General features: G+C 48.5%; 2 protein-coding genes across 2 annotated transcripts; both read right to left on the bottom strand.

Annotated features, from left to right (window-relative positions):
- Positions 1 to 18,015: 18,015 nt before the first annotated feature.
- Positions 18,016 to 33,050, bottom strand: LOC135885395 (solute carrier family 2, facilitated glucose transporter member 1-like). The gene is made up of 9 exons (XM_065413108.1): positions 33,009 to 33,050; positions 32,113 to 32,211; positions 30,385 to 30,545; positions 29,876 to 30,116; positions 29,250 to 29,412; positions 28,440 to 28,627; positions 28,126 to 28,230; positions 24,099 to 24,200; positions 18,016 to 18,174 (listed from the first exon to the last, which is right to left on the bottom strand). The coding sequence occupies exons 1-9, from the start codon at positions 33,048 to 33,050 to the stop codon at positions 18,016 to 18,018; spliced, it is 1,260 nt and encodes a 419-aa protein (XP_065269180.1).
- A 7,949-nt stretch (positions 33,051 to 40,999) lies between these two features.
- LOC135890868 (solute carrier family 2, facilitated glucose transporter member 3-like) lies at positions 41,000 to 55,325 on the bottom strand. Its single transcript, XM_065418336.1, has 10 exons — positions 55,120 to 55,325; positions 51,607 to 51,702; positions 48,959 to 49,119; positions 48,380 to 48,620; positions 47,961 to 48,123; positions 46,166 to 46,353; positions 45,404 to 45,508; positions 44,758 to 44,859; positions 44,236 to 44,439; positions 41,000 to 43,842 (listed from the first exon to the last, which is right to left on the bottom strand). Exons 1-10 carry the CDS (start codon positions 55,132 to 55,134, stop codon positions 43,615 to 43,617), a joined length of 1,503 nt encoding a protein of 500 aa, XP_065274408.1. The 5' UTR covers positions 55,135 to 55,325; the 3' UTR covers positions 41,000 to 43,614.
- Positions 55,326 to 70,954: the final 15,629 nt, after the last annotated feature.

Genomic DNA, 70,954 nt, shown 5'->3' with positions numbered 1-70,954 from the left:
AGAGACAGGTTGGGGAGCTGGGGCTCTGCTCCACTCACTCCAGAGACAGTATTCAAGAGGATAGAGGAACCTGCAAAGACCCTGCCAGCTTGTCCTGGGAGATCTCCTAAGGGGGTCTCTGCCTGAAGGACAAAGCCAAGATTGAGATCTAAAGAAAAAGCTTCCTAAGCAATCTGGGCTGTTAGTCCAGACAAAAGCTGCCAACATGCAAAGCCATTGAGGCAGCATGAATAGGAAAATGTTAACAAGTGAGATTACACAGATAGCTCTCCCCTAGGTGTCTGGCACGTGTGGATGTGGCCAGCACTGGAGACCAGGAGGGATGTATTGGTTTGGGAGCCTGGCCAAATGCCCTGGGACAATTTCTTCCCTCTCCCTGAGCTCCCCAACTTCTCACCGGGTCTGCTCCCTGATCTCTCCCTGATTTTAACCCCTTCATGTCCTTCTCCCCCCCACCCCCCCATAGGGAGAGGGGAGAGTTAACATCCATTTGTGGGGAGGACAGTTTCAGGACCAATAAGGGAATTACCCCCTTAGATCTTTAGAGACCATCCTAACCCATCCTTGGTCCCAAGCATCTGCCCCAAAGAGTCTGAATCAAGAGGCACTTTGGGAAATCCATCTCCCCCATGTAAGCTACTGATCTCTTCTGCAGGTAACTGGCTCCTCCCTGCTACCAATCCCTCCCAAGCTGAGAGGAAAAATGGTTGTGTGGTTAAAGAAGACACTTGAAATTCAGCTGTGAGCTATATTCTGAGCAGAGCCTCAGGCTTGCACTGTGTGACTTAGATCTGCTACCGCCAGGCACCTTGGGTAGTCATTTGCACCTGTGTAAAACACCACCAGCAGAGATGGAGGTTAAGGTTTTACACAGGTGCAAATGGAGGTAATCATACCTACCCCCCTCACAGGGGTACATTCATTAATGTCAGTGAAGTGCCCAGCGACTACAGGGAGCAGTGCCATAGAAAAGTCTGTAGATAATCAAACAGCTATAACATGCCACAGCGAGCACTCTGCTCAGATCCCAGCCCTCTCCACAGCCAGCTCCAGCCCTGCCTAGTCATCACCTTCCCCTGAGAATGCCAACCTACCTCATGGTCCTTTCCCCAGCCCCCCACCTCTACCAGCCATTCCAGCAGGCCCCACTCACCTAATGCTGATTCCCTGCCCCACAGACATGTGCTCTACATGTTACCTCCCTGCCTTTCTTGACCCCCTCTGCTTCTGCTTGACTTGCCTCCTAACTGCCACTTCCTGGCCCTAAGAACTGAGAGTGGGGAGCCCGGCTTGTGAGGGCCCTGGGGGGGAGTGGGGCAGGTCCCTGGCTGTGGGGAGCTGGGTGGTACAGGATAGGGAGAAGTTGTGGCTGCAAGGAGGCAGGTTGGGCAAGGAATGCTGGTCTGGGGTGGGGGCAGGGAAGGAATCAGTGGTGCTCATGTGTGTGGTGGTGGGGGGAGCAGGGCAGGTTTACTACAGACCCACTGGGGAACTGGCCCATGTGAAACTTGCATACAAGGGTGGTTGGAGAGGGGCTGCAGGAGAGTGAGCAGGGCTGCTTGGGCTGTGCATGTCTGGGGGGATCTGTGAGTTTGCAGCAATGGTGAAGGTAGGTTAGGTGAGGAGGGTATGTTCAGGCGGCCAGTGGGGAATGGGTGTGGAGTTAGAAGGGATTTCGGTCAGCTTGGAGAAAAGGCAGGACTCCATTCAAAAAAAGCTCCTAACTCCACACAGTCATAGATGCACCTCAGTACCTAGACTAGCATCTGCTACCCAACTGGCCTCCCAAGCCCTGACGGGGAACCAGCCAGTGACTGAAGGGTTAGGAGGACTAGGAGGAGGAACAGGAGAGTCAGCAAGAAGCATGAATGGCAGCTAAACAAACCCTCACGCTAAAAACTGAGACAGGCTCAGGTCTTGACAGCTCTTCATCTCTGCAGACCTGTGACTCCACATTCAAAGCACTACATCCAAACCCTCCTCTGGGGTGGAATGGGGGGAAACACCCAGCCTGCCTGATGTATTTATGGCCCATGGAGCATACTCAGGTTTTTAGCCTGAAACAACAATGCTGGTTTTTACAATGACTCAAGAGAGGTGTAATCCCTACCCCCAAATTCCCATTAATCTCATCGGGGCATTGACTCTAGAGCCTAAAGATAGCAGTAGGCAAAGACCCGCCTGCATTAACTATTTCACTGATGAACATTTGAGCAGATGGGGTGGGAAGGGGGTGGGAGTGAAGCCCATGGGGTGGGAATTGGGAGCTGCTACAGTGAAGGAAATGGAGAGAGAAGACAGGGAAAAACAGACAGAGCCAGGGAAGAGGGAGACAAGCAGAGGAAGGAGGATGGGGAAAGGAGAGAAACAGAGGGCAGAAACAGTAGTGGAGCCTAACAGGATTCCCAATCCTCCCCCTGTGATACTGCATGAGACTTGAACAACTATAACCATGATAACTAAACATTCAGTCACTGGGTAAAGGCTGTCATCTCTGCAATGCCCCCATTGCCAGCTCTGGGAGCTGTGCTGTGGGTGATGGGTGTGGGAAATCCTAAATGCATGCTCCAGCCCATGGACCAAATATGGACTTCACCTGTCTCCATAAATATGACAGCTCCAGTTTAAGTGAGGCCTGACCATCCCCTACCCCCCTTGGCCATTAGCCTGCCAGGATAAGGTGTTCCCAAGGGATCTTACAGGTGTGGCACCAGGAATACAGACTGACAAGGATACTTTGCCTCTACAGTGCTTATACCTGAGGATCTCAAAGTGCTTGCAAGTCTGAATGAATTAGGCTCAGATCCACATTTTATAAAGGGGAAAGAGAGGCACAAAGAGTGGAAGTGATTTGCCCAAGGTCACCCACTGAGTCAATGACAGATCTAGGTGTCCTGAATCTCAGTCCTATGACTTAACTTTGATGGCTTACCTGAGTTCTGGCTTTCCTCCACCGGAAACTGAGCATCACCAGCTGCTTCTGCTCCCCTTCCTGGGCATGACAGAGCATGTTCTGTACCCCCTGCTGAGTTCCAGTAAAACTCCCCATAGCCCATGCCAGTCCCACTTGGGTAAGGCTGGTAAGAGGGCCCAGCCAAGTGAGCACTCATGTGGGTTTGGTTTGAAGGGGTGCTCCTCCCCCACCTCCCAATAGACAGCACCTCACTCAAGGGCTGGAGCTCACCACCCAGGATGAGGGTGCCCTAGAATGTCTACAGGGAGTTACCTTTATAGCTAGCAGTTCCCTTCTAAGGAGTACAATATCCTGCATCAGCCAGGTCTTCAGTGCACATTGTCATGTTAAAGAGGGTTGATTGGTGGGGAGGGAACTGTGTGAGAGAAGGAGGGGGTGGGGGAAGAAAGTGACACAGGGTGGCATCAGGATTAAAAAAATGTCCCCCTGAATTCCTGGCATTCTCCAGTCCACCCTTGCATGGGTCCATAGCCAGGGAAGTCAAGGTAAAGCCTCCCACTGACTCCACTGGGCTCTGGCTCAAGCCCTAAATCATCCCAGAAAGGAGGCCATAGAGGAGAAATGCTCATAGCCCAGCCAACCCTCCTCCCTACTTCCAAACTCCTGGGGCATTCGGTTCTGAAGCTGAACTTCATACCTGGCCCATAGCTCTATAATGGGGCACACTGAAGCAGGGCCGCCCTGGGGGGGGGGAGGGGAAGTGGGGCAATTTGCCCCAGGCCCTGGGGCCCACAGGGGCCCCGCGAGCCCTGGCCCGGTGGCGGTCCGGGTCTTCAGCGGCATTTCGGTAGCGGGGGGCCCTTCAGTCGCTCTGGGTCTTCGGCGGTGGGGAGCCCTTCAGTGCTGCCGAAGACACGGAGCGACTGAAGGGACACCACCACCGAAATGCCGCCAAAGACCCGGACCGCCGCCGGTTGAGTACAAGCGCCGCAGCTCACCCGCTTTGCACCAGGCCCCCTGAATCTTCTGGGCGGCCCTGCACTGAAGCCCATTCCAAAGGGGGTTTGCAAGCAGAGGGCTTGATTCCCGGCTGCCCTGCAGTTTGTAGACACAGTGCCACCAGCGCAGGATAAAATGCCGCCAAGGCACAATGGTGGCCCTTGATACCCTCTGTGCTGGGGAAAGTGACGACGCAGGCCCAGAATCAGTGAATCAGGCCCAAGCGGCTGGAACCCATTGGGGTTTTTTTTCCTTCCCTCAAATCAAATTTCCAATTTGATAGGAATTTGATGGGGCCAGCTGAGAAGTGCCAGGAAGAGGCCTGGCCCATCTGCCAGTGCCAGGTGCCAAACTGAAGCCCTAAACTTAGGGGAAGTTCACGTCAGGCCCCCAATCCAATTTTGCAGAGCAGGCCTATACACATAGGCTCTCTGCTCATATATGAATGAATGAGGCATTTTTGTTGTATCATTCTGCTGGGAGCTAGAGATACAACCTGTCGAGGAGAGGGGCAGGATGGGGGGCTGTAGGGGCAGGGAGGGGATCGCTGGCTGTAGTAGTCACTTCTCCTTCAGAGGCACTTCTGTGTAGCTAAGCATTTTCTTGGCTGCAAACTGTTGCCAGGGCCGGCTCCAGGCACCAGCCGACCAAGCACGTGCTTGGGGCGGCACCTGGTAAGGGGCGGCCAATTTTGGGGTGGCGGGGGGGCGCTCAGGGTTGGGTTTTTTTGGGTTCGGTCGGGCGGTGCTGGGGGTGGGTTGTTTTTGTTTCGGCGGCTGGGCGCGCGGGGGGCGCTGGGGGGTGGGATTCCGCAGCGGCGCTCCGCGGGGTGTGTGTGGGGGGTGTCGCGGTGCTGAGGGTGTGTGTTATGGCGGCGCTATGGAGGGCGGCACTTTTTTTTTGCTTGGGGCGGCAAAAAAGTTAGAGCCGGCCCTGACTGTTGCTGGACTATTTAAGGTTGGATGAGGTGATACAAGGACAGAGGCAGTTTGTGTCCTCTCTTATGGCCAGCCTCATGTAATGCATTGTGGCATTTCATTTACTAGTATATTGCACGCCCAGAGGCTAAGGGGATGAGCACCTACAAAAGCATTCATGAAATAATCACAGGTAAGACAGTCCTGTAGTTCAGCCATAGACCTGCAAGTCGGGAGATCTTCTTACTTTTCATGGTTCTGCCAGTGATTTGCTCTGGGAGCTTGTTCAGGTCATTTCACTTTTCTGTGTTTTGGTCTTCCCCAGAGGTAGGAAGGTATAATGCTACTAACCTAAGCCACAGGGGCATTGGGAAGCTGCCACTAATGTTTGTAAAGTGTATTGAGATCCTCTTGATCTTCTGAGGATCTCAAAATTTGTTAGTCTCTAAGGTGCCACAAGTACTCCTGTTCTTTTTATGGATACAGACTAACACGGCTGCTACTCTGAAACCTGAGGATCTCAAAGCATTTTACAAACATTAGTGAGTGACAGGTTTCAGAGTAGCAGCCGTGTTAGTCTGTATCCGCAAAAAGAACAGGAGTACTTGTGGCACCTTAGAGACTAACAAATTTATTAGAGCGTAAGCATCTGAAGAAGTGGGCTGTAGCCCACAAAAGCTTATGCTCTAATAAATTTGTTAATCTCTAAGGTGCCACAAGTACTCCTGTTTTATTAGTGAGTGAGTGAGTCAAAGCATTGTCATGTTTCAAAGACAGAGGACCCATAGATGGCTGGATGTCAGAAGCCCAAGGTTTTAATCGCTGCTCTACCACTGACTTGCTGTGTGCCCTGGGGGTAAATCATTCAGCCTCAGTTTCCCCATCTATAAAATGGGGACAACACTACTTCTTGTAATGTGCTGCAATGTCTCTCTATGAAAAGCCTTCTGTAAGAGCAAAGCGCTATTATTGTCTGTGTGGGGTAACTGCTCATCAGCAGGGGCGGCTCCAGGCACCAGCGCACCAAGCGCGTGCCTGGGGTGGCAAGCCACGGGGGGCAGCCTGCCGGTCGCTGTGGGGGTGGCAGTCAGGCTGCCTTCGGCGGCATGCCTGCGGGAGGTCTGCCGGTCCCGCGGTTTCGGCGGCAATTCGGCAGCGGGTACGCCGAAGCCACGGGACCGGCGGACCTCCCGCAGGCATGCCGCCGAATCGGCCTTACCAGAGGACCGCCTGCAGGCACGCCGCTGAAGGCTGCCTGACTGCTGTGCTTGGGGTGGCAATATACATAGAGCCGCCCCTGCTCATCAGGTCTCCATGGGCTGTCTTCCCTTACCTCTCCTGTGCCACATGGACATGGGGGAGGGTATGGGATGGTGAGAGCTGGGGTGCCATCAGTACAAAGTTCATCTCTTCATCAGAGCTGGGTGGTGCAGTTGCTTTGTTTTCCCAAAGTCTGGCTGAAATTGGGACATGGGTGAGAACACTTTCGCTGAGGCCGCTCAGTCCAGACAAGTTAGGTATGATGCTGAAAGGTAGCAGCAACAATACCTGCCCCAGAGGGAGGGGGTTGGCCCACCATTTGTCAAGGAGGCTTAGAGTGCTTCTGGATCTCCAGTTGCTCCTGACTTCCCAGGTGGCACTGGAGATGAGAAGTACCTCTTTTCATCTGTACTTGGTCAGGTTTTTCAGGCCTTTCCTCTGTCATCCATCTTGCCACTGTCATCCAGGCCTTTGTCACCTCCAGCACTGATTCTTACCTGATGCTTGGAAGACCTCTTGGGAGTGACAGCTGGAGAAGAATACACATGCCTGCTTGTTTAGAAGCATTGATTGAAGAAAGCACATTATTCCAATTCTCCACAGACTCTGCTAGCTTCCTATGCAATTTGCAGTTTTTGCATCTTTAAACTTTGGGCAGAGAACTGGCTCCCTGATGACAGTTCTCTGCCCAACTTCTTCCAAGACAATTCCAATCACCTGAGACACTAGAACTGACAGTCCCTAGTGATCAAATTTTCAAAGGGGCCAAGCATGGAAGTAAAGGGTGCTCAGTGCCTTTGAAAATGAAGCCATGAATATCTGAGGCCTGACAGCCAGGATTTTCATTAAGTTTGGAATTTTCATCCTTTACTGCAGGGTCGGCAACCTCTGGCACGCGGCTCGCCAGGGTAAGCACCCTGGCGGGCTGGGCCAGTTTGTTTACCTGCCGCATCGGCCAGTTCGGCTGATCGCGGCTCCCACTGGCTGCGGTTTGCCGTCCCAGGCCAATGGGGGCTGCGGGAAGCGGCGCAGGCGAGGGATGTGCTGGCCGCGGCTTCCCGCCGCCCCCATTGGCCTGGGACGGTGAACCGCAGCCAGTGGGAGCCGCGATCAGCCGAACTGGCCGATGCGGCAGGTAAACAAACTGGCCCGGCCCGCCAGGGTGCTTACCCTGGCAAGCCGCGTGCCAGAGGTTGCCGACCCCTGCTCTACTGCTTCATTGCAGCCTGAGTCTGATCCCCCAGGGCATAGTCTAAGGGCCATCAGTGAGTGTAAAAAACTAATGGTTGGGTTGTAGTTTGTTTACTCTGACACTTATTAAATTGTATGTGTGGTTTGAAATGTTGTTTCAGGTGCATTGTGTAAGTCGTAAAGTAAACCAATACAATAAATGCAATAAGTAAATGTAATTTTAAATTAGTCCAATACATAAATGCAATCTTACAATAAATGCAATCTTAAAAATGAAGTATCATGGGGGAAAAAGTGCATTGCACATAAAAATGTTGGGTACAGTTTTTAACTTGAAATTTTAAATGCACAAAAGTGATGAAATTCAAAATACTGTGATCAGAACATGGCTCTGCTGAACATAATTTAACAGCTCTACATCCACCTTGAGGTTCACATCATGATTGTCATGGTGCTGCACCCCAGAATAACTTCACACAGTTCTGAGAGCTAGAATTCAGATCCTCCAGATCCACCCCTCCACACTCAAAAAACCCAAAATATAAACAAAACAAGCCTCAGGCCTAGACCACCTGAGCTAGAGGAGAATCTCCAATTTTATCTGAGAAGTATAGGGCCTATGTCACACAGCTGAGCAGTTCTGATTCCATCCAGTTGAGGGCAATGGTCTGTAGTCATACACACACCTACTAGCCACTAAAATATTTAGGTGTTAATGTTACACTGACTGTCGGTATGGTAAGGAAGAAAAAAACATAGCAGACTGAGAAAATATCCCCAAGGAAGTGTTAGAAGCCTTATCAATGGACTCATTTGAACCCACAGTAAGACTAGACAAAACCCGGAGACATTGGCTCCAGAGCTGTGGGGTCTGTAGCGTCAGAACACTTTCTGGTGGTCTGAGTTGAGCTGGATGGTCAGTTGGTCAGATCCTTCCAATTAGGAGCCTAAATACCTTTGAGGATCTGGGCATTGGTGCTGGCTCTCCTTGTTTCCAGATACTTCTTCAGATGGCCAAGTTCTTCAGTGCAAAGTGCCTAGAGGCCAGTAGAAAACCAGCCTAGCAGCCTGTACTAGAAACTATGGATATGTAAGAAGGGAGAGGAAACAGGAGCTGCCCCTGGGACTAGAACCACCAGTGGAACTGGAACTGCCAGGACAGGCAGAAAGTCCAGCAGAGCAGAGAATGAGTCAGCTCAGTGGGGGAGGGAGGGAGAAGGGGACCAAATGGCAAAGGGGAAGTAACACAATAGGCTCCCCCCCCCCCCCATGGTTTCAATGCAAAACCACAAATCTAAGTCTAGTATCTCACCAAGTTGGAACCAGTTTCACTTCACTACACTTTGGCTTGCTGAACACTAGGCCTGGGTTCACATTCACTCCAAACTGGGCAGAAGTTCAGCTCAGAATGGGCCAAACTTTGTTCTGAACCAGGCCCGGGTTTGATCTGAACCATGCCCGGGTTTGCTAGACATTGAGCCCAGGATTGGTCCCCGGTGGGCCTAGGGTCACTTATCTGGGGTTGAGTTTGCTTCAAGTTAGGTCAGGTTCACTAGGCTTTGGGTTTGGATTTGTGTGATGCAGGCCTTTGGCTCGTCTGAAACTCAGCCAGAGCTCACTGAACACTGAGCTCGAAATCACTGCAGCTAGGCCAGGGCTAGCTCTAAACTGAGCCAAGATTTGCTCCGAACTGTGAAGTTTGTCACTGAATTGAGCAGATTAGCTATTGTTTGTAAAGCAGCTTGAAGTGAAAAAATACTCTAGACACATAAAGTATTATATTATTATTATTATTATTATTATGAAGCAAGCCTGAAACCAGACCAGTTTCAGGGGCTGTAACAAAAATGTCACCCTGCTCTAATTATACAGACCTACTTGCCAGCTGGGCAGAGAGGGCTAATTGAGTTAATGCTCAGAACGTGCTTTGAGATCCTTGAATGAAAGGTGATGTGTACGTGTGAACTGCTATATCCAAGCCGCTGTCATCGCTCAGAACTTCACAGAGACAGAGGGAACAGAACTCAGCTCCTCCTACAAAAACAGAGGCGCCAAACACTTCAGCTAACGGAGAATCTCCCTGAGCAGCATGGGTCCTATAACACAGAGAGATGAGCAGCTCGAATTCTATGCCTCGGAGGGGCATACTTTTATTACAACGCGTGAACATTATTCATATTTAATGCTGCATTTCAGTCAGGATAGTCCAGAGTTAGTCTCCCTGGTAGTCGAGTTTTGCTTTGAATTTCAGGTTTACTTCAACCCCCCAAACTCAACATGAAATTCAGGAAGGGGAAGGGACCTAACCGGAGCAAATATTCATATGAATATCTCTATGACCCAAAACTGCCAAGGCTCATATGGTTGGAAGTATTATCCCAGCCGTATAGGTAGAGAAACTGAAGCACAGAGGGGTTAAAGTCACAGAGTCATTGGCAGAAGGCTTTTCATTGCTGTGGTGGGTGCCAGACAGTGGCTATATGTTATGGCTAATTACTCTGTGGCTGCAAAACCCTTTCTACTCCTTTCAGATGCTCACAGCTGTCCAGTAACATTCTTTTGGGGGGCTTGACATTTTCTGGGCTTGCTTTCTGACAGGAGATTTTCTGAATGATTGAACAGAATCTCTTCAGCCATTCGTGAGCTGGGTGAGGCTGAAAAAACATGCACTGTCCCTGTCTAATACATGTAAGGGGGCCACTCCTGTTGATGACAGTTTGGGCCTCAACTCCAATGCAGGCCCAAAGCCTTGGAATGTATTTTAACCACGTCATTTGGGAACTTTTTCAATCAGCAACAAACCCATTTACTTACCTTTGTATTGAACTGAACAAATAAAGCATTCATAGCAAAGGGCTGGGAAGCCACTTCATGTCTGTAGTTCCTTTTTGAATGTTGTGAGGCAGCAATGTCTAATGGTTACAGAGCAGCCTGGGGGTCAGGGTCTGACTCCCTGACTTGCTGTGTCAGTTTGAATTCACCTCTCTACACCTCATGTTCCCCATCTGTAGAATAGGGGACCTGAGACTGAGCTATGTTTCTAAAGTGCTTTGAGATCCCTTCATTAGTAGTAGTATATGGAATACTAATGCTTTTTCATCAGTAGATCTCAAAGTGCTTCATAATATGTAATGCCTGTATCCTCACAACGCCTCTGTGAGGCAGGGCAGGGCTATTATCCCCTTTGTACAGATGGGGAACTGAGGCACAGAGAGGCTAAGTGAGCTGCCTGAGGTCACGGGGGGATAGTTCAGTGGTTTGAGCATTGGCCTGCTAAAACCAGCGTTGTGAGTTCAATCTTTGAGGGGGCCATGTTAGGGATCTGGGGCAAAAATCTGTCTGGGGATTGGTCCTGCTTTGAGCAGGGGGTTGGACTAGATGACCTCCTGAGGTCCCTTCCAACCCTGATATTCTATGATTCACAGAGGAAGTCTGAAGCAGAGCCAGGAATTAAACCTAGGACTTCTAAGGCCTATATTAGTGTCCTAACTACTGAATCATCAATAGGCTCTGGAGGTTGGCCTGGCTACCATTGTAGAACAGCATGAAAGGTCCTGGGACCAGCATGTCCCATTCCTTTTGATGGCTTATAGAACAGCACTTAATGAGAGTCCAAAGTGCACCCCAGAACTCCTCATGTTTGGGCACAAACTAAGGACCCCAGCAAACCTCTTGTGTGGAGTTCCTTAAGAGAAACAAAGGGATCTGAACCATTTGGACTATGTAGAAACCCAACAGTCCAAAACAGCAAGAGCTCACACCATTGCCTTGTAAAGCGTCACTATTCTGAGGGCACTTTTCAGTGTCACTGTATGGGTTGTAGTGGTAATTTTCTTTTCTTTTCACGATCTCTGTCTAATCATGCTTGGTCATTGTTTGGTGTTTATTGAGCATCCCTCTCACACTTCCTTGCAGCAGCTGTGCCTTTAAAATAAAACAACTAGTAGATCACATTTCAAGATGCTTTGCTTGTCCATCGCTGTTCTTTCTTCCTGGCTTTGCTGAAAATCCTCTCATAATAAAGGAATAGGGTAGAGTTAGGGCCAAGCCCAGCCTTTGAGAAAGCTCAGATCCATAAATTCATAGCTGGCCCCTCTGGCCTTGCCTAGACGAGAATAAAAGGTGTGATGTTAGCACAAGTGCTTGTTTGACAAGCCTAGTGTAAACAAGGCAGGGTGAGACAGTACAGTGGTTAAAAACGCCAGAAGCTGGTCTACCCGCGTACGCTCACTGCAGTTAGGCCCAGGGGAGCTGCTCCAGTTCAAGGCCCTGTCTAGCCCCAGACATAGCACCCCTTCAGCAATTAGTTGCCAGCAGCTGGTTTAGCTGAAGCCCGATTTAAAGGTAATTCCTGGTCAGCACCAGTTCAGTGCTATTTCCTAGCGTAGGCAAGGCCTTACCCCTGTAGTGGGAGAAATTCAGAAAAATCCCTCATGTAGCTGCAGCCAAGTCAGGAGACCTGGGTTCTGTTCTCAGCCGTACTACTGACACACCATGTGACCTCAGCAAGTCACAGCCCTTCCCCGTGCCTCAGTTTCCCTATTTGTAATATGGGGAGGATAATATGCTCCTCCTCGGTTAAGTGATTTGAAATCTTTGTGTCACTGTGGTCCCGCACTCGCAACGCCACGCGTCGCCTTGGGAAGCGCATCGGCTGCCGCTGGGAGTGGTGCGAGGAGCGCCAGGAGCTGGGAGTCCGGGTGCCGCAGATCAGGTCCGACGACAACACCATCGTCACCCCGACGGCCAGGGGCTTGCTGGAGAGGACTCTGAAGGCCGCCATCCGCTCGCTGTATGTGGAAACCCTGAAGCGTAAACCGGACCAGGGTAAAGCCTTTGAGTTGACCAGCAAGTGGGACGCCAGCAACCACTTCCTTGCCAGGGGCGGCTTCACCCGTTTCGCCGACTGGCGGTTCATCCACCGTGCCCGGCTCAACTGCGTCCCGCTCAACGGAGTCGTCCGCCACGGGAACCAAGACAAGCGTTGCAGGAAGTGCGGCTACTCCAACGAGACCCTGCCCCACGTCCTGTGCAGCTGCAAACCCCACTCCAGAGCCTGGCAGCTGCGCCACAACGCCATCCAGAACCTCCTGGTGAAAGCCATCACACCATGCCTGGGGGAGATCTCCGTGAACTGCACCATCCCCGGTACCGACAGCCAGCTACGACCTGACGTGGTCGTCACCAACGAGGCCCAGAAAAAGATCATCCTCGTCGATGTCACGGTCGCCTTTGAGAACAGGACCCCGGCATTTCGCGAAGCCCAAGCTCGTAAGCTGGAAAAGTACGCCCCCCTGGCTGACACCCTGAGAGCGAAGGGCTACGAGGTGCAGATGGACGCCCTGATTGTCGGAGCCCTGGGCGCCTAGGACCCCTGCAACGAGCATGTGCTGCGGACCTGCGGGATCGGTCGACGCTACGCACGTCTCATGCAGCGCCTCATGGTCTCAGACGCCATCTGATGGTCCAGGGACATCTACATCAAGCACATCACCGGCCACCGACAGTACCAGGAGGCGTGAACCAGAGTGACATCATTCTCCCACTATGAGAAAGGGACCAAGTGACCTTCTCCGTTGGATTATATGAACTGGAACCATAAACTCCCTAAACATTAAATCTCACCAAATGAGGGTCAATCCATCCTCATCATCATATCCACTCATTATACTCCACACCCGAACACAACCACTCTATGAACTTCATACCCTCATATCTCAATGCCTGTACTTTGACCCATCAACCTTTTACCCCCAATCGGGGCTATTGCAGATTATGTATTCCTCATGCCACTTTATCTTAAACCAAACTTTGCACCCTCGATAATCTGTATGTTATTCCCTGATAACCAGAAACTTCTATGCTCAAACTCTGTTCACTATTTTTTTTTTTTAACATCATCCAAATAAAATTTGGCCTAAACCAAGACTGCACCTTCTTTGTGAATCACACTGGGATCAGTTCCCACAGTGAAAAGAATCTGGTGTCTTTCTCCTTGGGAAGGGAGGAGGGGGTTGGGTGGGGTGGAGTGTGATGTGATGTTTTGAAAGGTCTTTGAAGAAGGACAGGGCAGGGTACCTGTGAAGTGTTCTTATTGCCAAACCCCAACCAACCACTTTTCTTCTTCATTAAGAGAAAACTGCCATGGAGAAGATGTGAAAGGCCCAGGGAACCTGGGAACTTAGCTCTGTGGGAAATGCACAGCTCAATGGAACCTGCAAACGGGCTGTGATTAGGGGTTTGGCAGGTTGTTTGGGGAGGGGACACTAGTGGATTGGGAACGGTGGCCATTAGCGAAAGGGTGAGTCAGTCACCTTATGTTCTCCACCCACCAGATTTTCTCCACAGCTGGAGACCCTCCCTGATCCTGGTATGACTCATTTCTCTGCTGTTTTAGAAACCCTCTCCAAATGGCAGCATGCACACCCCCAGGCTTGAACTCTCCCCAGCTCTCCCTCTTGTTCTCCACTTGATCCACCCTTCCTGGTCTCTGTGCACTTCCTAAATAACCCACTTCTCTATTTCTGAAAACCTCAATTGGCCCTTCGAACACAAGATCCCCACATTTGCTCTCCATGGCATTCACCTTCTGGCTACCTCGCTGACTGCTTCATCCAACTAATCTGGCTTCTGCCCATGGTAGCTGAGCACCACAATATGCTCCCCACACTTTTCACCTCCCTGTTATTGGACACCCACCATGCTCCCCACTTCTCCTGCCTCCAGACCAGCTGGCAAGGGGTGCATGTCAGAGAGGGGCACCTGGCTGCTAGTGCAGAGAAGGGGGGGGGGTGTTAAGGAAGATCTGGCATGCAGTTCAGTCAGGAACTGAAGAGCAGAGTGAGGGAGCAGGGAAGTCATGCTGAGGCACTTCTGGAGTGATAAGATAAGGGGGTCTCTTGGCAGGGCAGGAAAAGAAAGAGGGGGGCTCTGAGACCAGCCTACAGTTCCTCCATTCAGTGTATTGCAGACAAATGTATCCTGAGGGTTAACAAGCCCTGGAGGATCAAATCCCCCCAACACCTTCACATATTTAAGAGTGAGAGAAGAATGTGGTGTGCTAGGCTCCCTCCCCTGTTTCAGTCTCCAACTCTGGTATCTGGGAGTCCCCCAGACCAAATGTGCTAGGAATTATGTCTCCTGCTCTCATAGCAGGGCTCTGATCTGATATCAAAGGAGCAAATCTCAATGCCTCAGGGTCAAATCATCAGAGCATTTTTCCCAGCCTCTCTCTCCTTCCGAGTGTCACGTTCACTTGGCAACAACAACAGCACAAAAGCCCATGTGATTCTGGGGTGCTGTATACACAGAGGAATCACAATCCCAGAGCTGTGTAATTCACAGATGCTACTAATGTAGGAGGGCGTTGCAAATACCAGGCAGCACAAAGAAACAATACAAAAAGGGATGCAGAAAGACAAGAGATGGGGCTGAAAATAACACCAGATTCAGCTGGGAAAAACAACATCTAATACATCTGGGAGGGAGGGAGACCTCTAGAAAGCAGTGATGGTGAAAGAGACCTAGAGGATGGGCAGCAAAATAGATGTGTGTGTGCAAATGATAATTATAAATCTAATGAAAGAAATAGTAATAATACTTTACACTTGTACAGCTGTCATCAATAGATCTCAAAGCACTTTACAAAAATACACATAAATTATCCCAATTTTACAGATTGAAGGAAATTGAGGCATAAAGAGGCTAAATGACTTGCCCAAGGTTATACAGTAAGTGCTGCACCTACGGTTAGGAAAAAATGTTAGGTTGCATAGGCAGAAGGAGCCCATCTCAGAGCAAAGGGGTGAGATTATGCACAGCTGCGGTGAGGTCACACAGAGTACTGTGTTCAATTTTCTGGGCATTGCTTGAATAAAGGCGCTCAGAAAAGAGCAACAAACACAATTAGAGGGCAGTTCTTCTCTACCAAGGGACTGTAAAAACAGACTAATAGGATCCCATGTTTATGGTCTTTCCGTGGTGTTTGTATCTAGTGCTACGTTTACAATTAAAGGGGGATTTTTCTTACCACCGGCCCTGCACACTCAGCCTGGGCTCTGAGGGTTTGCCCACACTACAAAATCATGTGCGAACCCAGGAAGAGAGTATCAAGTTAGCTGACACTGTGCTAACTACCAGTGTGTAATCAGCTCAGATCAAGGCAAATTGGTTTCAGCATCACTTTAGCTAATTCAAGTTCTTCATAACCTTGTTCAAATGCAGTACAGTTTTGTAACATAGACAAGCCTGAGGCTGTGTCTATGCTAGGAGTGCTTCACCAGTATGGGAATACCAGTACACTACAGCCACAAAGTGCTCCTAGTCTAGAGGTAGCTATAGCTTAGTACTGGTATTGCAAAACCACCCCCACCTGTGAAACAAGCTATACCAGTAAAAGCACACATTTGCTGGTACACTAGTGGCTTTCGCTAGCACAGCTGTCTTGATCAGGGATCACACCCCTGACCAACAGGGCAAAGCATAGACCTGGCCTGAAAGTCAAACTAGCCTCTAGCCTTCTCCCATGTCATCACTAGTAATAAAGGATTCTGCAGGGCAATCAATGGCCTCTGTGACACTTGTGAAACTCCAGTGTCGTCAATGGGTGTGAACGGGTGTCACAGATTGGAACCTCATAAACAATTCTGTTAATGTCCCACAGCTTCCTCTCTCTGAGCTGTCTTGCTCTGCAGAGCAAACAGGCAACAGAAAGCTGTCCAAAAATACGCTTGTCACTAAAGCCAGTAGCTCTCATGGTGAATACACACAGGGAGCAGAGCTGCTGAATTTAGGGCCAGGTGTGTATATAGTCACTTTTCAGTGTAGCACTGCACTTTGAGGGGATGGATTCAAGATCTGTGAGAGAGAAAACAAATTAAGAGCTAATCTGTAGCTGGGCCAAACCAAGACAGAGAAGGGGGTGGGATATGATACTTACCTACAACATACTCAATGGGAGGGAGAAACCTAGGAAGCCAGGATGCTGAAAGGCGAGAGTAGTGAGCAAATTAGATGTGTTTCGAGTGGGATACGGCTGCTTAATGCCAGTGCAGGTTTGGGTGGCATGCACAGAGGCCAATGCAGAGGAGGGGCTAAGCCCCCCTCTATATAGCTCTGGTGTTAGTGCCTGTGGAGTGTGGTGTTCAGCTCCCAGCACCCCCTTAGCAGACAAACTGGAGAGAGTTCAGAGAAGAGCAACAAAACTGATCCATAGCCCAAAAGGGAATTATTTCTGAGGAGAGACTAATTATGCTGACTTTGGCTAAGAGCCTGCTAACATGGGCCATGCTAGGAGTTCGCAAAGCTCCCAAGGTGGAGGAACAACAAGTCAAGGATTTCAAAACGTATACATTTATTTGAACAAAAATGAAGAAATACCATTTTGTCTGTTGAAGAATAAGCATATCTGTGTGTGGATCTGCACTAGTGGTATATCAGCTGGGATCTCCACAGCAAACACAGCCCTGGAATTCTCCTCACCTGTAAACACAGGTCAGAGCCTGGGGGTCTTTATGGAGAACACTCCCCTGGCAGTCACATCACCATTCACCACCCATTGCATCTTTTCAAAATGGGGAACAGCCTGGAGTTTTGCACAGGGGCCACACCCATGTAATGCACCTCTCTGACCTCCAGGTGCCACCCCAGCACACTGCTTCATACACAGACTAAAACAAACTTTAACATCAGCTCATTTCCCCATTTAACATAGTACAGTAAATACAACGGCAGGGCCACTGCACCCACCATCTCCAGCGAGCCCAGGGCACTCTAAGCATGAGGGGATTACAGCGAGAGGCTCCTCTCTGTTGTAGTCACCCAGCTGCACAGGGCTTGGCATGGGCTACAAGGGGACACACTCTTGCCCTCCATGACCTCCCTTAGGACAGAGGAATCCATGGACACAATTTGGGGGAAAAGGGGAGGGGAGAAATGGGATTCACACCTTTCCCTGGTAACCCATGCAGTGTCAATGTCATGCCACTGTGTACATTCTGAAACCCCTGAGCTGTTTACACACAGCCTCCCCCTGGCATTTTCCACCCAGCCACTTCCTAGGCCTGAAGAGAAACTGAGGCTGGGGAAAGGGAGTGGGAATAAAGGAGATCAGAAAAGGATGGAAGTGGGGGATCGAGAAGGCACAGTCTGGGCAAGAGAAGTGGGTTGGAGCTCAGGGAGGGGGAGAGGAAATAGTGGTTGGTGGTGGGGCAATACGGAGAAGGGAAAGGGGAACCCCAAGGGCATGGGGTGAATGTAGGAGTTGGGAGCTCCAGAGAGGTTGGGAGGGGTGTTCGGCAGGGTAGGGGGACAGACTGGGGGAGGGAATTTGTGAAGCAGGTAGGAGTGAGGGAAGGGGAAGAAATGGGGGGAGGTCCAGGGGTGGAATGGGCAGGGACCGCCCCACACTAGAGTGGCTGACGGGAAGCTGGGATGTGAATTCCCTCTTGCCTCCCATCCTGTTCCCAATGCTTTGAGGGAGCTGGGGGCCTGGTAAGGAGCCACTACACTAGCACCATGGCTCCTTGTACTGTGTGTATGTAAAGCTGCCCCAGGGAGGTGACCGAGGGAGGTGTAAAGGAGTTACTGGGGGAGGGTAAAAATGTGGAAACCTGCAGCGGGGGGCTGCAGAAAGGGCTGTGACTGGGGGGATAGGACAGGAGTGAGGCTGCAAAGGCCATGTCTGCCAGGCTCTTCAAAATGGCCTGGGCCCTCTTGGTCCATCCGTCCCACCCCCTAAAAGCGGCTGGTGAGGATGGCGTCGGCCTGGCGGAACTCGGCGGCCACCTCTTTGAAGGTGCGGCCCGTGGTCTCCGGCACTCGGAAGTAGGTGTAGAGAACGGCCACCAGCAGGAAGCCTGTGAAGAGCAGGAAGACATAGGGGCCCACCAGGTGCTGGGAAGGGAAGGGAGGAGAGCAGGTTAGCAAGGTACCATACATCCCCAGGCCCCTGGGACATGAAAGGAAGGGAAGGGAGGAAGAGGGTGCTGTAGTCTACTTAACTCTCCATTGCTTTATTCTCTATTCCTTCTCCCCTTCTCCCCCTCCTCTCGCTTTTTTCTCTCAATGTCAGTACCTCTATTAGCACCGGGAGGGAAGGGTTACAAGTGCTGCAAAAGTAGGCACAGTACATCAGGGGCCCTATGATCTTTGCAGGAGCACTGCTGGCTCCTATGGAGTGTAGGGACAGGCATTCCAGAAACCAGGGTGGATCTGGCTCTACAAGCCTGGGGAGTACGCAGGGAAAGGACACCCAGCCCCAGCCCCAGCATACAACTCCAGGGGGAGGAAACTGTATGTAACCCATTCACTGTGGCTCTCTGTCTCCCTCTAGTGGTGACTGGGCCTCAGGCTGAAGTGGATGAGCTGCCTATCCTGTACTGCCTTAGCTCGTTTAGATCAAGCAGTAGAAGCTCACCTATTATGATCTAGAGATCCAGGTTCAGTCCCTGCTGCTGACACTCTGCCCTGGGGCACTGCATTACACACACATTAAAGCAGGTCACAAGTGCTTTAGAAATAATGAGCAATGAGGCCCTCAGGCCAGTGACCCCCCTGGCACAGAAGCCTATCAGGGTATGGTGTGTATGGCTGCTGGGTATGTCTGTGCTCAGGACTTGCTTCACTCACCAAGCAGGGTCCACAGCCAGGGCTCGGCTGCTGGGATCCACACCCCAGTTGCAAGGAGAAGGTGGCTGGCCGGACAGGGGCATGGCCCTGTGCTATACCAGCCCATTCAGAAGTATCTCGGTGGGACTCACTCCCTTCTCCTATATTGGCCAGGCCCATGAGCATCCCATGCCAGCTGACCACACCTCCCAGGGCACAGTGGCCCTGTGTCTGTGTCCCAGACTGCAATCAGTGCCTGGTTTGCAACAAGCCTGCCAGCAGGGGGACTGTGGCACTGTCTGGTTCCTCAGATCCCTTCCTCCCTCCTTACCCAGGCCTGGAGCTCAGCTGTGAGCCACATTCACGAGGCATGATTGGGTACAACTTGCCTTACTTTGTTGCAGTGCACATTTGGGGCGGATCTTTCTCCCTGTGCACTTTATGCTCCCAAGGGAATGATGAGCCCCCCACTCCATACCGGTTTCACAGTGGTAATGGGTTGTATACCATAACATACCTCTGGCCACTTAGAACTTGGTGGTCATCACTGTTCCACTCCAGGACGGATCTCAGACCCTCCTGTTCCAAAAGCTCAGTGTCTGAGTACATGGACTAATGGAGAATCTCCATTAGCCACAAGCAATATAGGGCCTGCTTATCAATCACCCTGCACCTTGTGCAGTCATTTATATCAGTGCAAAGTGGGTGTAAAACGCTACCATTCTGCTCCTATTTCACACCCACATTGCACTGGGGTAAAGGACAACACAAGGGGCAGGGCAGTGGTGAGTCAGACCCAAAGCTTCTCCTTCTGTAAATTTTGATAGTTTTATTGGCATGAGCATGCATCTAAGCGCTGCCAAAGACAGTTAATACATCAGGTATCCTGTGTACGTGGCATCCTTTTCTGTGCTAATGTGATTTTATAGCATCCAGCTCTGATTCAGTGGCAGCTGGCCATACTGTGATCCTTTTCCTGCCCTCACATTCTTTTTTTTTACAGTGCTTTCCTGCCTCTCTTCTGAGTGGAAAGTCTGTCCCTGCTTCTCATAGCTCAAGGAAGCAGCTTTCTGGCACTTGACATTTAAAGATGCAGGAAATGTCTCAGTTTCTCCCATCACAGTGACTGCAGTCAGTCTTCCTCAGGATTCCCTTGGGTCTTACAGCTCCCCAGTCTCTAGCTCTAATTTGTAATAATTGGTTTTGGCTTTGTCTCAATGAAGAAAAAGGATGCATTCTGAACTCCAGTTAGCTAACATGAGGAAAAATCCTAGGGAAGACAAGGCAGACAGTAATTTTCACGTGAGTCAGCAGGTTGAGTTAAAGACTACGGGGGAGCCTAAGGTTTACCTTGACTTGCTAATTAGTGTGTACACTACAGATTGTCTTGTCTTTACTGGCAGAACTGGTTGGGAGATGGAATTTCTGTCCCGGGGGAAATTATAACATTTTGAAATTGGTTTTTGTTCCAAATCGGAAGGAAAAAATTGAAATTTGTCGCAGAATGGAAATTCTCAAAAATTTCAATTCAGAAACATCAAAAAGTTTCATTTTGATAATGTTGAATCATTTTGTTTCAACAACATCTAAGCATTATAATATTAAAATTAGTAATACAATACAATATAAAAGTTGAAATGAAATGATAAATATCTTGTTGAAAGGAAATGTTTCGACATTATTAAAAAGAACATTTCAGCATTATCGAAATCAAACAAAAATTTCAAAATTACTTGTTTCGACAGTTTCCCTTCCAAAATATTGCTGAAATCGAGAATTTCTGAGAATTGTTGTTTGCAGTGTTGTTGTAATTGTGTTGGTCTCCTGGAGAAGAGCTCTGCGTAACTCAAAAGCTTCTCTTTCACCAGAAGAAGTTGTTGGTTCAATAAAAAATATGACCTCATCCACTTTGTCTCTGGATTTTCCGACAAAACATTTTGATTTAGATGAAACTGAATTTTCCAATGGAAATCTGTTCCATCGAAAATGTTTCACCCAGCTCTGTTCAGGAGGATTTTACCTTGGGTTAGCTTACTCAAATTAAGAATTCACCTTTTATCTTAATGACGAGGGCAGTGTAGTCGCTTTATTGCTGAGGGAGAGCTCTCCTGGCCATAAAAAATAACCACCCTGAAAGAGGGGTGCTAGCTTTACTGCCAGGAGCGCGGTTCTCAAGGGCTGTCTATACTGGTGCTTTTCAGCGCTAAAACTTTTGTCGCTCAGGGGGGTGTTTTTTCACACCCCTGAACAACTAAAGTTTTAGCACTGAAAGTGGCACTGTAGACACAGCTTTAGAGAAGACAGACCCTCTGCCTGTGGTAAGAGTCTGCCTGTGTTTTGCACATCTTGCTCTAGTTAGGTAATCTGCTTCTGTGCTGGGATTTATACTTTGAGTTTCTTTTGTATGCTGATCTGTTCTTCCCAATCAGCAGCATTTACAATCTTCAAGGTTTGGTGTAGTGTTCTGAGTGTTTTTCATTTGTGAGCAATGTCATGCATGCCCTGGCTCTGGAGGTTAAGGCTGATGAGGCCTGGGGATGGAGGTGTGTGAAGGCAGTGTGTGCTTATCAGATTTCTGTTGTGGGTCCTTTAAGAGCTTCTATTTGGCAGACGACCCTTCTCTCTGACTGCAGGAGACGAGTAACTCCCTCAGAAGCCAATGGGAGTTATCGTATTCTGTACAAAGAGATTCAAGCCCATGAGAGGGCTGCATATACCAAGTTTGAGGACACTGCTTGAGTGCTTTGTTGTGCAAGTGTAGTTTGCTGTCTCTGGAGTTCTCACTGGAAACCGGCAAAGGTCACCCCGGCGATCCTTATATCCATATCCCTTACCAGGAGCGGCTGATATAACATGGCTACGATGAATTTATGAAACCAGTTCCAACTACTGGTGAGCCCCATGGCGACAGGACGCGCTGATTGGCTGAAGAGCTCTGCTGTGATGTACCAAGATATGGGACCAGGACCAATCTCATAGAATGCCACCATGGTGAAAAGGGCCAAGATGAGAAAGTATTTTGTCCATGGCACTTCACCCTGTGTACGCAAATGCAGAGAGATGGGAAGGACTGAAATACACCAGTGCCCTGCCCCACCATGCAAATTGCCATTCATTGTATTGCTTTGTCCCTTGGATCTGAAGAGCTGAGGGTGTTATACAGACATTCTCACAGCCTTCCCCAGGACAGACTCATTCTCCCCAGTTATAGAAGGGGAAACTGAAGCGAAGTTCACTCAGCAAATCTGTGGCAGAGCTGGTTCCCAATCCCTGCTCTATTCAACAGACAACACTCTATCCTTTTTCCTGCTCTAAGTAGTAGCACATCCTGCCCTCAGCCTACCCTTGCCCTGTCTTGTGCTCTTAGCTCTACACACAGTGCCTCCAAGTCCTTTACTCTGATCGTTGTCTAATTAAGCTTCCCTCTCCCTAGCTGAGCACTGGATGAACTGTCTTGTTCTCTTCTCTAACCCCTAAACATGCTGCTGACCTGCCCCTTCTTCTACCAGACAAATACCTCCCATTTCCTTCGGTACTAACTGCCTTTCCCCAGCATTTCCTTTTTGTGCCCTGCTCTAATCAGTAGCCATGTTTATTTCTTAACCCAGGCTCTAACAATTCAATGAGCACCACCCACTTCCCTCACTCTAGCCACTAGACATACTGTCTCACTGGCCTCCGCCCCTTCTCCGTGAGCCAGCTGCATGATTTGCAGCTGGTTCGTTTCCTGACCGCGCCAAGGAAACATCTATACACGCTCGTGCTCCACACCCTTCACTTCCTCACCCTCGTGTCCCGCCCCGATACAAAATGGCGGGACCTCCTACCACCTGTTGAGGGTGAGGAGCCCCGGTGGGACAGCCTATATTCCACCCTGGTCCCGAGGCCCGCCGGGGATATCAGCTGGCGGCTCCTTCATGGGGCCATGAGCACGGGCGTGTACTTGGCGCGGTTTACCCCTGTCCCAGACACCTGTCCTTTCTGCGGCGTGAGGGAGACCCTGGCTCACGTTTACTTGGAGTGCACCAGGTTGCAGCCCCTACACCGGCTCCTTACCAATATTATGTTGCGTTTTTGGTTGCACTTTTCCCCTCACCTTCTTATATACGCACTCCCTATCCATGGCCCCACAAAGTCACGGGACCTCCTGGTCAACTTCCTCTTGGCCCTGGCTAAACTGGCCATCTATAAAACCAGGGAGAGGAGGTTGGGCGATGGAGGTTCCTGTGACTGTGGGGCCTGTTTCCGATCCTCTGTCCGTTCACGTATCCGGGCAGAGTTCCTCTGGGCGGCGTCCACTGGCTCCCTTGACAACTTTGAGGAGCAGTGGGTGCTGTCCGGGGTTCTCTGCTCGGTGTCAGGTTCCCTTCTTTTGACCCTTTGACCGCACTCCTGTCCCTGTTTTTACATTAGTTGTCCCCCGTAATTATTTGAGATTCAGGCCCTGTGGATCCTCCCCTTAGGCTGGGGGGGGGGGACCCTTTAGCAGTGGGCGGGCTTATGCCCGCCCACTTCCTGAACCCCAGTATGTACAAATGGAAAGTGGGTATACACCAGCCTTTGTAAAACTGAACAAATTTACCAAACACTTTGGGCAAACTCACCAATAAAGATAAACAGTTAAACAAATTTATTGACTACAATTAAAAAAAAAAAAAAAGCACTTTGTTTCCCCCAATACCCTGGTAGGTTTGGGGAGATGGTCTATGCCATAGGCTATGAAGGGCAGGAGGACAGCTTCCCCTACTGCTGTGTGTGTGTGGTGTGGAGGGGTGGAATTGTGAGATTGTGCATAGCTAGTATATGAAGGACAGCACCTCTAGCAGCATCATACATCCCTGCTGCCATGTTAAGCTGCTAGGGGATGCAGAATGGCCTGGTTATTAAGGAAGGCTATTCCAGCAGCACAACAAACCACTACACTCCATGCTGGGACACTGGCAGCTGGAGACTATGAAGAATGGCACCTCCAGCAAATTAGCTCCTCCTAATTCCATGCTGTAGTCCTGGGAATGGAGCAAGTCAAAGTAGGATAGGAAAGACACCACCTCCAGTAGCGTGGTTAACTCCTAACACCATGCTTTTATTTTAAGAAGATGAAGAGCAACATCCCCAGTAGCACAGCACCCTCGACACTAGGCTGTGGTGATGGAAGGTGGAACATGGCTTCATTTGTTTAAACCCAGAAGAATGCAAGGGTACCGACTTACCAACGTAGCAATGGAAAGGGTGAGCAGCATATTGCATAAAGCCATAACAAACTGGCCAAACATGAGCAGGCTCCTCCGGCCTAGTCTCTCTACAAGGAAGACCTGGAAAGGAAAGAGAAGAACCTTCATACAGTCCTGTCCTGAGGTTCTTTCTGCTATTTTATTTTAGCCCTTGCACAATTGTACTAAGCATCTAACTCAGGGGTTCCAAACTTTTTACTGGCATGACCACATTTTAATTAATTATTTCCTCCCAGGACCCCAGACATTTTGCTCTTCAAAATGGCATCCTCCATGCATCGTGACCTCGCATGCACCATGCATGCGAAGTAGGGTTGCCAATCCTCCAGAATTGTCCTGGAGTCTCCAGGAATGAAAGATTAATCTTTAATTAAAGATTATGTCATGTGATGAGACCTCCAGGAATACATCCAACCAAAACTGGCAACCCTAATGTAAATTCATGCGGTGTGGAGCAAAATGGTGTTCTCCACACACTAGGGATCACCACAACCGCATCTGCTGATGGCATGACCCCATTTAGGGTTGCCACGCTCAGTTTGGGAACCACTGATCTAACCCATAAACACCCATGTTCTCGATGAAGCATTGAACAGTACCATGAACCTTGCAGGCACCAATGATGTGTTAAAGATGAACCAGGGAAATGGGTCACTCAGAACCAGGGTAAATTTCAGTGGAGAACCATGAAAGATTCCATTTGCTAACATACTTAGAGAGCTAAAGGCAGATGAGGCCTGGGATTATTTCAAGCTGAAGTTGCACGAGCTGTCCGAGGCCTGTATCCCGAGAAAGGGGAAACGGTTAGTAGGCAGGAGAATTAGACCTAGCTGGATGAGCGGGCGTCTCAAAGGGGCGATTAAGAAAAAACAGAAAGCGTACAAAGAATGGAAAAGGGGGCAGATCGACAAGGAAACCTACCTTATTGAGGTCAGAGCATGTAGGGATGCGGTGAGAAAGGCCAAAAGCCGTGTAGAGTTGGACCTCGCGAGGGGAATTAAATCCAATAGTAAGAGGTTTTATAGCCATATAAATAGGAAGAAAACAAAGAAAGAGGAAGTGGGACCGCTGAAGCATGTAAATGGAGTGGAGATTAAGGATAATCTAGGCATGGCACAATATCTAAATGAATATTTTGCGTCGGTGTTTAATAAGGCTAATGAAGGGCTTAGGAATAGAGGGAGCGGGACAGAGGGGAATATAGGAGGGGCGATTGACATTACAGTATCAGAGGTGGAAGCCAAACTTGACCAGCTAAATGGGACTAAATCGGGCGGACCGGATGATCTCCATCCTAGAATATTGAAGGAGCTGGCGCGAGAAATTGCAAGCCCCTTGGCGATAATTTTTAATAAATCTGTAAACTCGGGGGTGGTACCGATGGACTGGAAAATAGCTAATGTGGTTCCTATTTTTAAGAAGGGGGAAAAAAGTGACCCGGGTAACTACAGACCTGTTAGTTTAACTTCTGTAGTATGCAAGGTCTTGGAAAAAATTTTGAAGGAAAAAGTAGTTAAGGACCTTGAGGTGAATGGCAATTGGGACAAATTACAACATGGGTTTACGAAAGGCAGATCGTGCCAAACCAACTTGATCTCCTTCTTTGAGAAAGTAACAGACCTTCTAGATAAAGGAAATGCGGTGGATCTAATTTACCTCGATTTTAGTAAAGCGTTTGATGCTGTGCCGCACGAGGAATTATTGGTTAAATTGGAAAAGATGGGGATCGATATGAAATTCCAGAGGTGGATAATGAACTGGTTAAAGGGGAGACTGCAGCGGGTAGTACTGAAAGGTGAACTGTCGGGTTGGAGGGAGGTCACCAGTGGGGTTCCTCAAGGTTCGGTTTTGGGTCCGATTTTATTCAATCTATTCGTTACTGACCTCGGAACCGAATGTAGGAGTGGGCTGATAAAGTTTGCGGATGACACAAAGTTGGGAGGTATTGCCAATTCGGAGAAGGATCGGGATATTCTGCAGGGAGACTTGGATGACCTTGTAAATTGGAGTAAAAATAATAGGATGAGATTTAATAGTGAGAAGTGTAAGGTGATGCATTTAGGGATGACTAATAAGAATTTTAGTTATAAGTTAGGGACGCATAGGTTGGAAGTGACGGAGGAGGAGAAGGACCTCGGAGTCCTGGTTGATCGCAGGATGACTATGAGTCGGCAATGTGACGTGGCTGTGAAAAAAGCTAATGCGATTTTGGGTTGCGTTAGGCGAGGTATTTCTAGTAGGGACAGGGAGGTGCTGCTTCCATTATACAAGGCGCTGGTGAGACCTCATTTGGAGTACTGTGTGCAGTTCTGGTCTCCTATGTTTAAAAAGGATGAACTCAAACTGGAACGGGTACAGCGAAGGGCCACTAGGATGATCCGAGGAATGGAAAACCTTTCCTATGAAAGGAGACTCGAGGAGCTCGGTTTGTTTAGCCTAACCAAAAGAAGGCTGAGGGGGGATATGATTGCTCTCTTTAAATATATCAAAGGCATTAATACCAAGGAGGGAGAGGAATTATTTCAGCTCAGTAGTAATGTGGACACGAGAACGAATGGATATAAACTGGCAGTGGGGAAGTTTAGGCTTGAAATTAGAAGAAGGTTTCTAACCGTCAGAGGGGTGAAATTTTGGAACAGCCTTCCGAGGGAAACGGTGGGGGCGAAAGACCTTTCTGGCTTCAAGATTAGGCTTGATAAGTTTATGGAGGGAATGGTTTGAAGGGATAACGTGGTTTTAGTCAATTAGGCATTAACGTGCCATCGCGGGTAAAATGAGGGTCCGGCTGTAGAATCTTGCCTGTATGCTCGGGGTACTGCTGATCGCCATATTTGGGGTCGGGAAGGAATTTTCCTCCAGGGTAGATTGGCAGAGGCCCTGGAGGTTTTTCGCCTTCCTCCGCAGCATAGGGCAGGGGTCGCAGGCTGGAAGATTCTGTTGTGGGTGGGTCAGCTTTTGTGGCCTGCATCATGCGGGAGGTCAGACTAGATGACCATATTGGTCCCTTCTGACCTTAAAGTCTATGAGTCTATGAGTCTATGCTCATCAGGCCTTGACCTTGCCTTATAGATCAGCTATAGAAAGAGGAAAAAGTGAGACAGGATATAATGGAGGACTATAAATAATGAATGGCAGAGAGAAGGTTATATGAGTGTTCCAATATACCCTTTCTCCTTAATGCAAGAAGAAGAGGGCACTAAAAGACAGCAGATTTCAAATGGATACAAGCAAATACTTTTGGATATACATTATAATTAATCTGTGGTGCTTGCCTCACCAGGATATCATTGAAGAAAATACTTTAGAAAAAAGCATAAAATATGTTGATGTAAATGAGTGAAAATTACTAGTGGTGTCAACCCACATGCTTCAGGGCATGGCCTGCTTACCAGCAGTGGGCCAGGAAGACATTTCTCACCCCCGCCCCAACTCCAATACTCTGATGTAGTGATGCAAAATTGTTACAGGGTTTTATTCCTTCTAATGAAGTACACAACATTAGACTCTGTCGGATACTGGATACCACCCGATTGAATAGCCCATTGGTCTAGTCACTGTGGCAGGCGGGACCGTTGGAACAGATGGATGAGTAATATGTTTTGATATGGAAAGAGGGTGGATAACAGATCAGACAGGCTAACTGGTGTGTTTCAGAGTGGTAGGATGTAGAATACAGGACTAGAAGGAGGTGAGATACTAGACTAGATGAACCAGAGGATCTGATATGGTAGGGCAGAATGTAGAATACTAGACGGGTTAGGTGCAGTGTGGATCTGGTATAGCAGGAGGCAGGATTTCAGACTAGCTAAACTATTGGTCTGTTTCCATCTGGCAAGAGGTGGGATATCAAAATGAACAGACCATTGTTTTGTTTCTATACGGCGAGCAAGTCCTATGTTCTGATTGCCCCCTGTGCACTGGCTGGCACGTCTGCCAGGACAGACTGACTGCCTATCAGCCAAACAGCCAGAAAAGAGAATTAAAGCCCTGTGTGAAGCTCACTTACAGAGAATATTGTGAAGAGGATGTTAATGGCCCCAATTCCCATGGTGGTGTGCGTGGGATGGGCAACACCAGCTAGACGGAATATTTTTGTGGAATAGTTGATTATCTGGGAGAAAAAGACACAAAGCAACATGATGAGAAAATGCTCCTCCCCTTTTAAATCAGCTGTAGCTCACCCCGAATGCCAGCTGTACCACTCCTAGAGATTCCCCTTTATTTGCATTCAGCCCCCCCCACACACACACTGTACAGAACCCTTAATCATTGTTCTCTTTCTTTGCCCCTGGAAGTTCTGGTCCCTCTGTGGTCACCTACAGCATTGAACCCTGACAGCTGGCTGCTGGCATTAAGAATGAGAGCAATCAGGATGGGCTGCTTGTAGCTGGAGACAATGAATAGTCTCAGCATGGTGACATCCTCTGTTCCCTTAAGGTTGGCTGCTTCTTCCTTCATCTCCTCAATCTCTTCCAAGACGTCCTGGGTACCTCTGAGCCTCTGGAGTTCTGTAAGGCACCAGAGAACAGGAAGAACAACTAGACAGTGTCCCTGGAATCCTCCCTGGCTCTGAGTGAGACAGTTCCACAACTGATCTGCAATGCCAAATGAGTTAATGAGATCTCTGAACCTTTCATGGATCGCCTTTGAAACTGTCCCTGGTTCCAAATGACCCATAAAAACACAACCATGGCCATTCAGGAACACACCATAGTTCTGTCTAGTCCCTATAGGGTGACCAGATGTCCCGATTTTATAGGGACTGTCCCGATTTTGGGGTCTTTTTCTTATGTAGGCTTCTATTACCCTGCACCCTCTGTCCCAATTTTTCACACTTGCTGTCTGGTCACCCTAAGTCCCACAAGCTGTCTTTGACTGTGGCCCATGCCAGATGCTTCAGAAGAAGACAAAGCCCTCCCTCATTGTGCAATATTGTCCTCTGAGAAGGCATTTATTCCTGACTCTCCAGCAAGCTGGAAATCAGTTATGCCCTGATGTATGGGAATAGGTAACAGCTTGAAGAATATGCTGTAAGGAACAACTGCATTACATCCCATCTCTCTGATGCCTGTGGATCTAGGTTTCACAGTCCTGCAGTTTTGGGGGTTTAGTGGGCATTTTGTGCCTTACCTCGGGCAGCCAATTCATCTTTGTGGCAATTGATGATAAAGTAACGGGGGCTCTCAGGGCAAAAAGGGAGGGTGAGGTACTGGAGGACGGCTGGTATGGCAGACAAGGACAGCATGAGTGTCCACCATCGGCTAGTGCCCAAGACATTCTCCAGGCTCATGATCTGAAACCAAGAGATAGAGAGAAACTTTCCAGAGAACATTATCTCATGCCCAGTAGGGGGAGGCAGTAGCCTTCTCTGTCCCACCAATATTGCCCTGTGTCATAAACCCTGAGGATGAGGGACCCAAACCCAGCACCTTTCTGGACCAAGAGATGAGAGTCATGCTGCTAGGTGTGCCAGGCCTCTGTACCAACAGTGCTCTGTTTCAGATGCATAGGTTTGCAAAGGCATTCAGTGTGTCCTATAGAGGGATATATCCTTCCTCATGCTCCCTCCCTGCTCCCCCATCTCATGTTCTGATGGGCTCAGGCCTATGAGTCATAAACCCTCACATTGCTGGAGCTAACAGAAATTCCATTATTTCTCTTGGGGCCTGGTCTCTGTTGCAGAAGGATCTGAGTTTTGCTGTGAAATTCTAGGTGGAAATTATAGTTGTAATCCTTGTCCAGGGCCAGCTCTTTACCTGCCCAATGAAGATGCCCACTGTCTGAGACAGCTGGTTCATGGTGGAGAAGGCCCCGCGGACCCTGGTTGGGGATATCTCCTGGATATAAAGGGGAATCAGGGTCATGTTGAGTCCACAGAAGAGTCCAATGAGGAAGCGTCCCACAATCAGTGCCTCCAGGGAGCCTGCAATCTTGGAGACGCCCATGAATGCCACGGCCATGAGGGAGAGGGAGTTAGCAATCAGGATGGAATTGCGCCTGAGACAGCAAAGAGATAGCAGGGTGGGTTATGGAGGAAGGGAATACATTAAAGTCTGGCACAAAGACACTGGCTCTGACCGTGAACATGCTCAGTCTTCTCCCTGGCCCAGGCCCTGAAAATACACAGCTCCTCTTTGACATGGCCCCTGTAAATACTTGGTACCATTCTGGTACTTGCTCTGGGAATACCCTGTTCCTCTCTAGTATTGACTCTGCACTTTCTCTGCCTTTGTGTGGTGATTAAACACAGTCCCACTGCATGTACCTTCCATAATGATCAGCCACTATGCCCACAGTGAGCGCTGAGACAGTGGCCCCCAAAGCCAAGGTGCTGACAGTGAAGGACCAAAGCATGGTGAGTGCATGGAGAGACATGGGCTCCTGGAACCGCTCCTTCCAGGTCTGGTTGAAGAACTCCTCAATCACCTGTGTAGGAGAGAAACAATTTATGCCAACTTCTTCTCAGCAGTCTTTCTTGCACCTACATTATGCCCAATGTGCATTCCACTTTGCTGGTGAAAACACTCACTTCCTCATTGATCAGTTCAGTGATAGCATCTCAGGCAGGCTGGGACTCGAGCTGCCATCTGCCATTGTCATCACTGCTCGCAGCTCTGCTCAGCCTTCGTTCCATTCCTGTCACTCCTCATTTCCTCCAACCTTCAGTCTCTTCCCCTTCATCTCAGGACAACCCCATATTTCTTACCAATCTTTTCCTTCTCTCTTCATCCTCCTTCTTCCTGTTCCCTCCACCTTTACCCCTCCTTCCTTTCATCCCCTTTCCCCCTCCAACTCCATCCTCCTCTCTCAGTCACCTTCCTTTCTCCTCAGACTTTATCAATGTCTTCATCTTTCCATCAGCCTCAATTCTCCTCTCCTCATCCTTCATCCCATCCCTCCTTCACTCAATCTTCATCACTCCTCCTCACCCTTCCGCAGCTCCCTCTGAGCGATCATCTCATCATACCTTCTTACTCCTCACCATCTCCTTCCATCTTCCTTCAATTCCCTTCAGCCTTCACCCCCTCACCCTCCATCTTCCTCCGCATCCGCCCCCCCCCTTACTCCCCCTCAGCTTTCAGCGACTGAAAAGTGTTGACACCAAGGAGGCAGAGAAATTGTTCAGGGACGGGTGATGCAAAGGAAGCAAATGGGATGAAACTGAGCCAAGTGTGAAGATTTCAGACTGGATCATCAGGAAACATTTCCTGACAGTGAGGGGTTTGTGAGACTAGAGTCTCCCCAAGGGAAGAGATGGAAGCCCCATTGCTTGGGATAGTTAAAACAAGGACTGGACAAAGCCCTGGAGAACAACTATAGGGAACCACCCTGTCCTGGTGGGTGGGGGTGGGCTGTACTGTTCTAGATAACAATGTTAAGATAAATTAACACTGTGCTTTTTAAAGCTGATGGCCTAAGTTCACCGTCAGTGAAGAAAATATCCTGTAATGAAGAGGAAGGATTGTCCAACAGTTAGGATACTAACCTGGGATTTTAAAGACCTATGTTCATGTCCCTGGTTTTCCTCTGTGACCTTGGTCAAGTCCCTTAGTCTCCCTTTGCCTCAGGTCACCATTTGTAAAATGGAGATAATAGCACTGCCCTGCCTCACAGGGGGGTGGTGAGGATAAAGACATTCAATATTGCGAGGTACTCAGATAAATATGGCAATGGGGGCCAGAGAAGTACTACAGAGAGAATGTCCTGTTAAGTGAGTTCTGTGGAGGCGCGCTCTGCTCAGAGCAGACCTACATCCTTTCCTGCAACGGTGAACATTAAATAAATGTTTCATTATAATGCAAGAAATTGATTGAAATCTCGCCTGCTTTTCAGAGTGTGCTAGCGCCCACCTTTCACAAGGTGGGCCTGAGATGAGGCCTAATGTATGGTTTTCCTATCACTTAGTTGTAGGAGTCAGTCCCTCTCTGCTCCTCAGCACCACGCATCCCATTTTCCAAGCTCCATGCCACATTTCCTTCTCCTGGACATTTACCATCTGTGGGGCATTGATGTTTCCTGTGTGGTAACCAATTTGCAACGATCCCAGCACTGAGGCCATCACTGACTGCACCAGGGACCACGTGACTGTTTGCTAAACAAGAAAATAATTGCACAACATGGTCAGTAAACAGGAGCTCAGCATTTCAGTCATGTGTCTACCAGACACTTGGGGGAAAGCATGGGTTTTTAAATATACCACTTAACACATCTCAATGTCCTGTAGTGTAGATAGTGAACACATAGGGTCAGCCATGACCAGCTGATGTCTTTTAAAGGTGTTAAGCCCTGTCTACACTAGATACTAACATGTTTATAACTAGTACTTAATTCAAATGTGTTTTTAAAACACAATTTCTTTTTCTAGTCTAGACAATGCCAGACATCCCCCATCTCCAAGCTCTGTGACCTCAAAGCATCACCCTCTGCAGGGTTCTTCCACCCTTCTTATACCACCTGTCTCTGGGAGCAGGGACAGATTAAAGCATAGGCATTACAGGCCTGTGCCTAGCATCCCAGCTCTTCAAGTCCGAATTTCAGCTGTTTTGTTTCTAGCCCTGCTGGTTGTGAACGAAAACCTTGAAAGTGTGAGCTGAGTGTTATCAATGCAGTGGCGCCTGCCTGATTCAGGAGAGCCCGAAACAATATTCAGAGAGGTTTGAGCTGCTCCTTGCATCTCAATCGGGTGTTAAGTCTGAAACCAGCTACAGGTGGGGGCCCTACTCACTCACTCTACCCCAGTAGAGGATGCTGTAGCGGGGAGCCCTCACTGCTGCCTCCCCATCACAGCTCTGCTGGGGTATTGTCAGCAGAGATCCCCACACAGTACCTTCTGCTTGTGTGGGTGGGTTTGAGCCCTCTCCCCTCCCAGGATGGACTGCAGAAGCCTACCTGAACACAGGGAGTGGTGGCGGTCCAGAACATGATTCTCATTTGCGTAGCTCCTGCCACTACTACCCCAAGCAGTGTGGCGCCTTGAGGGCCCCACTGAAGGGTATGCCTACTATGGCCTAGAATTGTCTTAATCTAGCCCTGCCTGGGACACTGCCCCCTCACACCTCTACTCCCCCAAAGAAAGCTGTTAATTTCCTGTGATATCCCCAGTCTCCAGAAGGTGGAAAGGAGGGCATTTAGCCCCAGTACAATCCAATTTCACATTCAATCTCACATAAAAGGAACTACTTTTCTTGTCTGATGTAAGGATACCTTTACCACAAAGTAAAACTGGATCGTATTTACCTTGTTCCAACCCATACAATGGTGCCGGCACCCTCAGTTCTGGCCAATGTGTGGGGCAATGGGGTTGTGTGTGACTCTGTCAATCCCTGGCAGGGGATTTCTCTCTGGATATTTTCCCCTTAAAAGGATTCTCCAGTGGTCAGCTCACTCAGCCACTCCCTAGGGCCTCCTGGGAGAGAAAGCAGGTCCCGGTTTTCTGGGCAACATGGGATTTGTTTGTGTGTAGTGTCATCACTGCCCATCAGCCAGCAGGTGGGATGGGACTGGCATCAAGGCTGGCCCTGTGTTCTCATGACTCTACTGCCACCTGCCCTATGACATCACAAAAGGCTCTGATAGCCTCAAGGTTCCACAACACAGGAGGCTGGGGAGGATGTTCATCCTTCCTTCCTTTCTCCCCGGTAATACCATGTAATGCTTCTCTGGTTTTGTTCATCCCAAAGCACTGTGTGCTCTACCAGCACTGACATGCAACCAGCTCTGGTGGAAGGCAGCAAGCAGCCAGAGCTCACCATGCTGCACAACAGGGAATGAAGGATAGTCTGGCTGTAAAAAGCCATCACCACTGCTAACCCCGGCACTTACAATATATTATGAGAGTATGAGCTCAGTTTTTAAGGTTGCATCTGAGACACTTGCACACAGCATGGAACGCTAATGATCTGTCTCAGAAAAGGGCCAAGACAACTCTGCTGGGATTTCAACTGGGCTTTCTGCCCGGTGAGTGCTCCTTAGCTGATTCTCAGACCCCTAAACCATCCCCTCGCTAAGTACATGCTCGCAACCGCAAAAACAAACATCAGCTGGAAAACCACAGCACTCAAAACCAGAAGGTTTGGAAGGCCCATTCTGGAGAGAAATTGGTCTTACCCTGGGCCTGTTGAGATAGGAAAGGATTTACCTGGTTCTCAGCTGCTCCAGATGGTTCTTGTTGTGCAGTCTGTCTGCTGATGTTGGTTTTAATTAATCCAATTCTTCCCCTATGGTATCTTGAGTTTCCTTGTCTCTCTCCCAGCCCTCTTTCCCTTTGAGTGACTTTCTCCCTCTAAGCTTCTTGATCTGTCCTTCTCTTGTTTTTTTCCTGACAGAAACACACACATAGAGTCCTGCTGAACTTCTCAGGCAGGTACATGATCCCGGGATGGGGTGATGAGGCAAGGGGTGCACAGAGATTGGGGGAAGAGGAGTGGCAAGGCGTTGAGTGCTGCATGTGTGAGGGGGTTGCATTATCTTACATCTGCTCTTCACATTCAGCAGAGGGGCTGGTGGGGGGAGCGTGGCATTCTGCACCAACTTGCGTATGTCAGAAATGCCATTGCTGCTCCAGTAATAAGGATAAATAGTGACTTCTCCATCCAATGGGGTTTCCTCCTTATCACCCTAAAGCCCATCCCTTGCTCCCCCTGTACACCTTACAAGTGAGTGAGACTCAGGGTATGTCTACACTACGACATTAGATCGAATTAATAGAAGCCGGTTTTATAGAAATCGGTTGTATGCAGCCGATTGTGTGTGTCCCCACATAAAATGCTCTAAGTGCATTACGTCGGCGGACCGCGTCCACAGTACCGAGGCTAGCGTCGACTTCCGGCGCATTGCACTATGGGTAGCTATCCCACAGTTCCCGCAGTCTCCGGCGCCCATTGGAATTATGGGTTGAGATCGCAATGCCCGAATGATGCAAAACAGTGCCGCGGGGGGTTCTGGGTACATGTCGTCAGGCCCCTCCCCCTCCGTCACAGCAACGGCAGACAATAGATTCGCGCTTTTTTACCTGGGTTACCTGTGCAGACAACATACCACGGCAAGCATGGAGCCCGCTCAGCTCAGCTCACCGTCACCATATGTCATCCGGGTGCCGGCAGACGTGGGACTGCATTGCTACACAGCAGCAGCAGCTAACTGCCTTTTGGCGGTAGACGGTGCAGCATGACTGGTAGCCTTCATCGGTGATCTGGGTGCTGGTAGCTGTGGGGCTGGCAGCCGTAGGGTGCCTTTTTGCCTTTTGGCAGTAGATGGTTTATTACGACTGGTAACCGTCCTCGTCGTACAGCAGTGGCTATCAATCATTGGCACCTGGGCAGACATGCTCTGTCCTATCGAACTGTCTTGACAATGATGGCTATCAGTCGTAGTATACTATTTTCTGCCAAGCGCCCAGTATTTTCTGCTAAGCACCCAGAAGAGGCCGAGGGCGATCTGGGTGCTGGCAGACATGGGGCTGGCAGACGTGGGGCTACATTGCTACACAGCAGCAACCCCTTGCCTTTTGGCAGTAGATAGTATATTATGACTGGTATCCGTCATCATCATACTGCACTGGGTATCAGATCGTACAATAGGCCTGAAGGCTAACTGCCAAGCGCCCAGAAAATGCCGAGGGCTATCAGTCATGCTGCACCGTCGTCTTAAGATGTAAAAAATAGATTTGTTCTGTATTCATTTCCTTCCCCCCTCCCTCCGTCAAATCAACGGCCCGCTAAACCCAGGCTTAGGAGTTCAATCTCTGGGGGGCATTCTGTGTGACAGTTGTTTGTATTTCTCCCTGATGCACAGCCACCTTTCTTGATTTTAATTCCCTGTACCTGTACGCCATGTCGTCACTCGCCCCTCCCTCCCTCCCTCCCTCCTTCCCCTGGTCCTTCAGATACTAGTTTCGCGCCTTTTTTCAGACCAGACGCCATAGCTAGCACTGGGATCATGGAGCCCGCTCAGATCACCGCGGCAATTATGAGCACTATGAACACCACGCGCATTGTCCTGGAGTATATGCAGAGCCAGGACATGCCAAAGCAAAACCAGGACCAGCCGAGGAGGAGGCGATTGCAGCGCGGCCACGAGAGTGATGAGGAAATGGACATGGACATAGACCTCTCACAAGGCACAGGCCCCAGCAATGTGGAAATCATGGTGTTCCTGGGGCAGGTTCATGCCGTGGAACGCCGATTCTGGGCCCGGGAAACAAGCACAGACTGGTGGGACCGCATCGTGCTGCAGGTGTGGGACGATTCCCAGTGGCTGCGAAACTTTCGCATGCGTAAGGGCACTTTCATGGAACTTTGTGACTTGCTTTCCCCTGCCCTGAAGCGCCAGAATACCAGGATGAGAGCAGCCCTCACAGTTGAGAAGCGAGTGGCGATAGCCCTGTGGAAGCTTGCAACGCCAGACAGCTACTGGTCAGTCGGGAATCAATTTGGAGTGGGCAAATCTACTGTGGGGGCTGCTGTGATCCAAGTTGCCAGGGCAATGAGAGACCTGGTGATATCAAGGGTAGTGACTCTGGGAAACGTGCAGGACATAGTGGATGGCTTTGCTGCAATGGGATTCCCAAACTGTGGTGGGGCCATAGATGGAACCCATATCCCTATCTTGGCACCGGCGCACCAAGCCACCGAGTACATAAACCGCAAGGGGTACTTTTCAGTGCTGCTGCAAGCCCTGGTGGATCACAAGGGACGTTTCACCGACATCAACGTGGGCTGGCCGGGAAGGGTACATGATGCTTGCGTCTTCAGCCACTCTGTTCTGTTTCGAAAGCTGGAGGAAGGGACTTTCTTCCCGGACCAGAAAATAACCGTTGGGGATGTTGAAATGCCTATCGTGATCCTTGGGGACCCAGCCTACCCCTTAATGCCATGGCTCATGAAGCCGTACACAGGCAGCCTGGACAGGAGTCAGGACCTGTTCAACTACAGGCTGAGCAAGTGCCGAATGGTGGTGGAATGTGCATTTGGGCGTTTAAAAGCGCGCTGGCGCAGCTTACTGACTCGCTCAGACCTTAGCGAAAAGAATATCTCTATTGTTATTGCTGCTTGCTGTGCGCTCCACAATATCTGTGAGAGTAAGGGGGAGACATTTATGGCGGAGTGGGAGGTAGAGGCAAATCGCCTGGCCACTGATTACGCGCAGCCAGACACCAGGTCGGTTAGAGGAGCACAGCAGGGCGCATCAGAGAAGCTTTGAAAACTAGTTTTGTGACTGGCCAGGCTACGGTGTGAAACTTCTGTTTGTTTCTCCTTGATGAAATCTCCGCAAACCCACCCACCCGGTTAACTCTACTTCCCTGTAAACCAACCACCCCACCCTCCCCTACCCTCCCCCCTTCAAGCACCACTTGCAGAGGCAATAAAGTCATTGTTACTTCACATTCATGCATTCTTTATTAATTCATCACACAACTAGGGGGATAATTGCAAAGGTAGCCCGGGATGGGTGGGGGAGGAGGGAAGGAAAAGGACACACTGCAGTTTAAAACTTTAAAACTTTAACACTTATTGCTCGGGAAATCATCTAGGGTGGAGTGACTGGGTGGCCGGAGGCCCCCCCACCGTGTTCTTGGGCGTCTGGGTGAGGAGGCAATGGGACTTGGGGAGGAGGGCTGTTGGTTACACAGGGGCTGTAGCGGCGGTCTCTGCTCCTGCTGCCTTTCCTGCAGCTCAACCATACGCTGGAGCATATCAGTTTGATGCTCCAGCAGCCGGAGCATCGACTCTTGCCTTCTGTGTGCAAGCTGACGCCACCTCTCATCTTCAGCCCGCGATTCAGCACGCCACCTCTCCTCTCGCTCATATTGGGCTTTTCTATAATCAGTAATTGACTGCCTCCACGCATTCTGCTGTGCTCTGTCAGCGTGGGAGGCAGTCTGTAGTTCAGTAAACATTTCATCACGCGTCCTTCGCTTCCGCTTTCGAATATTCACTAGCCTCTGTGAAGGAGAAACATTTGCAGCTGGTGGAGGAGAAGGGAGAGGTGGTTAAAAAAGATACATTTTAGAGAACAATGGGTACACTCTTTCACGTTAAATTTTGCTGTTCACATCACACAGCACATGTGCTTTCGTTACAAGGTCGCATTTTTCCTCTTATATTGAGGGCCTGCCGGTTTGGTGTGAGAGATCACTCACGCAGTGCCAGGCCACAGATTTCAGCTTGCAGGCAGCCATGGTAAGACACAGTCTTTTGGCTTTTTTAACCTTGTTAACATGTGGGGATGGTTTAAAACAGTACTGCTCTCATTAACCATACCAAGCACCCGTTGGGTTGGCCATTTAAAATGGGTTTGCAATGTAAAAGGAGGGGCTGCGGTTTCAGGGTTAACATGCAGCACAAACCCAACTAATTCCCCTCCCCCACACACCCAATTCTCTGGGATGATCACTTCACCCCTCCCCCCCACCGCGTGGCTAACAGCGGGGAATATTTCTGTTCAGCAGAGCAGGAAGGGGCACCTCTGAATGTCCCCTTAATAAAATTGCCCCATTTCAACCAGGTGACCGTGAATGATATCACTCTCCTGAGGATAACAAAGAGCGATAAGGAATGGATGTTGTCTGCATGCCAGCAAACACCGGGACCATACGCTGCCATGCTTTGTTATGCAATGATTCCAGACTACGTGCTATTGGCCTGGCGTGGTAAAGTGTCCTACCATGGCGGACGGGATAAGGCAGCCCTCCCCAGAAACCTTTTGCAAAGGCTTTGGGAGTACATGAAGGAGAGCTTTCTGGAGATGTCCCTGGAGGATTTCCGTTCCATCCCCATACACGTTAACAGACTTTTCCAGTAGCTGTACTGGCCGCGATTGCCAGGGCAAATTAATCATTAATCATTAAACATGCTTGCTTTTAAACCATGTGTAATATTTACAAAGGTACACTCACCAGAGGTCCCCTGTGTGCCCACAGGGTCTTGGGTGAGTTCGGGGGTTACTGGTTCCAGGTCCAGGGTGATAAACATATCCTGGCTGTTGGGGAAACCGGTTTCTCCGCTTCCTTGCTGCTGTGAGCTATTTACATTATCTTCATCCTCATCTTCCTCGTACCCAGAACCCGCTTCCCTGTGTGTTTCTCCAGTGAGGGACTCATAGCACACAGTTGGAGTAGTGGTGGCTGCACCCCCTAGAATGGCATGCAGCTCCGCGTAGAAGCGGCATGTTTGCGGCTCAGCCCCGGACCTTCCGTTTGCTTCTCTGGCTTTGTGGTAGGCTTGCCTTAGCTCCTTAATTTTCACGCGGCACTGCTGTGCGTCCCTGTTATGGCCTCTGTCCTTCATGGCCTTGGAGACCTTTTCTAATATTTTGCCATTTCGTTTACTGCTTCGGAGTTCAGCCAGCACTGATTCATCTCCCCATATGGCGAGCAGATCCCGTACCTCCCGTTCTATCCATGCTGGAGCTCTTTTGCGATCCTGAGTCTCCATCACGGTTACCTGTGCTGATGAGCTCTGCGTGGTCACCTGTGCTCTCCACGCTGGGCAAACAGGAAATGAAATTCAAACGTTCGCGGGGCTTTTCCTGTCTACCTGGCCAGTGCATCTGAGTTGAGAGTGCTGTCCAGAGCGGTCACAATGAAGCACTGTGGGATAGCTCCCGGAGGCCAATAACGTCGAATTCCGTCCACACTAACCCAATTCCGACCCCCTAAGGCCGATTTTATCGCTAATCCCCTCGTCGGAGGTGGTGTAAAGAAACCGGTTTAAAGGGCCCTTTAAGTCGAAAGAAAGGCCCTTCGTCGTGTGAACGTGTCCAGGCTAAATTCGATTTAACGCGGCTAAAGTCGACCTAAACTCGTAGTGTAGACCAGGCCTCAGGGCATGTCTACACCACAGCCCTAAGTCGGCCTGCGTTAGGCCAACTTACAGCCACCACAGTAATCACTGCAGTGATGCATGTCCACACTACCCTCCTTCTTTCAGTGGTGCGTGTCCTCGCCAGGAGCGCTTCCATTGACTGAAGAGAGGCAGTGTGGGGGGGGGGAGCTGACAGGCAGTGCTCTTAGCTCCACGCAGCTCCCCACCAGGAGCCCAGCTGCCCCCTGGGCTTCTTGCCTCTCCTCTCCCAGCTGGGAGCAGGGGCCAGCCATCCCGGCTTCTCAACTTCCTAAGCGTGGAGCTTCTGGGCAGCAGCCTGACTTGGAGTGTGGGAAGCCAGGGGGAAGCTGGGTTCTAGCTGCCCGGCTTTCATGGAGCCATTAAGTTGACAAGACAGCCAACAGCCTATGTAAGGGACGTAGTGTCTACACAGACGCTGGGTCACCCTAACTACACTGACATAAGTGCTATGCCTCTCGTGGAGGTGGAGTTATTATTTCGGTGTAGTAAGGCACTTACATCGGTGGGACAAGGCTGTAGTGTTTACACTGACATCATTAAGTCAACATAAGCTGCCTTACATCAACCTAACCAGTCTAGACTAGGCCTCAGAGGGGAAGACTCTTTAGAAGATACCTGCAGAGGGACTGGACAGACCAGCACAGGGAAACCCCCTTTTTAACATCTTCCTACAGAGAAATGTAGAGAGGTGAATTTTTAGAGGACATATACACAGGGGCTGAAAGAAACATTACCATTGGCCAGTCAGCACCACAGTGATGTAGGAAGCCCAGCACTGGAATAGCAGGGGATCCACAGGCAGGATTAAGAGGCACTGGCAGAGCTGGGTGGAGAGCCCAGCACTGGAATAGCAGGGGGGCTGCAGGGCAGGACAGAGGGGCATTGGCAGAGCTGGGTGGAGAGCCCAGCACTGGAATAGCAGGGGGCTGTAGGGCAGGTCTGAGGGGCTTTGGCAGAGCTGTGTGTGTTCCAAGGACTGGTGCTATTACTGGTTTGGAATGAGGGGAGGTAACAAACCCAGAAGCAGATCTGTAATATTTACATCCACCGTTTTTATTTTAGAAACATGTAACACAATCACAAATTAATAATAAGCATATAAAACCCTTCAGAAATACTCATAATGCAGACATAGAGAAAGAGAGAGAGAAAGAGACAGACTAAGATAGAGTGAGAGTCCAAGGCATCATACAAACGCCCTGATGTGCTGTATGGAATGCTCTAGTGCCCAGCTGGAGGGGAATTTCCTTTCCTTAGATACAGACATACAACCAGAAAGCTGTATCTTCCACAAATGATCAAGCGATCAGAGTTATGAGGAGAATCAAAGGAATGACATCTGTATAATTTAGCCAAATGATGAAAGAGGGGAGTATAACCGTCTATAAACTCTGAAAGACGTAAACAGCAAGGAGGGAGAGGAAGTCCGAGGAGGGTGGGGGTGGGTGGAAGAACTAGGAGTAAGTTGATGAAATTGAGCAACGAGGGAAATGTTCTTGTTAAATCACAGGAAATATTTTCCAGCAGCAAAATTTACTGGACTTTGTAATCATTGTCCACAAGGGAAGGGGTGGAGGCTCTATCACTTGAGTCATTTAAAACTCAGATTAGAGCAAACCCTGGAGAATACACAGTAAGGAACCTTGGGTGTGGTTCTTGGGGGCAATAGACAAGATGTGCCCTCAGATGATTTGGGGAGCATTGTTGTAGTTTTGTTTTCTTTAGCCAGCTATGGGATGACGAGGTCAGGCATACTAACTTCCCTGCTCAGTGTTGTATGAAGTCCAGCCATGTGATTCTAGCTTTGGTGTAAATGGACCCAACCTATTAATTCAGATCCAGAGTTTGTTTCAATCCAAAAATGCAGAGGTACTCAGTGCTGGAGTTTGAGTTTGGACTTCCTACACAGATGTTGATGGAGTGTCAACGGGCCTAACCACACTGGACTCTCCTTCTTTCTCCCTGCTGAGTATTCCATTCAGTGAAACAGAGCTCTCAACCCTCAGATTCAAATGTACTATATGCGCTAAGTCTTGCTCTGCTAAGCTAAAGCAACTTTTCAGTCCTCTGGCAACTAAGAGACGAGAGGAGGGACCATTATTAACTGAATGTGTCTGACATACCCCATCAAGTAGAGGGCAGTAGTGTACACACACACACACACACATAAACACAATACATTACAGTATTCCCTGGAGCCTCCAGAATGGATAGCCCAGCACCTGTAGCAAAAATTTACTCTATAGCCATGGACTAAAGATCTTTCCGCCCACCTATCAGGTTTCAGGAGCTTTGGTCTCTATTCCTGCATTTCTACCTTTACAGAGTCCTACGTGTCTTGGATGACTAGTCCTGTATCCAGAAGGTTCATGCTACGTGCCTTTGTCTAAAGTTTAACTATAGGAACAATTGATAAGAATATACAGTTTTGGAATTTTTTTTATACTCACATCTCTTTAAATTACAATCTGTCTCTTTCAGACTTCCTTTACTGTTAGAAAAGAGGAACAGAGAAGCCAATTTTCAAGAAAAGAGGGTTGAATGAGTCAACGTCTGGCCTGAAATCATCACCCAGCCTCCACAGGAACTAATAATGGCTGAAAATAGTGTCAACTAACAATGCCCTTTTGCTGTAATACTTCAATTTTCAAGTAATCCTTGTGACTATTATTTAACATAGCCACCAAAAAGTCCCGAAGAACATAAGAACTTTACAAATACCGTCACATGCTTATTCTCTCTAGTACTCTTTTTTTTTAAATTTGTGTCTGGAGGACAGAAATGTCCTCTGAAACCTTTAATGGAGCTGTGCATAATCAGCTCCATTTCATGTACCAACCACAGTGCCCTTTTTTCTCTTTAGTACCACATTTCTGCTTTATAGTTTTATTGCACCTCAAACCTACAGTATCATCTCTTAGAATAACTATATATCATAAACATCTTCTTCTTCATTATTGTACATATTTTTACATATTGAAAAAAATAAATATTTACAATTAAACTGACACACAAATAAATAAACCAATGTAAAACTGAGCTTTCAGACTAGCTGTACAAAAAGAAAAGGGGTAAAAAAACCCCACTCTGGTAACTTGGTCCCCTTCTCCTGAGGCACCCACCAGACAGTAAATATGACATGATGGCTTTTTGCATTTTGGTAATTACATTAAATTCCAGCGTAATACTGCACACACACGGTGGAACTGAATTAAAAGTGGGAAGGGATGGCACTGCGGAGTTGTTTGGTTGCTTTAGCTCACTATACAAAAATAATAAGTTTAAAAAACATAAGAGGTTGCTATGCACAAAAATACCTTAATCCCTAGGAGCAATTAATGGTGAGAGCAGCAAAAATATTGCCCATATGTTCTCCTCCTCAAGTGCATAGCAGGTGGAGATGAGGTTATTTTTGCTGTAGCTCCTGATGACCTCAAGTGTTGAAAGCAGATGAGACCACCCCGCTTCAGACCATCTTAACACTGGCAGGGCTTGGCAGAAATGTGGAAGGGAGTGGTGCGAGGGGAAGAATAAAATAGCAGCAATTTTTAAATTGTCCTAGATTTTCTCCTGACGTATATCTCTGCCCAGTCCTTGAAAGATTCTCTGCTTATTTCTTTAACAATGAAAAAGGGTCAAGAAGGGGGGTGTTAAATATTTGAGGTAACATCATTAGCAGATTCTATGCCCTTCAGTTCCACCATGGGGCTTTTCTCCACTGCTGCAATGACGCCACTTCCTTCCGCTTGTCCTTCAAAGCCCCTGGAGATGTCTTCAAAAGTCCTGCCCCTGGTCTCTGGGACTTTGAAGAAGGTGAAAACAAAGAAGATGACCAGGAAAACAATGAAGATGATGAAGACATAGGGACCACACAATTTCTACAGGGGGGAAAGAAGGGAAAGGTTATAATTTGAAAAGTGCATAGGCCTAAAATCAAGGTACAGTCATTATCTCCTAAGATCAGAATCACAACACCCTCCCCAAAATATGGACTTATTTACTTTTAACGTAGCATTTTTAAAGGAACACCCCAGGCCATTTAAGGGTTTCTTAAAGCTTGATTCTGAACTTTGAATGCTATCATGACTGACAAAAATTGTGGCTCTCAAAGGGGGCTATGTTGACTGGCTATGTTGACTAAGTGTCCAGCTATTTGTGGATTATAAACATTAAGTGAAAGCAAAGGAGTGGGGATGTTGTTTAAAGTGCAATACTCTCTTATTAGTAGCTAACGATCAGATCAACACAATGCTTTCCAGATTGTGTCTTACCTCTGCATAGGGGAAGAGCATTCCCACCAAGAAATTGGAGGTCCAGTTGGAGCAACCAGCCACTGCCACAGCTGCAGGACGGGGACCTTGACTGAAGAGTTCAGCCACAATGAACCAGGGAATAGGACCAGGGCCAATTTCAAAAAAGGCCACAAAGCCAAAGATGGCAACGATGCTGATATAGCTAATCCAGCTCAAGACATCCTGCAAGGGAGGGAAACATGAATAGCTGTAATTTGACAAGCAAACATGGGATAACAGAACACATGCTCCAACATCTCTATGTCCTTAATTGTGGTATATAGTTCCCACTGTATGGGAATGTGTATTCTCCCAAATCCCAACTGTACCCCCACTATAGATTCTCCTTTATTTATACTCAAGAGTCCCCTGTCTCCATACTCACCCCAATCCCTCGGAAGATGCCCTTTCCTTTACCTTTGGGTCCCCTCAGTTTCCCTCTGCATCTCTAACGACATCTCAGCTCTACAAGAATGGGCAGTTTGATTGCTATCAACTCACCTTAAGTGTCAAAGCTATGGTCATGAGAACGGCACAGAGAGCCATGCCTCCCAAGCCGACCAAATGAAGAGTCCTGCGCCCTGCACGCTCCACCAGGAACAGCTGCAAAAGTGGCAGGACAGAAAAACATTAGATTAGAAAGTAACAGCCAAAGGGGCTGGCTCCACATCATGACAAGCTCTGCAACCCCATCCCCAAGGGGTTTATCTGCTGTTTACCTCCACCTCTCCAGTGCTCATGTGGTCAGTGGCAGCCTAAATGGATGGGGACATAGGATACTATGTCTCTCCCTACCCCTTCACCCAGCGTTTTTCTATCTCTTTCCCCACTCTTTCCTCCCCCAATTCTTCCTCTGACTTTTACCCTTGTCCATATCTCTTCTATACCCTTCTATCTCACCCTCTCTTCCTCTTTCCTTCTTCTAGTATGCTCACGTTCCCTCCTTCTGCCTTGCTCTCCTCTCCTGCTCTTTCACACTTCCCTTTGTGCCTCCCCTCTCCCTTCTGCAAATCTCAGCCACAGTTTGGCTGAAGAGAAAAAAACTGGCTCCAGGATAACTAATTTCAACTATTTTCCCCAAAATCTCCCTCCATGCAGATCAACACCAGCCATCATCTCACCAACCGCTCTCCGCAGAGCTACTTACCGATACGACAGTGAAGACTGTGTTAACCACACCAGCACCAATGGTGGCATAGACGGGCTGCTTGACACCAGCTTTTTCGAAAATCCCCGTGGAGTAATAAAACACCTGGGAGCAGAAGAAGCAATTGGATATTGTAACAAGTTCCTGCACCTGAAGGGATGCCCCTTATTTTTATGCCTCTCTCTCCATGTGTCCAATAAGAGTTCAGACAAAAAGGTATATATTTCAATCCATGATCATGCAAGGACCATATATTGTCATAACAGGTATAACAATTTTCCATGGGAAAAACAAACACTGTAGGGAAGCGTCCCTTTAAAATAATCTTTGTTCCCTGTTGTTCATGTAGTTATCCTTGAAATGGAGGTGGTCATGCTAATTCCTAGCTACACATCTCCTTTGATGTGCTGAGCAGCCCCTTTCTAGAGCTGGGCTATAAAACACAGTCGGATCCTGATGAGTTCCTGACGTCACTGAAGGTTTTATGGATCTCCCTTGACTCCAAGTGACCTGCTTCCAGGGGTGAGCTATAACATGCCTTCAGTGCCTGATGAGGTCATAAGGCAGCTGAATATTTCAGGGGGCTCTTTTTGGCAGGGAGTATCACAAAAATTGACCTCAACCGAAGACAGGAAGTGGAGCTCAGGAGCCCAGATTCTCTTGCTGTTGTATCTGGCTGACTCTCACTGAAGTCAATGGGAGACACTCATACGAAGCAGCAAGAGAACTGAGCCCAAGAAGTGAAACAGGAAGCTGACTTACAGCATTGATGCCCGAGAGCTGCTGAGAGAGCTGGAGTACGATGGCAATGATGATGGCCTGGCGGTAATTAGGTGAGCGGAAGAGCTCCGGCACTGTTGCTTTCTTCTCCTGGGACATCTTGGTGCTCTCCTCTTTCATCTCTTGGATGTCTTGGGCCACATCCTGTGTACCACGGAGCTTCTGGAGAACTACAGGGAGGAACCACACATAGAATACATGAGATGTCATCAATTTACATGCCCCAGCCAACGAGAGGCTTGAGTTCCACGCACAGCCCTAGTCTCCAACTCTCTGTGGGGGGAGCGAATGCTGTGAAGACTGGACCCCCTAGATATTAGTATTTTGCCTGGCTATGTGAGATAGATTGAGGCTCTATTCCTGGTCCTGGCCTCCTATTCAACCTGGAGCTAAATGTGTTAGGAGCACAGTAGATGTCAGGCCTAGTGATCTGTGCCTCTGAGCTGGAGACCTATATTTGATTCCTGCTCCTGTTCACACACTCACCTTGGGGCTAATTAGGAGCACAGCAAAGGCTGAGTCCAGTATACCAAGAGGAAGACCTCTTTTCCTAGTCTCAATCACTTTATTTTCCAAAGATTGGGAGGGGCTGATAGGGCTGCAGAGGCCAAACCTGTTGTCCTAGGCCCTATCATTCTGCACTAGGCCATGTCAATTCCAAATCAGTTTGGAAAAAAGAAGACTAAGGGGGGACATGATAGAGGTATATAAAATCATGAGTGATGTTGAGAAAGTGGATAAGGAAAAGTTATTTACTTATTCCCATAATACAAGAACTAGGGGTCACCAAATGAAATTAATAGGCAGCAGGTTTAAAACAAATAAAAGGAAGTTCTTCTTCACGCAGCGCACAGTCAACTTGTGGAACTCCTTACCTGAGGAGGTTGTGAAGGCTAGGACTATAACAATGTTTAAAAGGGGACTGGATAAATTCATGGTGGCTAAGTCCATAAATGGCTATTAGCCAGGATGGGTAAGAATGGTGTCCCTAGCCTCTGTTCGTCAGAGGATGGAGATGGATGGCAGGAGAGAGATCACTTGATCATTGCCTGTTAGGTTCACTCCCTCTGGGGCACCTGGCATTGGCCACTGTCGGTAGACAGATACTGGGCTAGATGGACCTTTGGTCTGACCCAGTACGGCCTTTCTTATGTTCTTATGTTCTTATGTTCTTATGGGCTTCTTACTCTTATCAGGAATGTGCTGGGAGCACCCTGAAGGGCAAGCCTGATGCCTCAGAGGGACCAGGTAAGAAGGTAGGACAAGAAGTAATGGGCTTAACCTGCAGCAAGGGAGATATAGCTTAAATATTAGGAAAATCTTTCTAACTATAGGGTAGTTAAGCCCTGGAATAGGCTTCCAGGGGAAGTTGTGGAATCCCCATCACTGGAGGTTTTTAAGAACAGGTTGGGCTAACACCTGTCAAGGATGGTCTAGGTATATTTGGCCCTGCCGCAGCACAGATGGGTGGACTTGATAACGTCTCTAGGTCCCTTCCACTCTTACATTTCTATGATTCTATGATTTTGTATTGCCATGCAGGAGACCCTGGATCAGTTACAGTTCTCTCACATATCATGGACCTGTTGCAGGCTGAGGGTACTGTGGAGGGCAGGTCTGGTGACCTCTGGGGATCAGCTGTCTACACTATCATGCAGGAGGTTCTCATATCACTCCTAGACTTCCATTCCCCTAAGTTCAGTGCACGCTGGAAGGACTGTGGTGACTGGGCTGGCCAGTAGCTGTCCTGTGATGCCATTTAGAAGTGTCCACGCACCTGCTTGCGCTTTCTCTTCCTCCATCTTGTTGATCAGCAGGAAACGGGGACTCTCAGGGCAGAAGGGCAGAGCAGCACACTGTAGGATGGCTGGGATGACAGTGAACCCCAAAAGCAGTGGCCAGAGGCTCTCACTCCCCATGATCTCCTTCAAGCCGAAAATCTAATCCAGTGAACAGGAAGAGAAATAAATATTACGAGATAGTCCCCTGTGTTGAAAATTAAGTCTTTACCTTTTCTCCCCCTCAAGAATTACAGTAGTATGGTCAGCTAGCTATTCAACCCACCCATTCCTCCCCATGGCGACTACAGAATGGTCCATGAGGTCTCATCCCCCTCTAACGTGGAGCAGCCTGTTAGCCCATAAAACCTTCAGTGCCCTCCCCACCAGCCATTGAGAAAGTCAGTATCAGGCTTACCTGTGCCACCAAGATGCCCACAACGATGCCCAACTGGTTGAGGGTGCCAAAGGCGCCACGCAGGGCGGTGGGTGAGATCTCGCTAATGTACATGGGCACAAAGCCAGTACTGAGGCCACAAAAGAGGCCAATGATAAAGCGCCCAAGGATCAGCATCTCTACTGCATTTGCCATCTTGGAGAAGCCCATCAGGATGCCACCCACGAAGGCCAGGATGTTCACCAGTAGCATGGAGTTCCGCCTGTCCAGGACAGAGACATTAGCATAGGCCAGGGGTTATTGATGGGCAATGATAGGGAGGAACTTGCAGAAGTAATATGCCCAGCCAGATCCCCCTTCCCCAGGGCACGCTTCCCCACTCAGCCTTCCCTTTGTGCCTCACTCCCTTTGTCTGCTTCTTTTCCTCTCTCTCTCCCACTGTCTTGCCCTTGCAGGAATCGGTCCCTTCTCCCCAGCCTACTCTCCTCCTCTGTTCCATTGATCCATTTTTTTGGAGAGAAATAATTTCTCCTAATCCTTCCAATATCCCATAATTGAGAGACAAACTCCATGGTGGCTTAGACCCCCTTCCCAATGTACCTTCCAAATCGGTTGACAAAAAGTCCAACAGAGAAGGAGCCGATCATCCCTCCCACGGAGAAGATGGCGACGGAGAGGGACCACAGTGAGGTCAGAAGCTCGGAGGAGGTTGGGGTTCCTCTCCGGAGCTCCAATGTTTGATTGAAGAATGCCTGAATAATCTGCATGGGAGAAAACACCCCCCAGAAACGGGAGGAGAGAGGGGTTACAATCAAATATAATGTATTGTGGGAGAGGGGGAGCTCTGTATGAGGTCAGGAGGTTCTTTTGTGACAAAGTCAGGGGGGTGGGGAGAGACCTCAGACATTTGGAAGTAGAGAAGCTAAGGTGGGTCAGGATAACTGAAGAGGAACCCAAAGTTTCAGAGGGAGAGAAGCTCAGAGAAGAGCAGTAGGACATGATTAAGAGGATGGAGAGACTGATTTACTTAGTATGATGAGATTGGGCAAGAGATGATTAAGGAGATAAGGCTAACTGTAAGTAGCGGAAGGATGTAGACAGCAAGGAAAGTGCTTCAGAGGGATGGTAGGTCTGAATGAGGAGAAATAGCAGCAATGGGACTAAAATGAGCAAAGGGAAAAGTTCTCTCACAAATGAGAACATTTCTGGTATCAGGAAACATTCCCCAGCGGTGAGGGGTATATGAGCAGGGCCGCCGGGGGGGGGGGGGCAAATGGGGCAATTTGCCCCGGGCTCCGCAGGGTCCCCCCGAGAATATAGTATTATATAGTATTGCAACATTTTTTAATGGAAGGGGCCCCCAAAATTGTTTTGCCCCAGGCCCCCTGAATCCTCTGGGCGGCCCCGTATATGAGACTGTGAAATAGTTTCCCCAAAGGACTGAATAAAATCCTGAAGCACTGCAGGGAACCATCCTGCATTGCCTTCTAAGATGGATGAGATGGGAGGCAAGAGAACTTTTTCTGTTGCTAATTTTTCAGATAGATACCCTGTCTGATTACAAAGTGTTGCAGGGCCCGAGTTTCACATCCTGTTCCCCCAGCAGGTGGCAGCAAGACGCTAGTTTGACCACACACCCACTTCTCCCCTCCCTTTTCTGGTTATGACTTCTGTATTCCGGGAGACAGGGTGGATGTGGTAGACATGACTCACTTTTTTTGCATGGGATTTAGCTCATCTGGTTTACAAGAAAAAAAACCCTACGTTTTTCAATTTTTTTTCTCGGTGGTGTAATTTGCAGATTACTTGCTCGGAATTTCCCAAGACAGTCACATCCCCCATTAAGCCCCCACTTTGAGCTTAATATGAAACTTGATTAGATAGATAGATAGATAGATACAGGGCCGGCTCCAGGCGCCAACTTACCAAGCAGGTGCTTGGGGCGGCCACTTCGGAGAGGGGCGGCACGTCCAGCTGTTCGGCGGCAATTCGGCAGACCATCCCTCACTCCTGCTCAGAGCGAAGGACCTCCCGCCGAATTGCCGCCGCAGATCGCAATCGCGATCGCGGCTTTTTTTAAATTTTTGTTTGTTTGTTTGGCTGCTTGGGGCGGCCAAATCCCTGGAGCCTGCCCTGGATAGATAGATAGATAGATAGATAGATAGATAGATAGATAGATAGATAGATAGATAGATAGATAGATAGATAGATAGATAGATAGATAGATGAAAGCCTGAGAGATGAATCCCAGAATCAACAGGGGAAACTCTAATCCCATGCAGCCCTCTCTCAGCTCTTTGCTGTCCCCTCCAACCCCTGAAAGGGCTGTTCTGTGACTCAGAACAGCCCCCCTCCTGCCAGTGTGCTTCATCACGATCTGTAAGGGAGGCTGAGAAGGGTTCTGTGGTTTGGAGGATGGCAGACTGGCAGCCGGAACGCACCATTTTGGTGGGGATATTCCCCAAAGTAAATTCTTTGAAAGGGGTGGAATCTGGATAGAAAACTAGATTGGCAGGAGGGTTATAGATTCTCCCCAAACTCTCCATGTGCCCAGTCCCTCCCCTTTCCTGGTTCTAATGTCTCCTCTATGCCAGTGTTCCAGTTTGGCTTTCCTCTCCTTTCCCCTTTACTGCACAATGGAGGCACAAACTCCACTCCAGCCTCCCTCTGCATCCCCAAAATGAAGGGAGCAACTTCACTCCCATATTCCTGTGTACTTTGGAAGACACGGATACCCCACTTTCATGCTTTCCTTCTATTTACATCCAAATCATGCAGAGACAAGGCTTCCAACTGCCCCAAACAAGATGGCGTCCCTTCATAATTCTTCCTCTGGATGTCTAGGTGGGACAGAGACCCCATCCACACTCCCACTCCCACTGTACCTCATAAATGGGAGGACCGCATCACTCCTACCTGCCTGAAATGGCAAACTGACCCCTCTCTCTTTATCCCCCCATACCTGAAGTGGGACAATGATCCTCTTTACTCCATCTCTCCTCACCACAATGTAAAGGTGACCCTCTTCCTCCTCTTCCCCTGCAATAAAAGGACCCTCTTCCTCCTCTTCCCCCTCTTCCTTTGCACTTCAAATAGGAGAGACATCATTCACGCACTAGCTCCTCGATGACCTTCCCTCTCCCCCTGCCCCTAAGCTGATCCTCAGCACCATCCTCTGAGGCAGAATGAGCTCTATTGAAGAGATGAGAACACCCAGATACCTCGAAACCCAGAGGGCTCTCTCTCACCTTCTCAGGTGCATTGATGACACCCGTGTTGTACCCAAACTGGAGTGATCCAATGGCCGCAATGGAAACGGCACAGAGAAGGGGACAAGTAATTTTCTGAAGAGAGAGAGGGAAAAATCAGTCATTTAATTAATTTTTTCACATTTTCCACACAAATTGTTTTTCTGTTTAACACAAACAATCCCAGCTAAGAGCTCCTCAGAAGCCAGGTCTAGTGCCCCCTATGGGTCACTCGGGAAAATAGGGTTCCATCCCCAGTCTCAATCTTTCATTCCCCTGGGCCAACATGAGCCGGGAATACTGGATATAATGCTAATCATGGGAGCACATGTATACTCAGCCCTGTCATGTGAGAGGGCACCCATGTGTGTCACACCCTGATTGCATGGGGTCAGAAATAAAACAAAATTGGCTAGGAACCTGCCAAGGTAACGGCAAACTATCCACACAAAGATCATCTGCCACAGACATTTCAAGAACCAGTCCTATTGGAGGAACAGAAAACATCTCAACAAATCCAAGCAGGACACTGGTGCTTCATGTTTTGAGGATACCCAGAATGCCACTGAGAATGGTCCTATGCTCACCCAGTCAGTGACAATGCAAAACAGGTGCAGCAAACATGAAGTGGTGGAGCCACATCAGCAGCTCAACAAGCCATTGCAGGAGGAACTGTTCTGAGAACAAGAAGTTCAGAGACCCACTGAGGTTCACAGTTATTGACAGATATTGAATTAGAGGCAGGATGGTTATCTCGCCTGTCAGAGGTTCCAGTTATACACCCTGGTCTCCATCCTCTATTTGCATTTCTTAATCGGCTGTACTAGCTACTGGCTGTTATTTTTGATAGCTTCATTTAGAAGTAGATTCTGACCCCTGGCATGTTTTGTAAAGATTTCCCATGTCATGTGACTGGGGCCACTAAATAAATGTAAGTCTCAGTACTCCTAGGATTAATACCTTTATTACAGTGGAGGCCACATCTAGTGCCCTGAGGGATTAGCTCTCTGCACTGCCATAAGGGGGCCTGGATTTCTTTCCCCATCCTGAGATTTTACTTCCTGAACCAAGGGCAGATGGCGTTAGAACTCTGTATGGCAGGATAGAAGGCAGCACTGCCAACTCTTGTGATTTTTTTTTGCAAGGCTCTCAATATTTCATGTATTTCTTAAGGCCCCAGCTCCTGGAGTCAAGTGATTATATCAGAATCTCAGTTTTCATTAAAGTAAAAAGTATGTTTCTAGCCCTGGCTGCCGACCAAAGCTGGAAAATATGACCCATGTGAACTCTAAGGGCTCAGAAACCAAAAGCCAAATAAAAAGGTGCAACATTTTTCATAGTTTTAAAATCTCACAATTTTGGGATGCTGTCTCTTAATTTTTGAATGCTTTGAGTTGGCAACACTTCAGAAGTTCCATCCTTAATACCCTATCCTGGTTTCTCATTCACTAGGGGCTGGGAGCTCTTCCAAAGGTGTTAACAATGTACATTCCCAGCCCTAGTGTTCACTCTCTAAGGCCAGTGAGGACTGGGAATACTGTGGAGACCAGTGTAGTACTTCCATTCCCAATTTCTGGTACCCTCGCCTGGGGCCAGCAGAGACTGGGAGTGCGACAAGGTCAGACCTGGTTCCCTCTGCGCTGTCATGTAGAAGACTCAGATTTAGCTCTGCTCTCTCATTCCCTTGGGGTCAATGAGTTCTGAAAAGGCCTAGATTAGTGCCACCTAGAAGCTTGTTGGATGCAGAGGCTTTCAAGTGGCACAGGCTAGCGCCCAAATATCTCACAGATATTGATGGATTTATCCGCACAACTTCTCTATGAGGTAGAAATTATCATTATTCCCTCCACGTTGAAGATGAGGAACTGAGGTACAGAGAGACTAAGTGCCCCAGGTCCCAGTGCGTCTGGGAACAAAACCCAGATCTCCCATTTTTCAGTTCAGTGCCTTAACCAAAAGAGCATCCTGTATTGCCATGGCTTACTCAATGTCCAGGCCTGGTCTCCAGCTCCACAGGGCACACCAGGGCATGATATAACATAGGCATACTTTGCTTACATATTATACACACACATAGTATATATGGTATACATATGTTCTCTACCACTTCCTTCCTTTTCTAATCTATTTCTCACACTCAAGTATACATGACATGGTCTCACCCCATCCAACCCTGCAGTGAGTAGGACTATGATTTAATGTATATTCTCTCCAGCCAGCAGCATATCCGTGGAGCTCAGAAATACTAAGGTGGGATCTACACAAACCACATTGACAGGGTTGAGGCTTAGACACTGGTGGGGAATTCAAAACACCACCCATATCCCTCCCTCTCACAATGGGCGACAATGGTATCTGTCTGCATGTATATTATCAGGGAAGACCAGTTTTCTCTCTTTTCACTGGATGGAAACCCAGAACAGCAGCACTCATTGACCTCAACTGGGGCAGCTTCTTTACTCTCCTCTAAATGACCTTGACTGGGATGCTTGTTCGGCGCTCCCTCCCTCACGCCCTCACACTTTCCTCTTCTCCCAGAAAAAAGGGAAAGAAAGGCTTTGTTTTATAAACTGATGGCTACTTGAATATCCCTACGAGAGCAGTAACCCCCAGGTATCCTTCAATGAGCGCCAGCATCAGTCAGTTATTTGCTGCCACTCTCCCTCCCTCACTATCTCTTCCCCAGCCACCATTGCCTGCTTTTTATCCTTGATGCTCTCAAACACACACAATTAATTAGTTCACAGATTAATGCACACACCACACATGGACGCCCATCAACAATGCTGCCCACAATGGCTCTCTAGCTGAGTGTCGTGAGGGGGAGTGAACCTGCCATGTTCTCTTGGTTGAAATCCGAAGGCTACTCATTTTTTCTTTAAATGTGGCCTTCAAAAACCTTTAAGAGGAATTGTCCTTTTCTTATCACAAACACATTGTCATCTTGGTCAACCTAAACACAAATGGCTCTCATTCGTCCAGCACAATAGATCTCATGCCAAATAAAACATGACAAGGAAAGCAATATTTTGAAAAACAACAACCACAAAAATGTACCCAAACAAATGCCATGACTTGCAACAACCCTACATAAACATCTTCCCCTCCCCCTACTGTGCATCCCCTATGGCTGCCACTTTCTCAGAGTCATCCTTAAATAATTATAGCAAAGGCTCGCCCTCATGCACATTCAGTGTTTGATTATAGAGCTTTCATCTGCTGAAAAGGCACACAAATAAAATAGTAAAAGAGATAGTAATAATAATCAAACACCATGATGTTATCTATAAATACACCTCCTGCCAAGGGATGCCCAACGATTCAAAACATTTTCAACAAGCCAGGCCAAGGGTTTCACAAGTCAGATAAATTGGGTAGCGCTAACCCAGAATGTATAAATGCTGGATGAACCCACGCAACCATGTTCAAACCAAGGCACGCACTGAACAACAAAACCATTTCTAAGCAGACTAAAAATATAAAGGCAAGGTGAAAAAGATCTGCTGTAGTTACCTTTTTGCTCTCCATGGTCCTTGGCAAATGCTTCTGAATGTCAAGACACCGCAGACCCCCTGCCCCCTTCTTAATGAAATCGTTGAAGATTTCTCAGATGTCGTGTATTTGCTTCCCACGCAACAGAATATCTGTAACTGTTTCTGTAATATTTTGCTCTGTACAATTTGCGATATCTCTCTGCTGAGGAGCTGCCTTAGAGCAATCTATTTATGACTTCTGCTGGGAGGTGCGGATATTACGGAGAGACTGAGCAAGACAAGACCCCGCCCAGGTCCTGTAATAAGTAAAGAAACCAAAAACAGTCTTGTGACCCTGCACAATTTTGTGACTTCAATGTTACATCACTGGAAATTTAGATAAGGCATTTTCCTTCTCCCCTTAAAAGGCATTTGTGTGGGGGAGTCTGAGCAGAGCCCTTTTTATGTTTCACAGATACTACAAACCCTGAAAACATCACTCAGGAGGGCAGCTAATGGGATTTCCCATCCGTTCCAATTCTGGTGGCTTGTATTATTTAATTCCAAACAGCATTTGGAAAGGACATGATTATGGAGATGGGTATTTAGCAGGCTATTGTTGCCATGCAAATATATAGCAATAAAATAATAATGATTTGTGTAAAAGGCTCCATATATAATTTGTACTGTGTTCAGAGATGGCAGATAGATAGATAGATAGATAGATAGATAGATAGATAGATAGATAGATAGATAGATAGATAGATAGATAGATAAAATGAATAAAAGAGAGAAATGCTCAGTAACTGTGGCCCTATGGCCCCTCCCCCATCAAGACATGTGGAAGGGAAACATAGACCCCAAAAGCTGCATGGGATTTGAACATGTGGTTTTTTTGACACAACACCCCATTCTCCATCTGAAGCCAGAGACCCTGTGGGCAGAGGTTGAGGCCTGATTCTGCTGTATAAACTGGGGATCTGAAATAGGAATGCCATTGCCCTGGTGCTCCTGGCTCTGCTGCTGCTCCGTAGCAGGGAGTGAGTGCCATGGGGAGCATCTCATGGCAGCCGGGCTTTGCGGGCAGAGGCCAGCTCCAGGGGGTGTCACGCCAGTGTCGGGCTCCTTGTGGGGAGAGGCAAGAGCATGTCAGGAGTGCAGCTCGGAGCTGTGCCACCCGCCCCGCCAGCAAGCACCCTGGCTCCCACCGCATGGAGAGTCAGGTGCCTGAACGGCCTGGGGTGCTCTCACCAGCTTCCGATCCACTGGCTTCTGGCAGGAGGTGACAGTTTTCAAACTGTGGGGTGTGCCCTAAAACCTCTGTGCTTAATGTACGGTTGCCAAGCATCCAGTTTTCTACCAGAACACCTGGTCGAAAAGGGACCCTGGCAGCTCCAGTCAGCACCGCTGATTGGGCCGTTAAAAGTCCGGTCACTGGCGCAGTGGGGCTCAGGCAGGCTTCCTGCCTGCCCTGGCTCTGCGCGGCTCCTGGAAGCGGCTGGCATATCCCTGCGGCCCCTAAGTGCAGGGATGGTCAGGGAAGCTCCATGCACTGCCCCCCGCCTCCAGCGTCAGCTCCGCAGCTCCCATTGGCCGGGAACCATGACCAATGGGAGGTGCAGGGGCGGCACCTGTGGGCACGGACAGCGCGCACTGCACAGAGCCACCTGGCCATACCTCCACCTAGGGGCTGGACATGGCAGCCGCTTGGGAGCATGCGCAGAGCCAGGGCAGGCAGGAAGCCTGCCTTAGTCCCGCTGCACCAACGACCGGGAGCTGCCTCAGGTAAGAGCCACCTGGCCAGAGCCTGCACCCAAACCCTCCTGCCCCAGGTCGGAACCCCCCCTGCACCCTAACTCCCTCTCAGACCCCGCATCCACACCCAACCCCCTGTCCCAGCCCTGAGCCACCTCCTGCACCCCAAACCTCTCGACCCCAGGCCCACCCCAGATCCCACATCCCCAGCCAGAACCCTCACCTCCTCCCACACCCCAACTCCCTGCCCCAGCCCAGAGCCCCCTCCCACACCCTGAATCCCTCATTTCTGGCCCCACCCTGGAGCCCTCACCTCCTCCTGCACTCCAACCCCCTGCCCCAGCCCAGTGAAAGTGAGTGAGGATGGGGGAGAGTAAGCAACTGAGGGAGGGGGGCTTGAGTGAGTGGGGGCGGGGCCTCAGAGAAGTGGTGGGCAGGGGAGGGGCCTCGGGGCAGGGCAAAGATGTTCAGTTTTGTGCAATTAGAAAGTTGGTAACCCTAGCTTAATGGAAGACAGAAATCTGGGGGAGTGGTTGTGTGCCCCAAACATTGCTTCTAGGGGTGCAAATATGCTTGCTCACCCTGGGCACTAAAATGGCTAGTTACAATTCCGGCTCTTCCAACCATGCAGAGAGGCTTTCCCTCCATGCTCCTTGCAGCCCCTCCATAAACCAAACTATAACAAAATGGCTGCCATGCTCTCATTGGAGAGTGATGGAGACTTAGGCTTTCAGTCTCAACCAGAATAAATTATGTTCAACATCTTTATTAATGATCTGGATGATGGGATAGATTGCACCCTCAGCAAGTTTGTGGATGACACTAAGCTGGGGGGAGAGGTAGATACGCTGGAAGGTAGGGATAGGGTCCAGAGTGACCTAGACAAATTGGAGGACTGGGCCAAAAGAAATCTGATGAGGTTCAACTTGGACACGTGCAGAGTCCTGCACGTAGGATGGAAGAATCCCATGAACCGCTACAGGGTGGGGACCGACTGGCTAAGCAGCAGTTCTGCAGAAAAGGACCTGGAGATTACAGTAAATGAGAAGCTGGATATGAGTCAGCAGTGTGCTCTTGTTGCCAAGAAGGTCAACGGCATATTGGGCTGCATTAGTAGGAGCATTGCCAGCAGATTGAGGGAAGTGATTATTCCCCTCTATTCAGCACTGGTGAGGCCACATCTGGAGTATTGCATCCAGTTTTGGGCCCCCTACTACAGAAAGGATGTGGACAAATTGGAGAGAGTCCAGCGGAGGGCAACGAAAATGATCAGGGGGCTGGGGCAGATGACTTACGAGGAGAGGCTGAGGGAACTGGGCTTGTTTAGTCTGCAGAAGAAAAGAGCGAGGGGGGATTTGATAGCAGCCTTCAACTACCTGAAAGGAGGTTCCAAAGAGGATGGAGCTCGGCTGTTCTCAGTGGTGGCAGATGACAGAACAAGAAGCAATCGTCTCAAGTTGCAGTGGGTGAGGTCTAGGTTGGATATTAGGAAACACTATTTCACTAGGAGGATGGTGAAGCACTGGAATGGGTTACCTAGGGAGGTGTTGGAATTTCCATCCTTAGAGGTTTTTAAGGCCCGGCTTGACAAAGCCCTGGCTGGGATGATTTAATTGGTGTTGGTCCTGCTTTGAGCAGGGGGTTGGACTAGATGACCTCCTGAAGTCTCTTCTAACCCTAATCTTCAATGATTCTATGTAACAAAAACACTGAAAAACAATAAAGTTCACTATCTAGTTCAGAACCTTCAAATGTTTCGATTTGAGAATGTAGCAAAGGTTCAGAGTTGGGGAGGGAGAACAGTAGCCCATGACTTATTTCCTCATTGCCAGAAAGGTTGTTTAATGGCTTTCCATTGCTTTTTCCTATCTGATTATAAATGTTTCTATTTTAATTCCATTTTCGTAACTCTGTTGCCATGGTCACTAGCACAGGTGTTGATGCAGTTAATGCATCAAAGGCTCTATGGATGAAACACAGGTCCACAATGCAAAGTTTGGATCAGAATTTGAACTTTCCCATAGTTCTGGTGTGTTCAAATCTGGGGTTTGCTTGTGGCCCATCTCTAGTGTGTATATGTTGAATTTAGAATGTGGTTGTCATAAATATACACAGGGCAGCTGTACTGAATTGCCTTACCTGTAAGGGGTTAATCAGTTCAATTAACCTAGTTGGCACCTGACCAGAAGGACCAATGGGGAAAGAAGATACTTTCAAATCTGGGGGGGTGGAGGGTTTTGTTTGTGCTCTCTTTCTTTGTTCCCTTTCTGGATGGAGAGAGGGACCAGGCAGGAAAAACATCTCCTGAATGCTTCTGACTATGGTAAATTTAGGGATTTGTTTTTGAAAAAAAGTCAAATTACACCTGAAACTTACAGAGTAAAATTTAGAGCCTTTAAGAGAGGGGCTGGACTAAGTAATGTGGCTTATGGAAACCAGATGAAGGATCTGTTAGATAAATGGGTCAAAGGAAGGGATGTAACTAGCTCTGAAGGAATGTGTGATTTGGTTGTACAGAAGCAATTCCTGACTATGACCAATGATGATGTAAAACAGTGTTTATGGGATAAGAAAATGGACTCAGCAGAAAGTCTTGCTTCTTATGCTGATCAATATGAGTAGTCCCAGACCATCATAGAGGCAGGACAAATCGGAACAAAATGGGTGAGGTAGCACAGAGGAACAACTTGGTCGCAGTTTGGGCGGATACCAGAAGGGACACCCCAAGACCACATCATACCACCGGGGGCAGCCCAAGGCCCCACCTACACCCCAAGAAAAATCCCAGACAGCTTATCGTCCCACCACACCATTCTCCAGCAACCCACCTTGCCCCAGTGACCAGTCAGCTGGGCGATGTTTTAAATGTAATGATCTGGGGCATGTAAAGGCCAACTGCCCCAAGAATCCCAACAGATTACAGTTCATTTCACCGGGGTCACACCAAAGGTCCTCAGGCCCAGATGCCTCCCAGATACCCTCAGAGTGTAGGAAAACTATGAGTGTGGGCGGGAAGAAAGTTATAGCGTGAAGGGACACTGGAGCACAGGTGTCAGCTATCCACAAATCCTTAATGGACCCCAAATTCATCAACCCAGAGGCCCAAGTGACGATTCAACCCTTCAAGTCAAACTCTGTTGACTTGCCTACAGCCAAGTGGCCTGTCCAGTACAAGGGCTGGTCAGGAATGTGGACTTTTGCAGTCTATGATGATTATCCCATTCCCATGCTGCTGGGGGAAGACTTAGCCAACCATGTAAAGCTAGCCAAGAGGGTGGGAATGGTCACCCACAGCCAGGCTAAGCAAGCCTTCACACCTATCCCTTTTCCTGAGCTTTCTACAAGGGCCCCATCTGTGTTACCAGAGACCCAGACTGAGGTGGTAGAACCGGACCCCATGCCAACATCTGTGACAGCAGTAGTGGATTCCGTTGCAGAGACCCAGCCAGAACCAGTCCCAGAACTGGAACTGGCAAAGCAACCAACACCAAAACCATTGCCAGCACTGAATCCAGCGCTTGCAACCCGCTCTGCAACTCCAACGCCAGAGGGTACCACCGAGCCTACACTGGCATCAGCAGCTAAACCTGCGCAAGAGGGTCAGCTGTAGCCTGAAATACAACCTAGTGCACCCGTAGAAAGCGGTTCACAGACAACAGAAACAATCCCATCGCCTATATCGCTTCCAGAGGGACCAAGCCCAAGTCCACAATCCAGTGAGGAACTGATGTCTCCAGCATCAAGGGAGCTGTTCCAGGCAGAGCAGGAAGCAGATAAAAGCCTCCAGGGAGCTTGGACGGTGGCACGGAGCAACCCACCGCCTCTCAACTCTTTTAATCAATCCCGGTTTGTTGTAGAAAAAGGACTTTTATACAAGGAAACTCTTTCTGGTGGGCACCAGAAGGACTGACATACTCAAAGACAGTTGGTAGTGCCAACTAAGTACAGGGTAAAGCTCTTAAGCTTAGCCCACGATCATCCTAGTGGCCATGCTGGGGTGAACGGGACCAAAGACCGTTTGGGGTGGTCATTCCACTGGGAGGGAATGGGCAAGGACATTTCTATCTGTGTCCGGTCTTGTAAGGTGTGCCAAAGAGTTGGAAAACCCCAAGACCAGGTCAAAGCCCCTCTCCAGCCACTCCCCATAATTGAGGTTCCATTTCAGCAAGTAGCTGTGGATATTCTGGGTCTTTTCCCGAAAAAGACACCCAGAGGAAAGCAGTACATACTGACTTCCATGGATTTTGCCACCCGATGGCCAGAAGCAGTAGCTCTAAGCAACACCAGTGCTAAAAGTGTGTGCCAGGCATTAACAGACATTTTTGCCAGGGTAGGTTGACCCTCTGACATCCTTACGGATTTGGGAACTAATTTCTGGTAGGGACCATAAAAAGCCTTTGGAAAGCTTATGGGGTGAACCACTTGGTTGCCACCCCTTACCACCATCAAACAAACGGCCTAGTGGAGAAGTTTAATGGAACTTTGGGGGCCATGATATGTAAATTCGTAAATGAGCACTCCAATGATTGGGACCTAGTGTTGCAGCAGCTGATCTTTGCCTACAGGGCTGTACCACACCCCAGTTGGGGATTTTCACCCTTTGAACTCGTTTATGGTCACAAAGTTAAGGGGCCATTACAGTTGGTGAAGCAGCAATGGGAGGGGGTTACATCTTCTCCAGGAACTAACATTTTGAACTTTGTAACCAACCTGCAAAACACCCTCAAAGACTCTCTAGCCCTTGCTCAAGAAAACCTACAAGATGCTCAACAAGAGCAAAAGGTCTGGTATGACAAACATGGCAAAGAGTGTTCCTTCAGAGTAGGGGACCAGGTCATGGTCTTGAAGGCGCTCCAGACCCATAAGATGGAAGCATCGTGGGAAGAGCCATTTGCGGTCCAAGAGCGCCTGGGAGCTGTTAACTATCTCATAGCGTCCCCAACCTCAAACCTAAAGCCTAAAGTGTACCATGTTAATTCTCTAAAGCCATTCTATTCCAGAGAGTTAAAGGTTCTTCAGTTTACAGCCCAGGGAGGAGATGACACTGAGTGGCCTGAAGGTGTCTACTATAAAGAAAAAAGTAACGGTGGCATGGAAGAGGTGAACCTCTCCATGACCCTTGGACGTATGCAGTGACAGCAGATCAAGAAGCTGTGCACTAGCTTTGTGCCAATGTTCTCAGCCACCCCAGGATGGACCAAATGGGCATATCACTCCATTGACACAGGTAATGCTCGCCCAATTAGAGCCCAACCTTACTGGTGTCTCCTCAAGCCAAAACTGCTATAGAACGGGAGATCCAGGACATGCTACAGATGGGTGTAATCTGGCCCTCTGAAAGTGCATGGGCATCTCCAGTGGTTCTAGTTCCCAAACCAGATGGGGAGATACGTTCTTGCATGGACTACCATAAGCTAAATGCAGTAACTCACCCAGACAACTATCCAATGCCACGCACATATGAGCTATTGGAGAAACTGGGACGTGCCAGTTAATCTCTACCTTAGACTTAACCAAGGGGTACTGGCAAGTACCGCTAGATCAGTAGTTCTCAAACTTTTGTACTGGTGACCCCTTTCACATAGCAAGCCCCTTATAAATTAAAAAACACTTTTTTGTATATTTAACACCATTATAATTGCTGGAGGCAAAGTGGGGTTTGGGGTGGAGGCTGACAGCTCATGACCCCCCATGTAATAACCTCACGACCCCCTGAGGGGTCCCAACCCCCAGTTTGAGAACCCCTGCGCTAGATGAATCCGCCAAGAAAATGTCAGCCTTCATCGCCCATAAGGGGCTGTATGAATTCAATATGCTCCCTTTCGGGCTGCGAAATGCACCCGCCACCTTCCAGAAACTTGTAGATGGTCTCCTAGCGGGATTGGGAGAATCTGCAGTCGCCTATCTTGACAATGTGGCCATATTTTCTGATTCATGGGCAGAACACCTAGAGCATCTCCGGAAAGTCTTCAAGCGCATAAGGGAGGGAGGACTAACTGTTAAGGCTAAAAAGTGTCAAATAGGCCTAAACAGAGTGACGTACCTTGGACACCAGGTGGGTCAAGGAACTATCAACCCCCTACAGGCCAAAGTAAATGCTATCCAAAAGTGGCCTGTCCCAAAGTCAAAGAAACAGATCCAATCCTTTTTAGGCTTGGCCGGATATTACAGGCGATTTGTACTGCACTACAGCCAAATCATTGCCCCACTGACAGACCTTAACAAAAAAGAAACAGCCAAATGCAGTTCAGTAAACTGAAGAGTGTCAGAAGGCCTTTAACCAGCTTAAAGAGACACTCATGTCTGACCTTGTGCTAAGGGCCCCAGACTTTGACAAACCTTTCCTAGTAACCACAGATGCATCCGAGTGCGGTGTGGGAGCAGTCTTAATGCAGGAAGGACCAGATCAAAAATTCCATCCTGTCGTGTTTCTCAGTAAAAAACTGTCTGACAGCGAAAGCCACTGGTCAATTACCGAAAAGGAATGTTACGCCATTGTGTATGCTCTGGAAAAGCTACGCCCATACGTTTGGGGACGGTGCTTCCACCTGCCAACCGACCATGCTGCCTTAAAGTGGCTTCATACCGTCAAGAAAAATAACAAAAAACTTCTTTGGTGGAGTTTAGCTCTCCAAAATTTTAATTTTAAAATACAACACATTTCAGGGGCTTCTAACAATGTGGCTGATGCACTCTCCCGTGAAAGTTTCCCAGAATCCGCTGATTAAAATCATCCTTGAAATATGAAAAATATTGTTAGTTTTTATATAATCAGTAGTATGTCTAGAGGTGCAGGTATCTTATTAACTCTGTTTTCTCCTAGAGTTCCAAAAAGAAATCACAGCCAGTGTGGAACAGGCTGTCCAGCACCGTCTGTGATTTGGGGGGGGGGTGTCATAAATATACACAGGGCAGCTGTACTGAATTGCCTTACCTGTAAGGGGTTAATCAGTTCAATTAACCTAGTTGGCACCTGACCAAAAGAACCAATGGGGAAAGAAGATACTTTCAAATCTGGGGGGGCAGAGGTTTTGTTTGTGCTCTCTTTGTTTCTTCCCTCTCTGGACGGAGAGAGGGATCAGGCAGGAAAAAGATCTCCTGAAAACATACCTGAAATGAGCATCTAAGATTACAAAAATTGTAAGTAAGGCAAGGAAATGTGTTAGATTATCTTTTGTTTTAGCTTGTAAATTTTCCCTATGCTAAGAGGTAATTTCATTCCTGTTTTGTAGCTGGGAAGCAGAGTCAGAGGGAATCCTCTGTGTTTTAAATCTTTTTATTTACCCTGTAAAGTTACCTTCCATCCTGATTTTGCAGGTGTGATTCTTTTACATTTTTTTTAAATAAAATTCTTCTTTTAAGAACCTAATTAATTTTCAGTGTCCTAAAAACTAAGGGGTTTGGTCTGTGCTCACATTGTAACCAATTGGTTGGTATATTATTCTCAAGCCTCCCCAGGAAAGGGGGTGAAGAGGCTTGGGGGAATATTTTGGGGAAACAGGGACTCCAAGTGGCCCTTTTTCCTGAATTTTTGTCTAAATCACTTGGTGATGGCAGCAATACCATCCAAGGACAAGGAAAGGATTTGTGCCTTGGGGAAGTTTTAACCTAAGCTGGTAGAAATAAGCATAGGGGGTCTTTCATGCAGGTCCCCACATCTGTACCCCAGAGTTCGGAGTGGGGAGGGAACCCTGACAGTGGTTATAGTAAAAAAAAGTGGTTCTCTGTGCGGGAGGCTCCACATTTATCCTTGCACACAATTTCCAGCTCACACCGATATATTGTTCAAGACTCAAGTCTTTTCTCCTAACTCACCAGCATCGCAAAGCTCACCTTGAATTTGAAAACCTCTGCTATGAGCACTGGGAATAATTAGAGAGGGGCCACAACCAAACCCTCAATAGTTTGGAGATGCTCTACACAACTCCAAATTTCACAGCTAACCCCTATCTCCATATTGGGCTGATCACAATCCCAGGATCTCCATATCCTCATGTTCCCCCATACCCTGCCTCCCTCTTCCCACCCACTCCTATGTAAGTGCTGGGAAATCCACATCTAAACCTAGATTTAGATAGAAAATCTGCAGCTTCAAACCCAGCTCTACCAGTAAAAATATTTCTGCCATAGGAACTTAGCTGGCAAGTCCATCAGTGATACATGAGGCAGAATCGATTCTGGCTTGCAAATCCCACACCTTAATGGGCTCTGTAGGGCAAACAGGAGTAATAATTAGACATAAGCCTAAAATACAAAGTGGGAATCCAAACACCCCCAAAGACGTGTGGAAAATAGACTCACCATTTTGATTAGAGGGTCAGGGCAAAATTATGATCCAGATCCAAATACCTCCACAAGTCAGACGTGTTTGGACCTGCAGTTTGAGTATGAGCCTAAGTGACATCACTACACTAGCAAGAATTTTTTAGGCCTAAGAGACACAGGGGGTTAAGATTAGGGTTATAGATGTAGGGAATAAGAATGTTAAAGGCACTTTTCTATGTCCGCACTACTACACATAGTGGGCAATAGATCTATCTGTCAATCTGTTCTCATCACTCTGTTATCTAAGCCCCTTGCATATATTATACATCCATTTCTGCATTACTGTCACATTTCCAATTCAGTAGGTGCTACCCCATATGATGAAGCTGTCTCTGCAATCTCTCTCCTTCCTCACCTCCATATTACTCAGAAAATCTCTTCCTCCCTCAGCTCATTTCCTAGAATTTGAGTAAAACCTTTCTCACATTTCTATTTTGCCTGAAGAACAAATTCTTCAGTGAGATGGGCAGGGACAAATGAGACGGTTATGTGGCGCATTTGCCTCAGGCTATGATTTTGTGCCTTAATTTTGTTCAGGTCAACAACAGAGCATTGTGAAAGAAAGAGAGTGTGCGCAGGGGTCTGTGCTTTCCCTGGAATAGTAACTTCCATTGTTGAGGTAGGACACGGAAAGAGTGGAAAAGGGGAGGAAGGATAATGGAAAGACACAACATGAGGAGAGGGGAAAGGTCCTGGTACCCAGACAACATGGTGATTAGAGACAGAGAGAGTGACAGAGCAGAGAAGCAGAAGAGAAGGGGAAGAGAGAATAATAGATAAAAGGAAGAAAGAACAAAAGAAGGGAAGGACAGAGAATGTGGAAGAAAGATAAGGAAAAAACAAAAATAAGAGAGTGAGCAGAAGGCAGCGGAGGAAAAGGACAAATAAAGAAGGAGAGGGGGTGGAAGTGGAGAGAAGTGGAGGAGTGATAATAGAGGAGAGAAAGACACACAGAGAAAGAGGATGGAGGTGAAAGAAGAATGAGTGAAACAGAGGGAGAGAGCTCCTCAGTTTACAGACGAAGGGAGTCAGCAGGATCCCTAACTCCAAAGACCATTACCACTGCACTGACGCAGTATGTTCCTGTGATGAAGGGAGCACCCAGCAACATGTCAACAAACATGAGGTCTGCAGAGCCAATGCACAGGGCTGGCCAGGAAAACGCAGTCAAAGTGAGGCCGTTCTCAGAATGATGATGCTGGCCGCTTTCTGAATGCCACTCCTTGCTACGAGAGAGACGTGACATTGCCCAGAAAGTCATCCGAGGTCCTTCCTCTCCCCCCTCAATTCTTCAGGCCTCTTCTTCTTTGATTGCCCCTAATTGGAAAAGGCTCCTTCTCAACATCTAGGGCAAAAGCCTAATTTTTCCTGATTGATGTTGTCAGGGCAACCAGGCCTAGTAGCAAAAAGAGAAGGGGAGGCCTGGAAGCAGCAACCATGTGTTACAGGCTGATCTCTCTCTCTCTCTCTCTCTCTCTCTCTCTCTCTGTCCCTCTTCAAACCCTCTCTCTCCCTCCCTGTCTCCCTCCCTCCCCATTTATTTGCCTCCAGCAATCCATCTATCTAATCTATCTATCTGTCTATCACTTATAAAAAGTACTGCAGCACGCTCCAGGATTGGTCCACACCACTCCATCTCCCAACAGCAATGCTGTAATGTTTGGGTGTGATTACTGGAGAATACTGTAGTGTTATTTATATGAGGGACCCCTCTCTCTGGTATAGGTGTGCGGTTTTTGCTCTATTTCTGCTATAGCCTCTCTCTGCTTCTTTCCATATCCTTTTCTATTTGTCCCTGCCTCTTTCTTTCCCTCTTTTAATTCAAGGCAGCCCAGAGGATTCAGGGGGCCTGGGGCAAAGCAATTTCAGGGGCCCCTTCCATAAAAAAAAGTTGCAATACTATAAAATACTATATTCAGATGGGGGCCCCTGTGGGGCCCTGGGCCTGGGGCAAATTGCCCCACTTGCCCCCCCCCCCCAGGCGGCCCTGTTTTAATTTAAAGCAATAAGTGAAGCCCCTGTGAGTTGAAGGCGCTGATCAGCAGGACAATAACCAGGGCGAGGCAAGCAGGGCAGCCCTCCCGGGGCACAAAGCCGCAGGGGTGGAAAAATGGGGCGAGTGGTGATGCCAGGTGGGGCTGGCCCAAGAGGTCTGGCATCACTGCTTACCCAATGTCCCATTTTCACTTTAGGGAAATATGGTCACCCTAAAAAACAACAGAAAAAAAATGGTAATTGGCACAAATGGCCTAGTTACGGGTCTGCTGATCAGGCTAAATTCCAGTTGGTGTCAGGCTGTGAAAGGCATATGAGCTGCACAGAGGGGCTGATGGAAAGGGAGAGCTGCAGATAATGCATCTGAGGAAGGGGAAATCGGCAGTGGAAAAGGTGGCACGAGAGGGTATCACAGAGATGAGCGTGATAGGTTATGACAGGCATAGGCAATAGGTAACTCATGGCAGGGATTGCACTCCATAATTCAGTCCTCAGGATAGGAGTAGCAGGGGGACTGCTGGAAAGGATTGAGGGGCTTTGGCAAAGCTGTGTGTGGAATCTATGTCTGGAATAGCAGGGGGACTGCAGGGCACAAGGGAGGGGTGTTGGGAGAGCTGTTTGTGGTGGGGTTTATGCTTACACATCAGTTGCTGCTTCTCTCCTTGCACATTGGATGATAACAACCTGGCAAATTATGTTCGTTTAAAAAAGCAGTGGAGCCACAGAGAGAATGATCAATACTAGGGAAAAGCAACAAAGAGTCCTGTGGCACCTTATAGACTAACAGACGTATTGGAGCAAGTGGGTATTCACCCACGAAAGTTTATGCTCCAATACGGCTGTTAGTCTATAAGGTGCCACAGGACTCTTTGTTGCTTTTTACAGATCCAGACTAACATGGCTACCCCTCTGATACTCAATACTAGGGAAAAACTTTTAATAAGGGACTGTTTCTCCAGGTTCCTGATCCGGACTGGGGCTTCACTGCAATACATAGGTACCAATTCCAGGGCATCCCGCCTGGCCGGTTTGGGGTTCCAATAGGGGAGCTGTGGGGAGGAGAGCAGAGAAGAGGCCTGGAGTCCAGGTCCATAGGAACTGAATTCTCCTCTGACTGCCCTGAAGGTTGGGCACTCCAGCACAAGGCAGGGTGCCAGTGGGGAACGTGCAATATGTGACTTCTCTCTCCTCCACAAGTTAGTCAGAAATTCACTAGAAAAATATATTCTTGGGAAGGAAAACAAATGAGCCTGTGGTTTCCTGTGTGGCTAGAAATTACGTGTTTCTCTTAAAAGGCACTAAAGAAGCTCTTTCTCGTAGGTGCAGGGGGCACGGGGACAGCAAGACACAGGATGGTGGCAAGCGAGTCTAGTGAGCTGGAAATTGCTCTCACACATACATAAACATATACAGACTCAGACACACTTACACCTACACACTCACACAGGCATGCCTGTGCAGACATGCCTATTGACATGTTCCACTCCCAGCTGCCTGGCCTGGATCCCATTGCCTTTTGCAGCAGCTGCAGGGAGAGGAAAGGAGATGAGGGGGGGGGAGCAGAGGAGTGGGAGGAGTCCCATTAAGCCTACGTGATTAGGGCAGCAAAAGTAATTGGAAGGGGGAAAAGCCCGCATCTGACCCCCTCCCCCAGCCCTGCTCCCCTTACTACTGAAGTCTAAAATTAGCTGCAGATGAGCAGATGACATCCAGAAATGGCACGATTTCAGCTGCCCTCCTCTTCCCGTCAAGAGGGCCTGGCTCGCTGCAGGCTAATAATAGCTAAGCCACTCTGAAACGTTAGAGTTTGTGACACCTTCCTTCTGACTCCTTCCAGTAACCTCCCCCTCCCCTGGCCCTCAATAGTGGAAAGCTCCAGGGACACTCCTAGTATTAATATAGGAAGAATCAACATTGGAGTGATCTGAAGGAGGCCCTGTGTGCAGCACCCTGCCCCCCCCCCCGCTACCATTAAGTGTCATCACTAAGTACTTCCCAGAGGCAGGAGAGAAAGGACCCCAAGTTAATGCCACCTCTGAAGGACAGCTCCTTGAAGCACCCAACCCCCACAAGGATTGGTCCATGGTGCCGGCACCCACCAGAGATGGGGCAGCAAGGAGCTCAGGATATTGTCTCCTTTTCAGAGGGCCCCTCCGGCACTTCTGCAGCTCCATCCCCTCCCAGCCTGTGGTGTCACCATCAGGTACTCAGTGAGAGAGAGGGCACAAAAGGGAGCTTGGGTAAAGGTCTCCCCCAGTGCTTTGCCCCTCTAATGCTGCTTCACTCCTCGTCCTCCTGCCAAAATGCTGGCCTCTGGCATCAGCAATGGGGTCCACCAACCCCTTCCGAGAGGGGACAGAAGGAAACTCCTCCAAAGGATGGCCTCTCTAACAGCGCAGCAACTCGTCCCCTCATCCTGCAGTGTCGGCACTGAGGATAAGCTCCAAACTATTGGGCGCAGAGACTCAGTTCCGTTATATTCTGATGCAAGAGGTGAAACCACTACCACAAGAATTTGGAATCACCGCACGCACCCCTGGCCAGGCATTGGCCTGTGGCAGGCTTACGGCCTTTTTCTGTGTGAGGGAGCAGTTTGGATGGGGCGGGCCTTAGAAGCACAAAATTTTTGTCTCCATCCTTGGAGTCCTGTGTGTCAGTGTGAGAGTGCGTGAGGGGGCTGGCCAGGAGGGTGTGTACGTGCAGAGCATCAGTCAAGAGGGATGCTAAGCCCTCTGAGTATTTCCTCTCAGACAACAGGAATTCCTCCACCCCTCAGGAATTTGTCTCCCTTGTCTCCCTCTCTTCTTTATGGAGAGAACCACACACTTTACCAAGTTTGCTCACTTTCTCTCTCTCGTCTCATCCATATTGCTTTTTTTTCTCCACATAGAAGCACATCTCTCTCTTGCTCTCAGTCTCGCTCTCCCTCCTCCCACCCCCCACCCCTCCCCTCGGCATGAATCCAGCTCTCCTGGAGTGGCTCTTCTTGCATTCCTTTGCCTTTTTGGTCCTCTGTCCTTCACAGATCCTCTCCATTCTCATTAAATTGTGTGTGTGCCTGCCTATGGCCCTGTGGACGTGCCATTTCGCAAATGAGACTGCACATATTATGCCCGTGTAGCTGTGTGCGTATGGCTATGTGTACTTACGTTTGCACATGGATATGACGGTGTGATATCTATCTATCTATCTATCTATCTATCTATCTATCTATCTATCTATCTATCTATCTAATTTGTGTGTGTGTTTGCATGTCAGCGTGCAAGTATTGGTGTGTCTTTGTTTGTTTATCCAAGTGTGAATTCATGTGCATTTGTATATCCCTGTATTTGTGTATGCACATTCACGCCTATAAGCCTGTATTGGCATATGTGTGTGTGTACATGTCTATAAGCCTCTATTTATCTGTTTGTAAGCCTGGTCATATGCCTTGGCTGGTCTTTATGTGTGCACATGTCTGTATGTCTGTATTTGTCTCAATATGTGTGTGTGTGTGTGTGTGTCTATGTGCCTGTATTGGTGTATATGAATGCATGTCTACATGTCTGTTTTGGTGTATGTGTGTGTGTATGTCTACATGTCTGTACTAGTGTATATGTGTGCACACACATCTATATGCCTGTATCGGTGTATGTGTGTGTGCATGTTTATATGCCTGTATCGTTATATATGTTTGTGCACATGTCCATATGCCTATATCAGTGTATCTGTGCATGCATGTCTATATGTGTGTATCAGTGTATGTGTGCCCCTAATTCTCTATGTCTGTATTTGTGTGTGTACATATTCGTGTATGTCTG

This window comes from Emys orbicularis, chromosome 1 (genome assembly GCF_028017835.1).
Source record: "Emys orbicularis isolate rEmyOrb1 chromosome 1, rEmyOrb1.hap1, whole genome shotgun sequence".
Lineage (NCBI taxonomy): Eukaryota > Metazoa > Chordata > Testudines > Emydidae > Emys > Emys orbicularis.
This window is presented reverse-complemented; position numbering and strand designations above follow the sequence as displayed.

Coding starts and splice junctions, on each gene's coding strand:
- LOC135885395 (XM_065413108.1), bottom strand. CDS start 33,050: ATGAGAATCATGTTCTGGACCGCCACCACTCCCTGTGTTCAG. Junction 30,117..30,384: donor GTGGCTGATCATTATGGAAG/GTACATGCAGTG, acceptor TTGCTGTCTCAG/GCGCAATTCCATCCTGATTG. Junction 18,175..24,098: donor CCCTTTCCATTGCTACGTTG/GTAAGTCGGTAC, acceptor TTCCCTTCCCAG/CACCTGGTGGGCCCCTATGT.
- LOC135890868 (XM_065418336.1), bottom strand. Junction 49,120..51,606: donor TCATCAATGCACCTGAGAAG/GTGAGAGAGAGC, acceptor TCTCCCATGCAG/ATTATTCAGGCATTCTTCAA. Junction 45,509..46,165: donor AGCTCTCGGGCATCAATGCT/GTAAGTCAGCTT, acceptor TTCTGCTCCCAG/GTGTTTTATTACTCCACGGG.